We start from the raw sequence: 72,089 nt of genomic DNA, 5'->3' as shown, positions 1-72,089 counted from the left end.
TGACAAGCGCTTATCCCAGCTCCATAAGGATGGTTTGCTGGACTCATTTGATTTTGAATCATATGAAATATGCGAGTCATGCCTACGAGGCAAGATGACCAAGACTCCCTTTAGTGGGCACAGCGAGAGAGCGACTGATTTGTTAGGACTCATACATAGTGATGTATGTGGCCCTTTCAATGTTGCTGCTAGAGGCGGTTATAGGTACTTCATCACATTTACTGATGACTTCAGTAGATACGGTTATGTATACTTGATGACACATAAGTCCGAATCCTTTGAAAAGTTCAAAGAATTCAAGAATGAAGTACAGAACCAGCTTGGCAAGAGTATTAAGGTACTTCGATCAGATCGAGGTGGTGAATACTTAAGCCATGAGTTTCGTGACTACTTAGCTGAGTGTGAGATTTTATCTCAACTCACTCCTCCTGGAACACCACAGTGGAATGGTGTATCTGAAAGGAGGAATCGTACCTTATTAGATATGGTACGATCAATGATGAGTCACACAGATCTTCCAACATATCTATGGGGATATGCTCTAGACACGACAGCTTTCATTCTCAACTGAGTTCCATCCAAGGTCGTGATAAAGACACCATATAGGATATGGACTGGGAGAGATGCCCAGGTGTCTTTCATGAGGATTTGGGGTTGTGAGGCTTACGTACGACGTCAAGTCTCAGACAAATTAGGACCCAAATCCGACAAGTACTATTTCATTGGATATCCCAAGGAAACTAAGGGATATTACTTCTACATTCCCAGTCAGCACAAGGTAGTTGTGGCAAAGACTGGGGTCTTTCTAGAAAGGGACTTTGTTTATAGAAAGACTAGTGGGAGCGCGTTCGATCTTGAAGAAGTTCAAGATGCGAACAATAGCACTGATGCCTCGATGGAAATTGAACTGGAGCCACAAAGTGTTGTGGATGATGTTCCACAAGGAGTTGAGGAACAACAACCAGTTCAAGTAGACATTCCTCTTCGTAGGTCTGATAGGGTACGTCATCAGCCTGAGAGATACTCATTTCTCTTGTCTGACCATGATGACGTTGTGCTCATAGAGGATGAGCCTACCACCTATCAGGAAGCTGTGATGAGACCAGATTCTGAGAAATGGCTAGAGGCCATGAGATCCGAGATGGAATCCATGTACACCAACCAAGTTTGGACTTTGGTTGATCCACCTGAAGGGGTAAAACCCATAGGGTGCAAGTGGGTCTTTAAGAGAAAGACTGACATGGATGAACTTATTTATAAGGGTCGCTTGGTAGCTAAAGGTTTCAAGCAGATTCATGGTATTGACTATGATGAGACCTTTTCTCCAGTAGCGATGTTTAAGTCCATTCGGATCATGCTTGCTATTGCAACCTACCATGACTATGAGATATGGCAGATGGATGTCAAAACCACGTTTCTGAATGGAAACCTGCTCGAGGATGTGTACATGACACAACCTGAGGGTTTTGTAGATCCACAGCATACTAGTAGAGTATGCAAGCTGCATAGGTCCATTTATGGACTAAAGCAAGCTTCTCGGAGCTGGAATCTTCTATTCAATGATGCAATCAAATAGTTTGGTTTCATCAAGAACGAAGATGAACCTTGTGTCTACAAGAAGGTTGTAGGGGATATAGTTGTCTTCCTCATATTGTATGTGGATGACATACTACTCATTGGGAAGGACATCCCTATGCTTCAGTCTGTCAAGACCTGGCTAGGGAGTTGCTTCTCAATGAAGGACTTAGGTGAGGCATCCCGCATTATAGGGATACAGATCTATAGAGATAGATCTAAGAGATTGCTTGGCCTAAGTCAGAGTACATACATTGACAAGGTACTCCTTCGGTTTGCCATGCAGAACTCCAAGAAGGGATTTCTGCCGATGTCACATGGCGTGAGTCTTTCGAAGACTCAAGGTCCCTCTTCTAGAGAGGAGAGAGACCGCATGGATCAGATCCCTTATGCCTCAGCTATAGGATCGATCATGTACGCCATGCTATGTACTCGACTTGATGTCTCGTATGCTTTGAGCATGACGAGCAGATACCAGTCAGATCCAGGTGAAAGTCACTGGATAGCGGTCAAGAATATTCTTAAGTACTTAAGAAGGACTAAAGAATATTTCTTGATATATGGAGGCAATGATGAGCTAGCTGTAAAGGGTTACAGTGATGCTAGCTTCCAGACCGACCAGGATGACTATAGATCACAGTCGGGGTTCGTGTTTTGCATTAATGGTGGTGCTATGAGCTGGAAGAGTTCGAAGCAGGACACAGTAGCTGATTCTACAATAGAAGCCGAGTACATTGCTGCATCAGAGGCAGCAAAGGAGGCAGTTTGGATTCGCAAGTTCATCACTGAACTTGGGGTGGTTCCTAGCATTGCTGATCCTATTGAGCTCTATTGTGACAACAATGGAGCTATAGCACAGGCGAAGGAACCTCGTTCACACCAGCGGACCGAACACATACTACGGCGCTTCCATCTCATTCGAGAGATCATCGAGAGAGGAGATGTGAAGATTTGCAGAGTACCTACAGAGGCTAACATCGCAGATCCCTTGACCAAGGCTTTGGCACAGAGGAAGCATGATGGTCACACTAGGTCATTTGGGCTTAGAGCCTACACTAATTGGCACTAGTGCTAGTGGGAGATTGTTAGCTAGAGCCCTAGAGCCAATCATTTGATGATTGCATTTTGGACTTATTGTATCATATTCTATATAAATAAAGGCATTTGGATTTTGGTTATTATACTTACTTGTATTGGTGCCAAATAAACTAAGTATAATAATGTCCTTGAGTAGATGGTTCTCACCTATATCAATCGGTTAGTTAAACCGATAGTGAGATGATATAGGGAACACTACTCTAAATCATTCCTAATCGAGTATTAACATTCAGGGACAATGTTAATGCAATAAGACTAGCATGTAGGTCAACTCGATGACTTGATCTCACAAGTCATGCATATGGAGATATCAAGTTGACACATGGGTATGCATTGGAGAATGTATATTGAATGACCCGCCATGAGAAAGTATCATGGATCGTTATATGAGTGTCATATACTTTCTCATGTGGCTATTAGTATGACTACTAGTCCTTAGACCTGAAGTCACCATGGTTCCCTATATAAGGAGTTATGTACTTTGGTTTCGTCAAACGTCACCCGTAATTGGGTGGACTATAAAGGTGATTACTGGGTATATAACGAATTATGCAGAGGGATGTGAGTGATGTAGATGGGATCTATCCCTCCCATATGACGGGAGCGACATCGGTATTCTTGATAGAGTTAGACCACGAAGTGCATGGCCATGCCCAAATGAGTCAACATGAGATGTTGAGCTCATTTGATCGAGTGAGTCTACTTGGAGTTCAAGATTTAGATTGGTCAGAGGATGACACGGTCTATGCCTCACATTGACCAATCTAGATGTCTAGGATAGAAGGACACTTGTCATATATTGTGAGGAGTCACAATTAGTAGTCACAAGGTGATGTTGGATCTCAACATTTCTTGTAACTTGGGTAGCAATGATGTATTGCTAGATGCCGCTCATTGCTTATGTTTCTAAAGGAGTTTAGAAACATTGCCAACGTTATAATAACCTATTGGGTCACACACAAAGAACAAGTGGATGGAGATTAGGTTCATAGGATGAACCAATTGGATTAGGTTCATATGATGAACCAATTGGATTCAAATTAGACTTATCGAGTTAGACTCAATTAGATTCAATTGTTGAATGAGTCTAATTTAGATTTGATTCATTGAGTCAATTTATATTAATGAATTGAGATTCATTAAATTAAAATTGACTTGAATCAAATGTTGGATTTAACTCAACAAGGAAGACAATTGGTCAAGTTTGACTTGACCAAGTAGAAGTTGAAACATCAAGTTTGACTTGATGTATTGCCACATCATAAGGATGACTCATCCTTGCCACATCACCTCCACCTCATGAGACATGCCACCTCATGGGGGTTACACCCTCCCCTTGGCTTTAATGTGGCCGGCCACATTAATGGGGAGGTTACAAGATGTGGCCGACCACACATTAGTGGTGGAGGTTTTGGTTGTGTGGTATTATGGTGCATTCACTTCATTCTTCTTCATGCTTGCTGCTTCCTCCTCTCCCTCTTTGTTGTTGCCGTGACTTCCATGGTGAGGAGAGGGTGTATGAGTTGTGTTCCAAGAGAATAAAGGAAAGTGAAGAGCACAAAGGATGATACTACTAGTGAGTGTATAAGATTTCCTTTTGTATCTTCTTCTTTTCTTCCTTTCCAATCCCATCCGAGAGCTCTAGAAAGTGCTAGCACACTTGGGGCTCTCTTCTCCATCCTTTGAGTGTGAGAGACACTCCTTGTTTGTGTGGATATCACTAGAGAAGTATCTACCTTGATACTTTGGAGATCCGACACGTACCTTGGACGAGCGGGAATTTTGCGAGGGCACGCTTCAAAGGTAAAAGCTCTCAACACATAGATCTAGGAGTAGATCTAAAGTTTTTGAAACTCGTACTTGTATTTCATTCGGTTTTTTTTTCTTGCACGGATCTACGGCTTTGGGTGATTCGGGGTTTCCGCGACACGAAAAGCGGTTTTCGTGGTCCGAAAAACCCAACAGTAATATCATTTCCCAACTTATCGGGCCTATTGATTTATCAAGCTAAATCTCACCTTTTGATAAGTTAAAGAAATAAATACTAAATATATGTGCTTATTATTATATTAGGATTAAGAGCACACACTTCCATAATAACTAAGGTTTTGTTCTTTTATTAAGTCAATATAAAAAGAACTTACCTAAAATGGTCCTACTCAATACACTTAGAGTGTACTAGTGTAATTTATTAGTCAAGATAAACTAATACCTAATTACACTACGACTATTCAAATCATTTGTTCCTTTCCATCTTAGTCGTGAGAAACTGTTTATAATTTATAAAGAACTGATAACATGATCTTCTATGTGTGACACCACACACCATGTTATCAACAATATAAATTAATTGAACAACTACACTTAACAAATAAAATGTAGACATTTGACTAATGTGATTCTTTTATTTCAAAAATGAATGTTTACAAAAGCTAGGCTTTTAGTATACACTCTAATACTTTACATGCCCTTTTGGCACCTATGCTTATCGACAAATGCCTTTTGGGCTTTGCAACGCACCAGCTACATTTCAGCGATGTATGATGGCAATATTCTCGGATTTCATAGAAAAGATTATGGAAGTATTATGGATGATTTCTCAGTCTATGGGAACAACTTTGATTCATGCCTTCTGAATCTTTCCAAAGTTCTCCAGAGATGTGAAGACGTAAACTTGGTTCTAAACTGGGAGAAATGTCATTTCATGGTCAAGGAGGGAATTGTGTTAGGACATAAGATTTCAGAACGAGGAATCGAGGTTGACAAAGCTAAGATAGAGGTAATTGAGAAACTACCCCCACCTCTTAATGTGAAAGGGGTTAGGAGCTTTCTGGGGCATGCTGGGTTTTATAGACGTTTCATCAAAGATTTTTCAAAAATTTCCAAGCCCCTAACCAACCTGTTGATCAAAGATGTTGAATTCTGTTTTGATGATGACTGTAATGAAGCATTTAAGAAGATAAAAAATGCTCTCATCTCAACTCCTATAATTCAGGCCCCGAATTGGGAGCTCCCATTTGAAATTATGTGTGACGCCAGTGACTTTGCAGTGGGCGCAGTTCTAGGACAAAGGAAAGATAAGTTCTACACGCAATCCACTATGCAAGCAAGACATTGGACGCGACCCAGATGAATTATTCTACCACTGAAAAGGAATTGTTAGCCATAGTGTTTGCAATCGACAAGTTCAGGTCCTATCTAGTGGGTTCAAAGGTGATAGTGTATTCGGATCATGCTGCCATAAGATATCTGCTCAATAAGAAAGACGTCAAACCCCGTTTGATCAGGTGGATCTTGCTCCTCCAGGAATTCAATCTAGAAATCAGGGATAAGAAAGGAGCGGAAAATGCTGTGGTTGATCATCTATCCCGAGTGTGTCCAAATGAGCAAAGAAATGTAGATTTTATTCTGCCTATAAATGATGTTTTCCCTGAAGAGCATCTGCTGGTAGTAAATTCTGAAGGAATTCCTTGGTATGCAGATTTTGTAAACTTTCTTACAAGTGGAGTACTCCCCCCAAATCTCACTTGGCAATAGAAGAAGAAATTTTTCTCAGATGTCAAACATTACATATGGGACGAACCTCTGCTTTTTAAGAGATGCGGAGCCACAATCTACCGAAGGTGTGTACCGGAAGATGAGGTCAAGGACATTCTGTTTCACTGTCATACATCCCCTTATAGTGGGCACTTGGGAGTATCGAAAATAGCAGCAAAGATATTACAAGCAGGATTTTTTTGGCCAAATCTATTTAAAGACATGAAAAATTTTGTGCAGACCTGCGACCAATGTCAAAAGATTGGAAATATTTCTAGAAGAAATGAAATGCCACTGAACTGCATCCTCGAAGTGGAATTATTTGATGTATGGGGGATAGATTTCATGAGACCCTTTCCATCATCGTGTGGGAACAATTATATTCTAGTGGCAGTAGATTATGTATCTAAATGGGTGGAAGCTATAGATTCTCCTACCAGTGATGCTAGAACGGTAATTAAACTTTTTAAAAAGGTGATTTTCCCTCGATTCGGTGTGCCTAGGGCAGTCAATAGCGATGGGGGCTCGCATTTCATAGAAAACCAGTTTGAGAATTTGTTAAAAAAATATGGAGTCAGTCACAAAGTTGCAACACCCTACCATCCCCAGACCAATGGACAGGCTAAGATTTCCAACCGGGAGATCAAGGCAATATTAGAGAAGACAGTGTCTAGTTCTCGCAAAGATTGGTCGTTGAAACTGGATGACGCTTTATGGGCATACCGTACTGCATTCAAGACTCCAATTGGTATGACCCCCTTCGGATTGGTGTATGGGAAGCTGTGTCATCTTCTGGTAGAATTAGAACACAAGGCTTACTGGGCAATGAAATAGCTTAATATGAACATGAAGCTGGTAGGAGACAAAAGGAAACTCCAATTAAATGAACTTGATGAGTTGAGGATGGACGCCTATGAACATGCCAAATCATACAAAGAGAGAACCAAGAGATGATATGACCAGCATATCATGCGAAGAGAATTCCAAGAAGGGGACTTAGTGTTACTATTTAACTTGAGATTGAAGCTCTTCCCTGAAAAGTTAAAATCAAGGTGGACAGACCCATTCCAAATCAAAAAGGTCTACCCGTTCGGAGCTGTTGATATTTGGAACGAGGAGCTAGGAGAATTTAAAGTGAATGGGTAGCGTCTTAAAAAGTACCTTTATGATGTACCTCTAGAGGATGATATGCAAATATACTTATCGGATCCGCGCCCCCCCTGAATGAGTCAATATGGGGTCGAGCTAGAGACCTAAAACAAGCGCTTCTTGGGAGGCAACCCAAGGATTTTTCATTTTAATTTATCATTCCGTATGTGTTTTTCTTTCTTTGGCAAGTTTGATCGATTATTATTCATCTTTTAGGATGTGCATGCCCCCCCACGAGCTGGCCGTGAGCAGTCCATGGGCGTGGAGGCATCAGAGGAGCCGAAACAACAAAGGACGAGTCATTCCGAGCTAAAAGGGGGTGGTCGTGCAACCCTGCACGACCGTGTGGAGCTTGCAGAGAAACAGAAGCCACGGGCCGTGCAACCCTGCACGACCATGTGGCTTGTACAGAAAGGGAAGAGACAAGGGTCATGCAACTTTGCACGACCGTGCGTAGCCGACAGAGGAGCAGAAGTCACCGGCCGTGCCACTCGGCACGACCGTGTGGCCTGAACCGAGAGGAAAAGTGAGCTGGTCGTGCAATTAGGCACGACCGTGTAGAGAAATCAGTGGCGAAGGAGGTGGCCGTGCCAAACGGCACGACCATGTGAACCTGATAATAAGGGGGGTTATGTAACCCTACACGGCCCGACCCAGGTCCCCTTTATATTAGGGCACGGGGTGCGGAGGCTTGCACGCCCGTGCCGCCTCTCTCTCCCCCGCCCCCAACCCTCCTCTCTTGCTCTCAAGCTCCCCAAAACTCAACCACTCCTCTCCACATTCATCCAACTTAAGTTCTCATCATCCGGAATGTCAATTTCTCACCAAAGAAAAGGGAAAGAATCATTGGTGGTCTCAAACGAGGAGAATGCACGCTTCAAGGGTATGTCAAACAACTTTAGCATTATTTTCTCTAATGATGATCAATTAAATCGTTATCGTTCTTTATCTAAACATTCCATTTTAAGCACAAGATTTATGGATTGAGAAACATTAGAAATAATGGGGTTTGGAAGTGATATTGATTGGTTGCTTGATAGAATAGGTTGGACTAGTATAATGAAACTAAGGTACCCAACTTATCCTCGTATTGTGTTGGAAATTTTAAGCTCGATTTCTGTCGATAATGTTCAAGGAGGAGGGAAATTAAAATTTCATCTATTTAATAATGATTACAAATGGAATCTTGAAGATTTTAATATATGCTATGATTTGCCTAGAGACGGTACCTGTATTATGCTGCCGACTTTTGAAAAGTCAAATTTATGGGAAGAGATGGGTGGCGAGTACAGTTTTAATCCACACAACCCTTATGGTAGTAGTATCATTAACCGGATCTTTCGATATGTTTATATGATGATGAGAAACACGATATTTGAGAGGGGCGGTAAAGATGGAATTGTAAGACTTTTAGACTTATATTGTTTATGGGGAATGGTAGAAAATGTACCTATAAACTCAGGCTATTTCTTTTTAAAGCACTTAGTTAAGTTAGGAAAAATTTCCTCCCCTACCCCCATTGTTCTGGGTGGGTTGCTCACTCATATTGCAGTAGTATTAGACTATGACTTGAGTGGCCTTGAAATGATTGAAGACGATTCTCAAATGGATTTAAATTTTTTTGTAACCACACATTTGATTTGTCGGGAAGAATTTGGGTATAGTCTTGTGATTAAGGATAGTTTTCCCCTCAGATTGCCCAACCCAGCTCTAACTATGACCATATTAAGGAAAACTAGCGTTTGACCTTGGCAAAACAACATATTAGACCGCCTGCAATCTCTTTTCCTAGAAATAGACCTTCGATTACTCGGGATGTTTCACGATTTGATTTTCAAGAGTTCGGCCCTATCATTGACTCTCTTCATCATGATCTAGAACAAACTAATGGATTGCTTACTAGAAACTTGTGTATGGAGGATGAACAGTTTAAGCAACTACAGAATTATTTCAAGAGTGAAAGAGAGTTATGCACGAGAATGCTTAAATTGATGGACACTCATAGAAGGAAAATGGTTTAGAACGAAGACTTCAGATGGTATATGAGGAACTTTCAGAGAAATATCGATGAGTTTTTTGCATATCATAAACAGGTAAAGGATTTGAGATGGGTGATTGACACCTATCCCGAGCTTCCAGATATTCCCGACCTTCGGCCGCATCGTCCATTTTGATTTCATCGAGGTGATGAAAAGTCTAAGTCTGGGGGGGGGGTGTTATTGCACAACCTGAGTCTGGTTGAGAGTCTTTTTTTTGTTTTGCATATGTTATTTGCTTTCTTTTATCTGTTTAGTTTAGTTTAGTCTATTTGCATTTTATTTGTTTCTGTTTGCACATTATTTGCATTTTCTTATATGTGGCATATTTGAGAACATCAACCGTCCACTTTTTCGGCCACTTGTCCAATAGCAAAATGTCTAGCATTTTCTTAGTTCATGAGTGGTCAAGATTGTGTTAGTATGTTTAGTGTATTTCCTTTCTCTATCTTTAGTAGCATGAAATAAGCTAAGTATTGTACGGAGTTCGGTATAAGTTTTTGGCCTAACCTTAAGGACTTATTTTCACTACACTTAAGTGCTTAAGCTTGAATGGTAGACATACTTTTGAAATAGTTATGATTCATCCAAATTGTTTAATACTTGTGTTCCCATGGTGATTCCTTATTTACATTTTGGTTACTGGATAACCTCGGATCATGGAAGCTCATTCGGAAAAATCTAAATCCCAACATATGCATTGCATGTGTAATAAGTGCTACACCTCTATAGCACTATATAAAAAAATAAGGGATAAAAAATAGTTGTCGTGAGTGAAAACTAACAATTCACCCCTTTGAGACCGAGTTAGGTTACTAGGAAAATGAATGTTACGTTTCTCTTGATTCCGAGAAGTACCCTTTGAGACCTTGTGTAATTTAAGGAAAACGAACCAAGTATGTGGCAGGTAAGTGTTTATCACCGGGAACATTAGGAACTCAATTGTATGACGACTTAACTAGGACAGAGAATGGAAACTTGAAGAGCTTGAGCTACTTACTGCACCGAGCACAAAGGACTTATGTTTAGGTCATACTTAGGTTACTCCACAGTCATGCTTATCAGTGAAACTAGATGATAGAGTTAGACGAATGCACTAAGTATTATGAAACACTGCAGGACTTCATGAACATAGTTTGTAGCATTTTGCTCGAGGACAAGCAAAGGTTCAAGTTTGGGGGTGTGATGTGCGCAAATATTATGATCTTTTACGCATGTTTTAGCGCACATTCACGTGACTTATGCACATATATATATTCTTCACATGATCACATCTTTTATCTTGTATTCATCATATCTATTGTCATGTTCGGATATCTGCTCTTTGTTTGGTTTTATGTTGACAGGAAAGATTTTCGGAGCCTGAACGGAGAGTATTGATGCACCGGAACCAACCAGACAACATGGTCGTGCAACCCTGCACAACCGTGTGGCCAAACAGGAGAGAAAGAGCACACGGTCGTGCAACCCTGCACGGCCGTGCGACTAAAACAGTGACCAGTCAGCACACGGTCGTACGAACCTGCATAGCCGTACCACCCTAGGCAGAGAAGGAGATTTGCACGGTCGTGCACCCCTGCACGGCCGTGCCACCCCAAGCAGAGAAGGAAATTTGCACGGTCGTGCCCCAGGAGACAGAGCCCAAGGGCTACACGGTCGTGCGACCCTGCAAGGCCGTGCAACCACGCACAGAACCGGAGAAGAGCACGACCGTGCCACCCTTACATGGTCGTGCCACGGCGGCCAAACCCTAAGGCTATATAAGGGTTTTAACCCTTTTTGCCAAGGGGGGAGGCGAGCCGTCAGGGAAAAAAAGATCTTGGAGTAATTCTACGCCGCTTTGGACCTCCGTTCAACGAACTTCTACCACCACATCTACTCCAGAAGCTGAGAGTTGGATCCGAAGGCCACTCTTCGACACCCGATAAGCAAGTTCCTTCTTACTTGTTGAGAATTGTATGTTTGTCTATACTGTGTTTTCAGATATCTCTCTAGCATTCATGGAGTAGATCCCTTGTTCTGGGATTAGGGAATAGTCGTGGTACGGATTGATGTAAAACTCGAATTGTGTTTATACTTGTTGGATGAACTTTCATGCTTTGTTTCAATTGTTAATTGCTTACTTTTGATTGAGAAGAACTTGTCAGCCTCGTAGAGGATTACCTCTAGATCGTATACCCGAGGGGCCCTAGTGACAAGGGTAACCTGTTCACGGACATCTAGGATAGCTCCTTGAGAGGAAGACAGATTCTCCCCAAGCGAGCGAGAGACCAAGCTTAGCTCTACTCACTATTCTTAATTCACCAGTTAGAGTTATGTCCTCAAGATTTGCCGAGGTGCCCTAGTGACAGGGGTAAACCGTGACAGGACTTCTTAGGGCATTAGCCTATTCTGACGCTTGAGAATACCTACTTAGCTTCCGGCAATAGTAGGAATAAGGACAGCGAGAGTAAGACAAGCCGAGACACATCAATACTACCACGATGAAACCGACCCCCTAGAACTCCTCATCACCAAGTGAATATTTTGACCTTGCAACTCTCGACTCTCTCCCTCGACCTTTTTTTTCCCTTAGCCTGATCAAGATCGTTAGTAGTCTAGCTAACCATAAGTGAGCGATTGCTAGTGCTTATAGCCAGTCCCTGTGGGATCGATATTTTTATTACTGACGATGAATTTGTGGACTTGCGGAAGCGTAACAGTAGCCATGGATGTTCCTTCTGCTACTCTAGAAATTTTGGTGAGTGTTTTCTCCGTAGGGGGCTTCTTGATTAGGGACCAACAAAACACTCATAATATAAGATTAATATATTATGTAGGTAACGTGTAACAAATATAGTGTAAATAATGATTAAGAAGTTTTAATCATATAATATATGAATTATATATCTATATTATATATATGGATATCCATAAAAAATTATATTAAATTGACGACTTAGTTTTATATAAAAATCTATATAACCATGGATATATATAGGAAATATTAAATATATAGTATAAATAATGGAAATAGGAAAATTATAAAATATATATAGGAGATTTTAATTGAATATATGAATATATCTTCAATGTGAAATTATATATATATATATATATATATATATATATATATATATATAATTTCACATTGAAGATATATCCATATATTGATGGATATGGAAATTTATTTAATATCAAATTACTAATATAAATAATATAGATATATATATATATATATATATATATATATATATATATATATATATATATATATATATATATATATATATATATATATATATATATATATAATTTCACATTGAAGATATATCCATATATATATGGATATGTATAGGAGATTTGATTTAATATCAAATTAATGACTAATATAAATAATATTATATATATATATATATATATATAATTTGATGCAATATCAAATTAATGATTATTAAGAAACTATATATGAATTAAATATATTACCATGTATATCTGATATATACATGGATATTTATATATATGAAATTAGTATATGGAAATATATAATTTGATTCAAAAATCAAATTAATGACTTAGTATTAAGAAACTATAATATGAATTAAATATATTACCATATATACGTGATACATATATATGGATATATGTAAATATGAAATTAGTATATGGACATAAATATGTATAAAATTAATGCAATTAATGACTTAGCATATAAGAAGAAAGACAAGGTCCTAAGCTCTCACTTCTATTTAAACTTTACCCTAAAATGCCTCACCTTGGATGTTGCCACCGGCCCTAAGAAGGTTTCCTACCCCCTTTTTTGTTTCTCCACCGGTGCTAGAGCTTCAAAGGAAGACAAGGATTTAGGAGCTAAATACTTAAAGGCATGTTCCCTACTTTGTTAATGCTTTAGTTAGTTTCTATAGTTTATGTATTTCGGGGAGCATGGTTGGTGTTCTTGGTTGTTTTGGGGAGCATGATACTCACGCTTTAGGTTCTCTTCTTGTGCTCCAAATTGTTGTATGGGCGATAAGTTTTGGATTTATTTAGGGATGGTGTCCTTGCTCTACAATTCCGTATAAGATGTGAAATTGATGTTTAGGAATAGGGATCAATCCAGGTAATTGCATCTCACAACCCACCTGGTTTTAATATGATATAGGGATGAGTTGATTCCTGCATGTTTAATTAGGGGTTAGGAGAAAATTGGGTGCTTTGATTTACTATGCTTTATCATGTTATTGGAAAAACCTAGGCATGCATAGCTTCAAGTTCGTAGCTTTATTGTGATAATGATAAAATATATGTATGAGTAGTTTCGGATTCATTGCTTGATTATGCTGGTGGAAAAAAATATGTACGGATGGCTTAGGTTATAGACTTTGATGGGCTAGTTATGCTCCTTGGGAATGCATGTAAGTGTGTTTGGATTTCAATATGATTATAATGCTCTACCGTAATACATGCATGGTCATAATTTAATGTGTAATATGCTCCATGGATTTTGTGTAAATATGGATGTTATGAACTCAAAAACAATCATGGTTCGGATCTTTATGGATTAGGATGCTATGAAATTAATCCCTAGTTTTATTAAATGTGTAGTATAGGTTAGTTTCAGTTTTTATGGTTTAATATGTTACAAAACCTGCCACTACTTTGATAACTTAGCATGCTAATTTAATTCCATTTTGTGGTTTAAAATGCTATGAAGTCCGTCGTGTTGTTGGTAATTTAGTATGTTAGATTAGTTCGTTATTTAGGGACATACATGTTATGGATTTTATGATAATTAATGATTATGCCTGTTATGAATTTTACGATAAATAATTGTGCATGTTATGAATTTTATTATGGGTTGAGTTATGAACTAAGGATCTAAGCTCGGGGAGCTCACCAAATCTACGTGGTAGAGTGTGACTGGTGTCCTTAGCCCGGGAGCTCACCAAATCTATGTGGCCGAGTGTGACCGGTGTCCTTAGCCCGGGAGCTCGCCAATCTTATGTGGTAGAGTGTGATCGGTGTCCTTAGCCTGGGAGCTCACCAATTTACGTGGTTGAGTGTGACCGGTGTCCTTAGCCCGGGAGCTCACCAAATCTATGTGGTCGAGTGTGACCAGTGTCCTTAGCCCTGGAGCTCGCCAATTTTATGTGGTAGAGTGTGACCAGTGTCCTTAGCCTGGGAGCTCACCAAATCTATGTGGCCGAGTGTGACCGGTGTCCTTAGCCCGGGAGCTTGCCAATCTTATGTGGTAGAGTGTGACCGGTGTCCTTAGCCCGGGAGCTTACCAAAATTCCATGAGGTGGAGTGTGACCGGTGTCCTTAGCCCGGGAGCTCACCAAACTATGTAGTTGAGTGTGACCGGTGCCCTTAGCTCGGGAGCTCACTAACTCTATGTGATTATGTTTATCTTCATACTTAGCTTATGTACATGATGATGCTTATGATTATGCCCATCCTTAGTATATATGTTTATGCCATGCACGTATGCTTATGCCTATGTTTATATACATGCTCATGAGTATGTCTATCTCATGCTTAGTTATTTAAATGCTTATGCTTATGTTTCTGTTCATCTATAGTATGTACGTTTATGCTAGCTAGTATGCTTATGCCTATGTTTATATACATGCTCATGATTATATCTATTTCATGCTTAGTTTAATTACATGCTTATGCTTATGCTTCTGTTCATCCATAGTATGTACGTTTATGCTAGCTAGTATGCTTATGCCTATGTTTGTATACATGCTCCCGGTTGTGTCTATTTTATACTTAGCTTAAGTACATGCTTAGGCTTATGTTTATGCTTGTATGCCTAAGTAGACGTCTATGCTCATGTCCATGATGTGTCAGTAAGTAAGATCTAAGTTACCTTTGATGTGGTTTCCCTTGGTACACTAGATTATAGACGCTAACTAATGCATAACATTGTTTTGAACATGCTGAGTCTCTCGACTCACAGTTTATATCTCTTTTTTTTTCAGACAATGAGATGAATGGGATAGGAGGCATTGACTAGTGAGCCAGCTCAGAACAAGGGCAGTACAACCCGAAGGCCTTCTAGATTAATTCCGCATGTAGTTATGTTTTCTTTCGAATCGTCTATGTAATTTTATTTGAACTAAGGAACCATTGTGGAAGTATGAGAAGTGATGCCGCAGGTTATGCATTATATATATGTTTAAAAAAAAAACTTGGGTCGTTACACTAACACAAGTAGTTTTTCTTGGTTCGGAACCTTCGACGACTCCTACTCCAAGGCCCGCACTCGTCGAGTGCTTTTGTTGGGCAATCCACTAATAGTTTGAATGATTACACAAGTTAAGAACAAGAACTAAAAGCAATGTTACCGATAACAACGAAAATAAGAAAGTCTTGATCACCGAATGCCGGAGGAGCTTCACAGCGTTGCAAGAGCTTTTTCGGAGCACCGAGCAAGAGTGAAAGTCATAGCAATTGTCGGAACTTTTCGGAGCAGCACTTGAATATAAAAGTCGAAATCGTTGATGTTTTTAAGTTCCTGGTTGAAGACCTTTATATATACCCATTCCGGGCGCCTGAAACTCCTCCAGGCGCCTGGACCATGTGGCTCAGCCAATTGACGCGCTCCACAGTAGCTTCTGGATGAGTTTCTAGGTCCAGGTGCCTAGACCGACTCTGGGCACCCGGACCGCCCAGGTGCCCACAGCACCTGCCCAAGCGAGACTGATTCGGGCACTTGGACTAGCTCCGAGAGTCCAAACTCCTAGCGCTCGGACTCCAGGCTCTCAGACTCCGAGCGCCTAGACTAGCTTCGAGCACTAGGACTCCAGGCGCTCGGATCCCTTTCGAGCACCCGAACTCCCCTTTTCTTCAGCAGTTTCTTCCCTACAAAAAAAAGGTTAGTCCAGACAACAGAAAATATATTTACCCTGAAAAATAAAGTTAGCAAAACATAATAAAGTAGTAGTAATTAGATCATGTCTCCCCGAGACCAGGATCTAGTCAGGGTCTCAACTTAGGTCTCCCAAATGGACCTAAGCTGGAAAAGATCGACACCTACAGTTCCCTCAACAGGGAATGTGTCCTCACTGGATCTCTCCTCCAATTGATTACCTAAACTTACCAACTGCAATCACTTGACTTTCCTTTGACCCACCAGGTCTTCCCACTAGTTGTCAGATCCATAGACCCAACTAGACTTTAACCGATTGTCAGGTCTCACGGACCCAACAGGACTTCCTGCCAAATATTGGGCCTCGTAAATTTATCTGGATTTCCCACCAGCTATCGGGTCCTGTGGGCCTAGCTGGATTTTAGCTTGGTGTCAGGTTCTTCATGTAGGACCGTTGGGCCGGCTAGAAGGGGGGGGGGGGTTGAATAGCCCTATAAAAATAAAAGCAAACCAACCCTTCTCAAACTCTTAAACTAACACTTGCATAAAATAAAAGCAATAAATAATATCAGAAAAGTAAAAGGCACATAGAGATTTACTTGGTTACAACCGGGGAGGTTGTTAATTCAAGAAAGCGTAGCACTAGTGTCTCTTTCAGGCGGAGAAGCCTTATACAACAATTAAGCGCACAACAGAAGCTAAACTACAGAAACGCGTACAAGTGTAGAAAGAATGCTTGAGTTCTGAATTGATTGAAAGCTTCTGGACCAAGGCTATATTTATAGCCTTGGTCGGGGCGCCTAGAAGGGTCCCGGGCGCCCAGGGGAGGATAAATTTTATCCCCCAACGTTCAGATCGAGATTTGACTCGATCTGGACAAAATTCAATCTCTGGGCGTCCGGAAGGGTTCCGGGTGGCCCGGGCTGGTCCGGGCGCCCCGGACCCTAAGTCAACTCCGGTTGACTTTTTTTCGCCTCGGTTCGGGTCTTCAACTCCGGTTCCGCTCGCTTGGGTGATCTCTGTCATCCGGAAAAGGGCTCACCCGAACACAGGTTCCGGTCTTCTCGAGCAGGCTTCCCTCCGGCTTCTCGTCCCTCAGAATTACCGTGTGTTTCCTTCTCGTCCACCAGCGTACTCATCCGCAGACTTCATCCCTCGGTCGCACCCCGTGCTGATCTTCTCGCTAGCTGCGTCTCTTGCTCCTCGAGCAGTCTTCCGCTCCGCCTTCTCGTCCCTCAGAACAACCGTGCGCTTCCTTCTCGTCCACCGGTGTACTCTTCCGCAGCGCCTCGTCCCTTGGACGCACCGTGTGCCGTCCTTCTCACTGGTTGCGTCTTCCGCTCGACTACCTGTGCTCCTAAGCTCCTGCACACTTAGACACAAAGTTAGAAACAAACATGACCTAACTTAACTTGTTGATCACACCAAAATAACCTTGGGGTTTCAACAATCTCCCCTTTTTTGGTGTGAGCAACCCAAGTTAAGCTAGGGTAAAAATAGACATAAAATAAACTTAACTAAATTTACATTTAAGTACAAAAAATAAAACAAGTTAAATTTTGGTTTACCTCCCCCTAGGCTTATACTAATCCTTCTCCCCCTTTGATCACAAAAAAAAGGGGTTTCAAGAAAAAATCTAAGGGTTAAAGACTTAGAAAATTTTGAGATCCTTAAATATTTGCAATAATTTTCACATAAACAGTCTCTAAAAAAATTTAAGTAAAATTTTCTAAGTGAAATTATAAGAAAAAAATTCTAACTTAGACAGTTTTGCAAAAACAATTTTTCTAAAAACTTTAAGCAGAAATTTTTTTAAATTTCATAATAACCTTTAACTTAAAACATATATTCTGAGAATTTTTCTAAGTACTTAAATTTCTAAGTCAATTTCATGTAAAAGTATTTTTCTAAAAAAAATATTTTGAAAAAATGTTTGAAAAACTTTGAAAGCATTAATTAATTCTAATTTTAATGCTTTGACAGAAAGTTAATTAAATATTTATTTCAATATTTTGGCTTCCAGGTCGTGGCGAGGTACTAGGCCTTCTTGGTTATTGGAGCAACAACCACTTCCTTAGACAAAGCCTCATAGAGAAATTCATTGTTTAATTTTCTCACTGAAAAACGCTAATTTTAATTTTAAAACTTAGACTAAGCAAGATTTAGGAACCCAACAAAGGTTCCAGTCTACTGGATTAACTAAAAAGTTTTTAGGGACATACTTTCTTGATGTTCCTAATTTGTCCTGGGTGATATCTAAAGTACAAATTTTAATTATTAGATCTTCTAAAATTGATTTTAGATGAACATGCATAATTTTTCAAGTTATCTATTTGAAGTTTCAAATTTTGATTTTCTAATTTCAATTTTTCACTTTCCAATTTTGATTTGTCTAATTCTTTTAAGGAACAAGATTTAGCCAAAATTATTTTTTAATTTTTGATTTCCTTTTCTAATTTACAGTAGTCTTTAGTTAATAACTTAACGAACTTAAAAAGTTTATCAGGAGGAAGAGAACGTACCTGACTTACCTTGTCGAGTTCGTTGTTCATGTCTCCCCCTGAACTGCTGCTTTCTTCTAACGAAGCTCCCCCTTCATCGATGCTCTCGATGCTCATCTCGGAAGAGCTTGAATCGCAGTCGTCGTCTTGATGACTCGCCATCAGTGCGAGTCCGGAGAATGCCTCGACTTCTGATTCGGACGACGTATCGTCCCATGTCGCCTTTAGGGCCTTTTGCTTTTGGATAGGCTTCTTACCCTTCTCCTTGTTCTTCAGCTTGGGGCAGTTGTCCTTGACGTGCCCTTCTTCGTCGCAGTGGTAGCAGCAGATCATTCTTTTCTTCTTTCCCTGCAGATGGTTAGTAGATCTAGATTTACAAAGTTTCTTGAATCTTCTTACCATTATTACCATTTCCTCATCGTCCTGAGAAGATTCTGACTCGGGTTCGTCTCTCAAAGATTTGAGGGCGACGTTGTTCTTGGGCTCCTTCATTCCTGCACATCTTGACTCATGCACTTCAAATGTTGAAAAGAATTCTTCTAACGAAATTTTTTCTAAATCTTTAGAAATGTAAAAGGCATTTACTAATGATGCTCATTTGGTATTTCTAGGAAAGGAATTCAGTGCGTACCTGAGCGAATCTCAATTACTTACCTTTTCTCCGAGATTCGAAAGTCCGGTAATAATTTCTTTTATTCTCGAGTGCAGATGCGCGACTGACTCGTCTTCCCCAAGTCACAGGCTGGTGAGCTGATTGCGAAGCAGATCTCTTCTGACGAGCTTGGCTTCGGACGTCCCTTCGTGCAACTCGAGGAACTTCTCCCAAAGTTCCTTTGCCGAGTCGTAGTGCCCGATCCTGTTGACTTCTTGATGTGAATGAACGCTTAGCAGATGGTATTCTGCTTTGCCGTTCGCCACGAATTCAGCCTGCTCCTTTTTTGTCCATTGACATTTTTCCTTACCTTCTGGAGCTACAAAGTCGGATTCTATTGTTAAAGTTAATTCAAAGTCTGTTGTAAAAAATACCTGCATCAGATTCTTCCAGGTAGCGAAGTCCCCTTCGTATTTCGGCGGGTGGATGCTTGGTCCGGCCATCTCGTTGCTTCGTTCGGCGGTTAGTCCTCCTGAAGCGCCTTGGCTCTGATACCACTTGTAGGACCGTTGGGCCGGCTAGAAGGGGGGGTTGAATAGCCCTGTAAAAATAAAAACAAACCAACCCTTCTCGAACTCTTAAACTAACACTTGCATAAAATAAAAGCAATAAATAATATCAGAAAAGTAAGAGGCACACCGAGATTTACTTGGTTACAACCGGGGAGGTTGTTAATCTAAGAAAACGTAGCACTAGTGTCTCCTTCAGGTGGAGAAGCCTTTTACAGCAATGAAGCGCACAACAGAAGCTAAACTACAGAAGCGCGTACAAGTGTAGAAAGAATGCTTGAGTTCTGAATTGATTGAAAGCTTCTGGGCCAAGGCTATATTATAGCCTTGGTCGAGGCACCTGGAAGGGTTCTGGGTGCCTTGGGGAGGATAAATTTTATCCCCCAACGTTTAGATCGAGATTTAACTCGATCTGGACAAAATTCAATCTCCGGGCGCTCGGAAGGGTTCCGGGCACCCCGGGCGCCCCGGGCTGGTCCGGGCGCCCCGGACAGTTCCGGGCGCCTCGGACCCTAAGTCAACTTCGGTTGACTTTTTTTCGCCTCGATCCGGGTCTTCAACTCCGGTTCCGCTCGCTTGGGTGATCTCTGCCATCCGGAAAAGGGCTCACCCGAACCCAGGTTCCGGTCTTCTCGAGCAGGCTTCCCTCCGGCTTCTCGTCCCTCTGAATTGCCACGTGTTTCCTTCTCGTCCACCAGCGTACTCATCCGCAGACTTCGTCCCTCGGTCGCACCCCGTGTCGACCTTCTCGCTAGCTGCGTCTCTTGCTCCTCGAGCAGTCTTCCGCTCCAGCTTCTCGTCTCTCGGAACCACCGCGCGCTTCCTTCTCGTCCGCCGGTGTACTCTTCCGCAGCGCCTCGTCCCTCAGACGCACCGCGTGCCATCTTTCTCGCTAGCTGTGTCTTCCGCTCGACTACCTATGCTCCTAAGCTCCTGCACACTTAGACACATTGTTAGAAAACATGATACGTTTTCAAATACCCTACCCCTTAAGTTAACATTCTCCTTTAATTTAACCCCCCCCCCCCCCCCCCCCCCCCCCCCTCTTCTTAATTTGTAGTAGTGTTTGAGTATGTTAAATTTCAAGGCATTAGCCTGTCACCTTTTGATTATCTTTGTTAGATATAAGAAGTTTTACCTAAGTGTTTAGGGGAATTAGAGTCAGTAATACTTATGTTCAACAAATATATTATTTATATAAGTATTTCTCCATACTTATTATAGTTATTTATTTAAGTTTGATTAATTATTTAAATTAATCATCAATCAATTATTCTAAAAAAAAATTAACCTTGGATTAAATTAATTATGTCAAAATTAAGTTTCAAGTTAAATGCAATGATTTGTTACTAATTCAGTAATAGTTAATCATTATAAGTTTATTTATCAACTTAACTTAATTTAGTAATTTTATATTTATTTTGTTAAAATAACTTAAATTTTGTATTAATTGATTGAGCTAATTGATTAATGAAAGTATTAGTTATAATTTAATTTTTTTATTTACTTCATATTTTAAGTTTGATTAGATTTAACTTAAGTTAGGATTAACTAAGTTTAAAGTCAGTATTAATTTTGAGTTAAATTTATTAAAGTTATTAAACAAAGTTAAGTAAAGTTTAGATTCAATTTGAGTCAATCTTTAATTAAGATAAATTATGATTTAATTAAAGTAAAATTAAGATTTTGATTAATGTTGAAGTTAAGGTTGATTAAGTTAAATAAAGGTTAAGTTTAATTAACTTTTTAATGTAAAATCAAGTTTCTTGACTTGCCTTTAACCTACCAGGTCTTCCCACAAGTTGTCAAGTCCGCAGACTCAATTGGAGTTCGACTGGTTGTCAGGTCTCGTGGACCCAATGTAACTTCCCGCCAGATATCGACCCTTGAGAACCTATCTGGATTTCCCACTAGTTATCGAGTCCCACGGACCTAACTGGATTTCAGCCTGGTGTCAGGTCCTTCAGGTTAATCAACTCCTACAAACTTGGTAGAAAAGTTAGACAAACACCATATCTAACTTTAATCTATTTGTCATACATCAAAATTAAATTATTAGTACAACCTGCACCCACATTATAAGTGGGGTTCCTTGTGATCTTCGACCATCCGGTTGAAGGTAAATTTCTAGACTCTTGTACCCTTAATGACCAAGTTATAAGAGAGATTCCCCGTGTCCTTCGACCATATGGTCGGAGGTAAATTTTTAAACTCTTGTGCCCTCATTAGCCAAGATATAAGTGGGGTTCCCTATGCCCTTTGACCATCTGATCAGAGGAAAATTTTTAGACTCTTGTGCTCTAGTGTCCAAGATATATGTGGGGGGCCCCGTGCCCTTCGACCGTCTAATCGGAGGTAAATTTTCATACTCTTGTGCCCTCAGTTGCCAAGATATAAGTGAGGTTCTCCATGCTCTTTGTTTGTTCGGTCGGAGGTAAATTTCTAGACTCTTGTGCCCTCAATGGACAAGTTATAAGCGGGATTCTCCTTGCCCAATGATCAATTGGTCGGAGGTAATATCATAAACACTTGTGCCCTAAGTGGTTAAGGTTACAAGTGTGGTGCTCACACGCCCTAAAACAATCTTAAAACTAGCGAGTGAGTGGTCAAATAAGGTCAGATATGGCTTAAAGGCCTCTAAGTGGCAATCTAGATCATGCATATCCTTGCAATTGCTTGCTACCTCTAGTAAAGCCTCGAAACATAAAAGTGTAGGCTTGAACCTTAGATACAAAAATGATATATAATTTTTTTAAAAAAAAAGGAACCCCTTTTGCTTGATTAGTGGTTGCACCAATTTAGAGTGGTACTCGCTCTGATACCACATGTAGGATCGGAAAGATGCTAGAAGGGGTGAATAGTGATTGTCAAAAATCAAAATTGAATTAAATCGAAGTACGCAACATAAGAATAAAAGCCTGTAGGGTCAAAAAAGCGCAAGAGGGGGGTGAATAACACTTCTGGCTTTCACGTTTGTTTTAAAACAATCGAGTAATATGTAGTGGAAAAATAAAATAATACACGAACACCAAGACTTTTACTTATTTGGAGCCTGTGGCGACTCCTACTCCAAAGCTCACACTCGTTGAGTATTTACTTTGGGCAATCACTATCAATTTGAAATATTACAACTTTAAGTACAGTTAATTAAAGTGCAATAAAATATACCAACGACTAAAATCAGTAAACTTGAGGCTTCTAGTCGTCGAAGTCGAGTTACAGCTTTGTCGGATCGTTCTTTGAGCAGCACACGGAAGAAGGGTAGCGTTTTTCTTGATTGTGTAAGCTGCTACTCAAACTAGGCTTAAATAGCCTATTGAGGGCGCCTCCAACCACATGGAAGGCGCCTCCAACCTGCCGAGTCAACCACGTTGATAAACTCCCCAACACCCGTTGCTTATCCACCTAAGGGTGCCTCTAAGCTCCATGGAGGGTGCCCTTCAAGCAGCGTCCAGGCCGCCTCCAAGCTACATGGAGGGCGCCTTTGCGCCTTGCTGCGGGGTTGTTGATCAAGTCACCCGAGGCGCCTCCAAGCTCCATGGAGGGCGCCTTGGGGCTGTTCATCCGAGGCTTTTTTTGTGCAATTTTCGTCCTGCAAGGCATGTTAGTCTACAAAAAAAGTATATCATGCAAAACAAAGTTAGTACAACAAAATAAGATATATAAAAACTTATTTTGACAGTCTCTGGGATGTCCGGTTCTGACTTCAAATTTCACCTCCGAAAACCCTAGGTCGAACTGACGCCTACTGTTCCCTCATCGGGGAATGTGTCCTCACCTACTCCATTCAGGAGAATTTACCTGTTTGTCAGATTGATCCTCCATATCAACTGGACTTTCTGTCTAAGATTACCACCCCCTAGGACCTAGGGTTACTACCCCCTAGGACCTAGGGTTACTACCCCTAGGGTGTTCCTCAGCTTAGGGTTGTCGCCCCCTAGGACCTAGGGTTACCACCCCCTAGGGTTTTCCATAGGCTAGGGTTACCACCCCCTAAGACCTAAGGTTACCGCCCCTTAAGTTTTCACCACCTAGGGTTACCACCCCTAGGACCTAAGGTTATCGCCCCTTAGGGTTTCCACCACCTAGGGCTACCACCCCCTAGGACCTAACGTTACCGTCCCTTAGGGTTTCCATCACCTAGGGTTACCACCCCCTAGGACCTAGGGTTACCACCCCTAGGGTTTTCTACCTATCTAACCGCAGTTAGGACTTTTGCCTAAGATAACTTAGGACTTTCTTGCAAACTCAATAAACCTTGTTAGATAACAAGACAACTTAACTTTAAATCCTTTGACATAATCAAAACACATGTTTGATCGTCGGATGCTTCCCGCACCAACAAAGACAACGCTAACGCAAATATTTTTACTTGGTTTGGAGCATTCGATGACTCCTACTCCAAGGCTTGCACTTGTCGAGTGCTTTCGTTGGAGAATCCACTAATAGTTCAAATGATTATACAAGTTAAGTACAAGAACTAAAAGCAATGTTGTCGATAGCAAAGAAAATAAGAAAGTCTTGATCACTGGTTGTTAGAGGAGCTTCACAGCGTCGTAGGAGCTTTTTCGGAGCACTGAGCAAGAGTGAAAGTTATAGCAGTTGTCGGAGCTTTTTTAGAATAGTACTTGAATATAAAAGTTATAATCGTTGATGTTTTTAAGTTCCTGGTTGAAGGCCTTTATATATACCCATTTCGGACACTTGGAACTCCTCTAGGCGCCTGGACCACGTGGCTAAGCTAATCAACATGCTCCACATAAGCTTCTGGATGAGTTTTTCGGGTCAGGACGTCTGGACCGACTCCTGGCAACTGGACCGCCCAAGTGCCCACAGCACCTGCCCGGGTGAGACAAGTCTAAGCCACCGGACCAGCTACGGGCGCACGGATTCTGGGCACCCGGACTCCCTTTTCTTCAGTAGTTTCTTCCCTGCAGAAAAAGGTTAGTCCAGGCAACAGAAAATATATTTACCCTGCAAAATAGAGTTAGGACAGTATAATAAAGTAGTAGTAATTAGATTCTATCTCCTTGAGACTAGGATCTAGTTAGAGTCTCAGCTTAAGTTTCCCAAATGGATCTAATCTAGATTGATGCCTACAATTCCCTCAACGGGGAACACGCCCTCACTAGATCTCTCCTCCAGTTGCTTACCTCTACTTATCAACTGTAGTCACTTGACTTGCCTTTAACCCACTAGGTCTTCTTGCCAGTTGTCAGGTCCGTAGACCCAACTGGACTTCGGCTGGTTGTCAAGTCCCGTGGACCCAACCGGACTTCTCGCCAGATATTGAGTCTCTCGAACCTATCTGGACTTTCCACCAGCTATCGGGTCCCGTGAACCTAGTTGAATTTCAGCCTGGTGTCAGGTCCTTCAGACCAGTCAACTCCTGCACACTTGGTAGAAAGTTAGACAAATATTATATCTAACTTTAATCTATTTATCATACATCAAAACTAGATTATTAGTGCAACCTGCATCAACATTATAAGCGGGGTTCCCTGTGCCCTTCGACCATCCGGTCGAAGGTAAATTTCTAGACTCTTATGCCCTCAATGACCAAGTTATAAGCGGGATTCCCCATGCCCTTTAACCATCTGGTCAGAGGTAAATTTCTAAACTCTTGTGCCCTCAGGGGCCAAGATATAAGTGGGGTTCCCCATAGGGTTGTAAATGAATCAAGCGTTTGTGAACAAGCTTGGTGTTCAGCTTAATAAGAGCTTGTTTATGTTCGTTCAATATATATAAGATTAATTAAACAAACAAGATTGAACAACTCATTAAGTTAAATAAACAAGCTTGAACACATATGTGTTCAGCTCGTTAACGTTCGTGAACAACATTCGTGAACAATGTTCGTGAATAATGTTTATGAACCATATTCATTAATAAAACTTTTTTCAATATGCTAAATAAATAATAAAATAAAATAAAATAAATAAATATAAATTATTAAGCTCAATAACCAATCAAACAACTAAAAGTTTCAAATAATCAAACAAGCTTGAATTAAGAGCTTGATAACATCTAAATGAACCAAGCTCGAACCAAGCTCAAGTCAAGCTCGAACTAAGATCAAGCCAAGCTTGAATTGAGAGCTTGATAACATCTAAATGAACCAAGCTCAAGCCAAGCTTCAAACAAGCTCAAGCTCATAAAAAATAAGCCAAGCCAAGCCAAGCTTGAACACTCATTTCAAAAGCTTGATTCATTTTAAACTCGGCTCGGCTCGGCTTGGTTACTTTATCAAACAAGCTTGAACAGCCCAAAGCTCGGCTCGGCTCGGCTCCGCTTGTTTACAGCCCTAGTTCCCCATGCCCTTCGACCATCTAATCGAAGGTAAATTTTTAGACTATTGTGCCCCAGTGGCCAAGATATATGTGGGGTTACCCGTGCCATTCGACATTCTAATCAAAGGTAAATTTTCATACTCTTATTCCCTCAGTTGCCAAAATATATGTGGGGTTCTCCATGCTCTTCAACCGTCCGATCGGAGGTAAATTTCCAGACTCTTGTGCCCTCAACGACTAAGTTATAAGCAGGGTTCTCCTTGCCAAATGACCAACTGGTCGAAGGTAATATCGTAAACACTTGTGCCCTAAGTGGTAATATCGCAAACACTTGTGCCCTAAGTGGTTAAGGTTACAAGTTTGGTGCTCACACACCCTAAAGAAATCTTAAAACTAGCGAGTGAGTGGGCAAATAAGGTCAGATATGGCTTAAAGGCCTCTAAGTGGCAATCTAGATCTTGTGTGTCCTTACAATCACTTGTTACCTCTAGTAAAGCCTCGAAACATAAAAACGTAGGCTTGAATCCAGTGTTGTCAAAATCGAGAGTTTAGATAAAATCGTCAGAGCAGTCATAAAATCGAATCGTAAAATCGTAAGATTTTACATCATACTTTAAATCAATTTTAAAATAAACATGATATATTCTTTTTAATTGATCATTAAATATTTTAATCCAAATTATAATATAAATATGCATATAGAATATTTTAATTCATATAATCATAAACTACTCATACTTAAACTTTTAAACAACCAAATACTTACCATGAAAATATAACATAAACATAAATTCAAGTCTAAACTTAAATCTAAAGAAAAATAAAACAGAAGATAACAAATTAATATAAATCATTCATAGACAAATGCAAATCTAAAATCATCCCAAAATGATATCATCTTGTCCAAAATAGTTCTCTTTTATTTACGACATAAAATCGATAAAATTATCTCAAAAATCATGTTTTTACAAGTTTAAATGTGATTTTACGATTTTGCTCCGATTTTACTTTAATACACGATTTTATCACGATTTCACTCAATTTTCATAAGTAAAATCGTAATTTTGTACGATTTTACGAGTTCACTCGCGATTTTGATAACATTGCTTGAACCTCAAATACTCACAACCTTTACTGGCTGGTAACAAGGGTCACCCTACCTATTTGGCCTATTCCCTCGGGTGTTAGGGTGGAGACTAGTGTGGTATCGCCTAGCGGGCACTCAAGGACCTACATGGGCAATTACTACAACCCATCAACTCTACAGAAGGGAGGAAAGTTAAGATGAAGGCATTCAAAAAAGTTAAGGGGGTGTTTGGTTCTTTCATAGGAATAGGAATCGGAATGAGAATCATTGTATTGTGGAATGGGAATGGGTATGAGTATGGATATCACTCTTAAAAGCAATGTTTGGTTAATTGTATATCTTCTATCAGAATAAATCAAAGTTTCCTTTTTTACCCTTAAAGGAAAATAAGAGAAAAAATTAGATGTGAGAGAAAGATGAATGTGAGAGAAAAATATGATGAAAGAGAATGATGAGAGAGAATGTATTATGAGAGAGAAAGTGTGATAAGAAAGAATGAAGAGAGAGAAAGTGTGATGAGAGAAAATGAAAAAAAAAGTGTGATTGGAGAGAGCATGATGAGAGAAAATATGATGTAAGAGAAAGTATGATAGGAGAGGATGAAGAGAGAGAAAATATAGTGAGAAAAAAATGAGGAGAGAGTGTGTCATGAGAGAGATTGAGGAGAGATAAAGTATGGTGAGAGAAAAAGAGAACAGTGAATATGATGGGAGAGATTGAGGAGAGAGAAAGTATGATGAGAGAGAAAGTGTGTTGAGGAAAAAAGAAGTGTGATAAGAGAGATTGAGGAGAGAGAAAGTGTGTTGAGGAAAAAAGAAGTGTGATAAGAGAGATTAAGGAGAGAGAAAGTATGATGAGAGAGAAAGTGTGTTGAGGAAAAAAGGAGTAAGTGTGATAAGAGAGATTGAGGAGAGAGAAAGTATGATGAGAGAGACAGTGTGTTGAGGAAAAAAGGAAGAAGTGTGATAAGAGAGATTGAGGAGAGAGAAAGTATGATGAGAGAGAAAGTGTGATGAGAAACAAGAGAGTGTGATGGGAGAGATTGAGGAGAGAGAAAGCATGATGAGAGAGAAAGTGTGATGAGGAAAAAAAGAAGGAAGAGAATGCGATGGAAGAGATTGAGGAGAGAGAAAGTATGATGAGAGAGAAAGTGTGATGAGGAAAAAAAGAAGGAAGAGAATGCGATGGAAGAGATTGAGGAGAGAGAAAGTATGATGAGAGAGAAAGTGTAATGAGAAAAAAAGAGGAAAGAGAGTGTTATAGGAGAGAGAAAGTGTGTGATAAAATGATGAGAGAGAAACTATGATGTGAGAGAGAATAAGGAGAGATAAGTGATATGAAAGAAAAAATAAATAAATATATTTTGATATTTGATATTAATGGAGAAAATTTTAGTTTTAAGTCAAGGGTATTTTTAGAATAAGGGAATATTTTGATTGATGAAAATAGGGTAATGACTCATTGAAAGGGGGGTACATGGGAATGAGTTATTACCCAATTTCAAGGATTCATTCCCTTATTTGTATTCCTATTCCTATAATCCAAACATTAACAATGGGAATCAATGATTCCCATTCCCATTCCCCACTCATATTACCCTAAACCAAACGCCCCCTAAAATTTACAGCAGAGACAAACACATGTCATGTCAAGTTCATTACAATCCTTCCAAAAGTTAAAGTTGAAAGGAAAAAAACAGAGGAAATATCACTATTATGCAAAGTTGGGGAAGCATTGTCGGGGATGTCGTCGAATATCTTTTGGAGGATGATAAACTTAGGGGAGAGTTCAATAATAAGGTGGTTGGCCCCTCTCAGTTTCTTGAGGGCACCATCGGCCCCAAGCCTAAATATTTTGATGGTTCTTTGGTTCAAGAGGTTGTAGAAGGCCTAGGACCGTAGATACTCCACCCTTTTTGCTTCACAATGGTCTGCCTCCCTAGCTTTATAGTTCTCGATCTCAGTTCTAAGAGCCTCTAGCTCAACTTCTTTGGATATCATCTTAAATGCTTTGCCTGTTAGCTCATACTTGTGGACCAATGTGAGCTCTTTAAGATGGGCAGCTAGGGTCTTGGCTTCCATAGTTTTCTTATCTAAATCGGAGAGTGTTCATTGCCTCTGAGTGCTCTGCAACTTCAGCTTCGAATATGAGACGCCAAAATCTTGGGGGCGGCAAAGGTCCTTTGTTATAGCGCCAGACGAAGATGGTCAGGGTGTTGGGGAGCAGGAGAGTGATGGGCTGGTGAAAGACTGGTCGGAGGCTCACTAGTGGCCTCATCTACTGTTGGCGGTGAGGGATCAAGTATCTGAAGGGATGGGCCCTCTCGAACGGAAGGGGGGTGTTGGCCTAAAGGAGACAAAGGGGCTTGATCCATAAGCCTCACTAAACTATGCCTTTTTCTTGTGGCAAGAGGCTCGGTGTCCTCTGGTGATCAGGAGGGTATGGGTACCAGTATCATAAAGGATCGGGAAGGGGGTAGTTCCTCGGTGTTTACGACAGCATTACTACCCTCGACTGCAACGAAAGAGTTGGTTGGCTATGAGCCACACAATTCTAGCTCAACATACGCTTGGTCATTCAGCTCCTCTTCGGTCAACTTGATGGACACGCCGAGTGAAGTTTTTTACATGATTTTGGCTGCAAAGAAAGTAAAGAGGCCTCAGTTATAAAAAATATGGATTTAAATCTAAAATTCCTTTCTAAAGGGGTAGGCTAGCTTAGCCTCGATCGAACTTAGACCGAATATGTACAAAACGCCCACTTGAAGTAAAATATTATGTTGAATTTCAACCCAGTCATGACGCGAGCAACCATTACAAATGTGGGGTCTTCTCAAAAATCTCCAAGTTATGGTGGTAGTGGCAAGTCCATCAACCACTTGGTCGGCCAAGAGATGGAAGGAACTGGCTGGATGAAGGTATAATGTGATTTCTAGCCCTTGTTCGAAAAAGACATTTTATCAAAGAAGGCAGCCATCATTCGCGCTTGGTAGATGAAAACCCCCCCGTTCTATTTTCTTAGGGTAGTAGAAATAGTGGAAAATGTAGGGATTGAGGGGGAGGCGAAACAATTGAAAAAGAATCACAACCCTACATAGTAGTTAGATAGAGTTAAATGCTAATTGTTGAAGGGGGTCCGAAAGTAATGACAAATCTCAAAAAAAAACGGATGGAGAGGAAAACGAAGGTCGCCCAGGAAGTGGTCTTTGAACAAGGAAAAGAATCTTGAAGGAGGCAAAATGGGGGTGATTATGGGCATTAGGGATGATTATTCTTTGGTCCTTAGGGACCTTAAACGTTAACCTAATCTGATCTAGGTCACCTTCATTGATGTCGAAGCTAACAAAGGTGTACTAGAGGCTAGGACGTGAGGAGGGGGCTCTTGAGCCATAGGAGATGAAAAAAAAAAGACGTAAAAGCACTATTGAGTTGAGCAAAAGAGGGTGAAAAGAATTTACTAAGGGAAGTTTTTACGTGTGTGTGGGGGAGGAAGAAATCACTAGTTTCGAAAGAGCGAAGGAAGTGGAGAAGAAAATGAGCGAATGAAGGGTTCTTTTCAAAAAGCCAAAACCTTAAGGGGTATGTTAGTATATATAGTTGACCTTATTTTGGTAACATACAGTGTTATTCATGTTAAGAGAAACAACATTATATATAAGGGGCTCCTTCTTCCCACGCAAGTAAGCTCTCCCAATTGCTCTTTACTATTCTTCATTACTGTCATTTGATTACCACTACTCAGTGTAGCAGCCGCAGGAGTGTACTCGAAAGCCTCACCAGTAGGAGCCGCAGGAGCAACTAAAGCAGGAAGACTAGTAGCACCAGTAACTGCAAAGGCAGGAAGAGTAGCCTCAGTAGCAGCAGTAGTAGTAGTATATACTGGGTAGCAGCAACAGTAGACTATAGAGCTGCATTATTAGAAATCCCATCCCAACTCGTCTACTGACATCATCTTTCTCCTTTACTTTTCTATGACATGGCAAGCTTGCTCGTAGCTTGGAATTTTCTCTCGAGGTTTTCTTATAGTCAACAGATAAATCATCTCATCAGTGGCCCGTCTTCATCGACCACACGCAGGAACATATCCTTAATTACATTATTATTATATTGATAATATGTTAACTATAAGACATGATAATAGTATTAGTCTATTGAAGAGATATATAGTTAAAGCATTTGATATTAAAGATTTGGGAGCTAGCTAGGAATTATATATAAGATTACTCGAGTTGAAAGATTATGAATCTGGAAGAGGACGAGGCGAAGATGAAAGATTCTAAAGCATCTAAAAGATGAGAAATTAAGCATGCATGGAATAAATATGATATTCCTCCATAATTGGATCACTATAGCGTTTGGGAGGGAAAGAAAGAAAGATGATTATCATAAGGTACTTGCCGCTTAATGGTATCAATACTTGTTTACTAATCATCAAAGCATCACCAATTCTATCGAATAAAAGTGGAAAATTTATATTATAGCGAATGCAAAATATATCTTCAAATAAACTTCTGGAAATATGAATTACTTGTGACGATTCGAAGAAACTTGAGGTCATATTGTATTGGAATATAAACGATCACTTTATCCACTTCATAATTGTTTTTGAAAACTAATCCACATTATAGTTTAGACAAGGAGTTGAAAACTGCATGGTTGCGCAATGCGGCTCTCAAGATCTTTCCTGATGGAGTTTTCGGTATGTAGTTAGTGAACACTACTTTGCGAATATTCTTGTAAGGCGCCACCTACAACACGACAAAGATATATACGAATCAGTCCAAATCTTATTTTCCACAAGTCATGAGGTTTCTGAATACATAAACCTGCTTCGCAATGAGTTCCATTATTTCTATTCCACTGAGGTTGGATCCTGGCTGTGGAACTATTAAAGCCATAGGTATTTGGCCTGCTTCCTCGTCCGGATAACTATAAAGAAAGCAGAAATTACAATGGGACAGATCCAAAATACAGAGAAGTCGAAGTTCGACTAATCAGTTGAACTTACGGAACCACTGCAGCATCGGCAATCCCCGGTAGACATTGAAGCAAATGCTCTAACTCAGCAGGTGCAACCTACAATGATCCATAGTGACTTGCTCGGTAAATTGTGGGAAGATTATATTCAACGTAGAGCAGAGCGACTAATTGCATTTACCTGATAGGCTTTATATTTAATCAATTCCTTCAACCGATCCACAACGTGAAGAAATCCATCCTCATCAAAGTAACAGAGGTCGCCAGTCTTCAACCAACCATTGGCATCGAAGGTGATTGCATTTGCTTGCTCATTTCCGACGTAACCTGATAACAGTGAGATAATCCATCGACTTAGTTTTAAACCAGGTATTAATGATGAATTGGCTCTGTTTCATTACCTAGCATGACGGAAGGGCTTCTAACCCATAGTTCTCCAGTTTGGCCAATTGATAATCTTTCTCCTGTGGCATTATCCACAAGCATAGCTTCAACGTTGTGGGAGAGGCGACCAGCAGACCTAACCCGACGACACTCTTCTTTACAGATCATCCAAGATATGGGTCCACCTTCAGTGCATCCATATCCCTGCCATCATGCATATATTAGTAAATTAACTAACAACATCGATATGCCATTCCACCACAGGAGAAAGACCAGTTGTCTAACCAAAATGTAGATCCGCTACAAGGAAACATTAATCCTGTAAAGTCTAATTGGAGTAAAAGTCTAAAACTTATTCTCTGTTGCATACATATTAAAAAAAAAAAAAAAAAAAAAAAATGTCTCCCAAGTTAAAATCACTTGTTCGTTGAGGATCTTCTTTCCCATTCTCACATTCCCTGGAATTATAGTGTCGCGATAGGATATTTAAATTATCATTAAGATATCCATGGATTGAACCTCAATTATGAAGTATTTGTAGAAATTTTTTCTACAAATAGGAGACGTAATCAAAGGATGATGGACTTATGGAGTGGTCGTCATGTACTTTTTTCGATTTATCCTAATTGATCCAGTGGTACGGTGGGGCCCGCCCGGCAGAAGGTCAAAGTGGTCAACGTCCTAGGCAGGCGTCCGATCAAGCAAGCTACCTTCCTGAGCAGCAGGAAGAGTAGCCGGTTCGACACTTCAACAGCTCGGTCAGACACCGAGCTTCCGACGCTCATAAAGCTCAACAGGGAGGGATGAAGGCCGAGAGTCCATCCCGCTCGGCTAAACGGTGGGTGCGGCCTCGACTCGGCAGACAGGGTTCCCTCACTGGAGCCGGACAGCAGATCATTGGCCGAGCGGACGCTCGGCCCAACCATTGTCTCACCTGGACGGCAGACTGGCCGAGCGATTCTCCGGCCCGGCCCAATAAAAGACAAAAGGGGCAGTTGGCGATATCTTCCTAGAGACCAGTGTCATCGACAGGCGGCATGATCGGTGGCATGGTCAGACAGAGAATCGTACGGTGGAAACTTCCATTGTCACGTCAGGGATATGCTCCGGTTGTTAAGGTATGGCGTCATGCACACTTTTCTGACACGTCCTTTCCAGGTATGCTTTGAGAAGCGTGCGTACCTCGGGAAGCGTGCACGCGCCTACTGAGAGCCCTATATAAGGACGCCCAGGCTTCAACGGAGGTATGTTCACTACTGTAACTACAGTTACGATGTTGCTCCTTTCTTCTATACTTCGTTTGTTTGCCGTCGGTGACTGACTTGAGCGTCGGAGGGTCATCGCTGGGGAACCCCTCCCTGGCTCGGCACTAACGACTTGTGGTTGTAGGCTTAGCTCGTTGGAGTACCACGTCATCTTCAGTCGATATCCAGTCAACGTGAGCGCCACCTCCCCAGCGTCCGTCGACTCACTCTCGGACATGATCAAATTTGGCACCGTCTATAGGAACACACCTGAATCCGAGCCGAGGAGATGGAGGAAGTTGGACATCTCCACACCGTGACGCTCACTCCAGAGGAGCTCGATGCGCTCATTCAAGTACGAGCCACAAAGATAGCCGAGCAGCAGCAGCAAAAGGCACTAGCCGATCGGCTAGCGCAACAAGCGACGTCGGCCTCAAGGGGTCGGGCAACGCATGAAGACCGGCCAAAACAACTCTCCATATGGGGACAGAACAAGATGTCGACTGACACTCCAGAAGAGGTTCCACCAGCGCCCATTCCGTTTCACCGGGCGTTATTTCAGACGCCCTCGGAGATTGTGATGTGCGCAAATATTATGATCTTTTACGCATGTTTTAGCGCACATTCACTTGACTTATGCACACATATTCTTCACATGATCGCATCTTTTATCTTGTATTCATCATATCTATTGTTTTGTTCGAATATCTACTCTTTGTTTGGTTTTATGTTGACAGGGAAGATTTTTGGAGCTTCAACGGAGAGTATTGATGCACCGGAACCAACCAGACAACACGGCCGTGCAACCCTGCACGGCCGTGTGGCCAAACAAGAGAGGAAGAGTACACAGCCGTGCAACCCTACACGGCCGTGCGACCAAAACAGTAGCCAGTCAGCACACTGTCGTGCGACCCTACACGGCCGTGCCACCCCAGGCAGAGAAGAAGACTTGCACGGCCATGCACCCCTACACGGTCATGCCCCAGGAGACAGAGCCCAGGGGCTACACGGTCGTGCGACCCTGCACGGCCGTGCAGCCACACCAGAACTGGAGAAGGGCACGGCCGTGCCACCCTTACACGGTCGTGTCGCCGCGGCCAAACCCTAGGCTATAAAAGGGTATTAACCCTTTTTGCCAAGGGGGGAGGCGAGCCGTCAGGGAGAAAAGGATCTTGGAGCAATTCTACACCGTTTTGGACCGCCATTCAGTGAACTTCCACCATCACATCGACTCCAGAAGCAGAGAGTTGGATCCGAAGGTCACTCTTCAACATCCGATAAGCATATTCCCTCTTACTTGCTGAGAATTTTATATTTATCCATACTATGTTTTCGGATATTTCTCTAGCATTCATGGAGTAGATCCCTTGTTCTGGGATTAGGGAGTAGTCATGGTACGGATTGATGTAAAACTCGTGTTCTGTTTATACTTGTTGGATGAACTTTCATGCTTTGTTTCAATTGCTTTTGATTGTGAAGAACTTGTTAGCCTCGTAGAGAATTGCTTTTAGATTGTATACCCGAGGGGATAGTTGCTTGAGAGGAAAGGCAAATTCTCCCCAAGGGAGCGAGAGATTAGGCTTAGCTTTACTCACTATTCTTAATTTGCCAATTAGAGTCATGTCCTCAAGATTTGCCGAGGTGTCCTAGTGATAGGGGTAAACCGTGACAGAACTTCTTAGGGCATTACCCTATTCTGGCACTTAAGAATATCCACTTTAGCTTCTGGTAATAGCATGAATAAGGACAGCGAGAGTAGGATAAAACAAGACACATCAATACTACCACGACGAAACCGACCCCCTAGAACTCCTCATCACCAAGTGAATATTTCGACCTTGCGACTCTCGGCTCTCTCTCTCAACCTTTCTTTTTCCTTAGCTTATTCAAAGACCATTGGTAGTCTAGCTAACCCTAAGTGAACGATTGCTAGTGTTTATAATCAATCCCTGTGGGATCGATATTTTTATTACTGACGACGAATCCGTGCACTTGCGGAAGCGTAACAAGTTTTTCGCGCCGTTGTCGGGGACTGCGTCCATAACACTAGCTAAATCATATTGGATTAGACTAGGCTTTGTTATCTTTATTCTCTGCATATAAAAAAAAACTACTAATCATAAAATATTTTCACTTTTCTTCCTTACTGCATTCATTTTTTTTTTTTATTTCTTGCTGTCATATTTTCTATCTTGTTCTCTTTTCTTTTGCATGAGTAGAGCTAACATTTCAGGACAGCTGTTACCATTTGATCTAGAGATTGACAGGACCTTTCTGAGGAGAAGGAATTTACAGAAAACTTTCCAAGCAGCAAAAGAATCCTCAGGAATGACCGATAAACCGCTGAAAGATTATGCGGCACCATATGCACAAGGGGTCCGATCCAGTATCACCCGACCACCCATCGATGCTAACAACTTTGAGATCAAGCCCACAGTAATCCACATGGTCTAGCAAAATCAATTCGGAGGAGGACCACATGAAGACCCGAATCATCATCTAGAGCTGTTTTATAAAATCTGTGGCACAATGAAGGTGAATGAGGTTCCTCCAGAATCGGTGAGACTGCTTCTTTTCGGATTTTCTCTGAAAGACAGGGCCAAACAATGACTGAATTCTCTACCAGCAAATAGCATATCGTTTTGGGAGCAATGTGAGCAGAAATTCTTAGACAAGTTCTACCCTCCAAGCAAGACTGCCCACATGAGGAACCTGATTGTCAGCTTCAAGCAAATAGACTCAGAATCCCTATTTGAAGCCTGGGACCGATTCAAGAGCTTGCTGAGACAGTGGCCCCATCATGGCCTTGAGAAGTGGTTACTTCTACACACCTTCTACAATGGAATAAATTATCACACGAAGGTATCATTGGATTCTGTGGCAGGAGAAGCACTGATGAACAAAAGCCTTGATGAAGCTGAAAAGATAATAGAGAATATGGCACTAAACCACCATCAGTGGGCATCTAAAAGATCTAGCGGTGCTTTCTTAGGAAATCAGATGAAGGCGTCAAGGAAATTCGAGGTGGATGCATTCACACTCATGTCTACGAAGTTGGACGCCCTAACTAAGCAATTTGAAGCCATGGGTAGCAACACAGTTAATGCAATAGTTTGTGCTTGCGACATCTGCGGAAGTGTGGACCTCGCTCAAGACACTTGCCCCCTTGGGCCAATGCAGGCACAGATAAACCAGCTTAAGCAATGCGATGCAATAACAGGCTACAATCAGAGGCAAAACAATCCGTACTCCAACACATACAACCCTGGATGAAGGAACCACCCCAACTTTTCATACCGAAATAATCAGGACCAGGGGCAGCACATCAGACCTACCAACCTGGACAGCAGACTCATCAACAGCAACAACCTACACAGCTGTCTAGGATTGAAAAGATGCTTGAGGAAGCTCTCTCGAAGCAAAAGGAGATGAGGAGCGAGATCAAACAATTGACTCAGAGACTGGAGAACTCAGAAAAACACCAGAAGATGCAAGACAGCCAGATAGCCCAGATAGCTCAGTCCGTCTCGAGAGCACAAGGTACATTCCCAGGGAAACCAGATTTAAATCCGGTGGAACATTGCAATCGCATTGAGCTACGGAGCGGACGTACTGTGGGAAACTCCCAAATCATGACTCAGATGGACCTTGACTCAGAAAAGGAACTCACTCCCCTAATGGCCAATCAGACGCAAAACAAGGATGGAGAAGTGGTTACTAAAAAAATTGAAGAAGTTCTTCAAACTACCCCACAAAATCGCACGATTCCTTTTCCTCAGAAGCTTATAGCATCCCAAAGGGATGAAGAGTTCCACCGGTTTCTGAAAAAAGTCAAAGAGATTTGCGTTGAAGTACCATTGTTAGATGCGCTGCACCAGATGCCGAAGTTCGCAAAATTTTTAAAAGGAATTTTATCCAATAGAAGGCAGGAAGGCGACTTCGAGATTGTAGCACTGACAGAGAATTGCAGCGCCCTCCTTATGGCGAATCCTCCACCCAAGCTTCAGGACCCAGGAAGTTTCTCCATACCGTGCAAAATTGGTTCTGAACTTATACCAAGAACTTTCTGTGACTTGGGAGCCAGTGTCAGCCTGTTCCCGTACTCTTTATGCAAGAAGTTGGGTTTCCAGAACATTAAATTGACCACGATGGCACTGCAACTAGCTGACCATTCATGCAGGTACCCGATGGGAATAGTGGAGGATGTGCCAGTTGAAGTAGGTGAATGCATAGTTCCTACAGATTTCATTATCTTGGGCATGGAGGAAGATCCTAAGATACCGATCATCCTTGGAAGACCATTCCTTGCCACGGCTGGAGCCATCATCGATGTAAAAAGCCATAAGTTATCCTTGGAGATCGACAAGGGAAAGATTGAATTTGATTTGTCTAATTCTTCCATATGCAACCCCCCTTCTCAGGAAAACTCTCACAAAATCAGCACATACAAAGAAGGGGAGTACAATTTCCATGAGAGTTCCCCTCCAGCAAGCAGTAAGAAATACATCTGTCCTGCACAAGCGAAACTGAAGGCACAGGCTGGAGCATCAACCCTAGAAGGAGAGCCGTCCTCCAACGAATTCAGCCAACACTGACTGAAACGGGGTCGAGCTAAAGACCTAAAACAAGCGCTTCTTGGGAGGTAACCCAAGGGTTTTCTTTTCATTTCGATTTAATGTCTCGCCATCCATTTTATTTCCTTTTATTTCTTTAAGAAGATTCAGTCGAGTAGCATTACTTAATTCGTGTTCATTTTTAGGATGTGCATAATCTCCACAAGCTGGCCGTGAGCGTTTCATGGGCGTGGAGGCATCAGAGGAGCCAAAACAACTGAGGACGAGTCATCCCGCACTTAAAGGAGGTGGTCGTGCGACCCTGCACGGTCATGCGGAGCTTGCAGAGAAGCAGAAGCCACTGGCCGTGCACCCTTGCACGGCCGTGTGGCTAGTGCAGAGAAGAGAAGGAAAGTAGCTGTGCCATTTGGCACGGCCGTGCAGGAGAGTCTAGAGAGGAGGAAGCCCTGGGTCGTGCCATTCGGCACGGCCGTGCGAGCCCGGCCGAGGGGAGCAAAGAAGAGGTCGTGCCATTCGGCACGACCGTGCAATCTGATCTAACCCGGCCGTGTCTATGAGACACGGTCGTGCCCCATCCCGTGCAGCGCCGCCTACTCCCTCTAAGAAACCCTAGCCTCTACCTTCTTCTCTCCCAAAACCCTTCCCCTCCCCAATACACCTCATCTAACCCTAATTTCTCCCTCTAGAGTCCACTTTTCCTTAGATCTACATCTAGATCTAACACATTCCCAAACCAAAACTTTGGAAAAAGAAGCTAATCCCCTATTCCTCCTCTCCCCTGCTCCTATCGTCAAGGACTTATCTCCACGGAATTCTAAGCTCACCATGTCGCAGATCTTGAAGAGACTTCGTCGAGGAAGTGGTGGATCTGGAGAAGGAGATGCACCAGGAGGTGACAAAGGCAAAGGGAAAGCTTCATCATCAAAAGGCAAAGGGAAGAGGGTAGCACGCGCCGAAAGTAACGAAAATATATTTAATATTGTTTTTAGAAATCAAGATCAAAAAGCTAGATATGATAACCTTGTCGCTAGGAAAATTGTATGTACGAAATATATGGATCCCGCCACTATGGATATGATAGAAATTAGGGATGATATTGATAGGATGATTAGCTATTTAGATTGGAATGATATAATGTACTATCATGCACCGACTTACCCTCGTCTAGTCCTTGAATTTTTGAGTTCGCTTGATGTTAAATATTCATCTGAAGAGGACTACATAGGGATCATAACTTTTAGAATGATGAACAAAGAAGTTCGGTGGACCTTTAATGATTTTAATGATTATTTTGGTTTACCTAATGGAGGTGCCCGAGGATTTGATAGTGGGATTAGATGGAATGAATTTTGGAGGTCGATAACCGGATAGAATAACCTTTATGAACCCTCTAGAGCCAAGGCATCCCGCATGCAAAACTCGACCTTTAGATACATGCACCGAGTGATGAGCAAAACAATCTTTGGTCGATGAGACAGTGACGGGGTGATTAAAAAGATTGAACTCTATTCTCTTTGGGCAATGTTGAAAAAAGTTGATTTTGATTCCGGATTCCATTTCCTGCAAACCTGAGTAAGGGCAGCTAGGGCATCTTCGGGGGCAATTGTGTTTGGTGGATTGATTACTCCAATAGCACATAATTTAGGTTGTGAGCTTGATGGACTAGCGGTTATTCATGGCAATGACAAGATCGACATCGATTCTTGTCTTGCAATGAAGATGATTTGTCGGGATGAGAATGGGGTTACCTTTCCTAGGGCCTTTGGTTTTCCTCTACCCCTTCCTTATCCCGAGCGCACTTCAGTTCGCAATCCCGCGAATTGGGTGATCACGGATCCAGTTTCCGAGGATGTTCCCTCCACTGCAGACGACATTGATTACCACCATGAGCCTTCGTCATCAAGTTTCCCACAACCTTCCAGACATCCGGAACCTCCTAGGCACTCTTTTGCCTATGGCACGAGACCCTCTAGTTTTGATTTTTCTGACTTCCGTACCTCCTTAGAATCCCTTCACGAGAAGCACAATGCCCAACAACAGTTGTTGGAGGGTCGCTTCAAGCTTTCTGACGACCAATTTAGGGAGGTGCAAGATCATTTTCAGTTCACTAGAGACTTCCATAGTCAGGTGACGGGGTTCGTACAGGTTTATGAGGTGGACCAGGAGAGAATGAGGAATTTTATGGATGATATGGATATCACTCGACAACAAGTAGACACTTTGTATCAATATCATCAGCACATAGGCCATCTCCCTGGTTTTCCAAGATTTCCCCCGGGGCCACATCAAGGACCTCCTTATCCCCCACCCCCGCCACCATATTGATTCATCGGGGCGATGAAAAGTCTAAGTCTAGGGGGTGTTGTTGCACAACCTGAGTCTGGTTGAGAGTCTTTCTTTTGTTTTTGCATATTTTATTTGCTTTCTTTTATCTGTCTCGTTAGTTTTAACTATTTGCATTTTATTTGTTTCTGTTTGCACATTATTTGCATTTTCTTATATGTGGCATATTTGAGAACATCAACCGTCTACTTTTTTGGCCACTTGTCCAATAGCAAAATGTCTAGCATTTTTTTAGTTCATGAGTGGTCTAGATTGTGTTAGCATGTTTAGTGTATCTCCTTTCTCTATCTTTAGTAGTATGAAATAAGCTAAGTATTGTACGGAGTTCGGTATAAGTTTTTGACCTAACCTTAATGACTTATTTTCACTACACTTAAGTACTTAAGCTGGAATGGTAGACATACTTTTGAAATAGTTATGATTCACCCAAATTGTTTAGTACTTGTGTTCCCATGGTGATTCCTTATTTATATTTTGGTTACTGGATAACCTCGGATCATGGAAGCTCATTCGAAAAAATCTAAATCCCAACATATGCATCACATATGTAATAAGTGCTATACCTCTATAGCACTATATATAAAAAAAAATAACTTTAAAAAAAATAAAAATAAATAAGGGATAAAAAACAGTTGTCGTGAGTGGAAACTAACAATTCACCCCTTTGAGACCGAATTAGGTTATTAGGGAAATGAATGTTACGTTTCTCTTGATTTCGAGAAGTACCCTTTGAGACCTTGTGTAATTTAAGGAAAACGAACCAAGTGTGTGGCAGGTAAGTGCCTATCACCGGGAACATTAGGAACTCAATTGTATGACGACTTAACTAGGACAGAGAATGGAAACTTGAAGAACTTGAGCTACTTACTGCACCGAGCACAGAGGACTTATGCTTAGGCCATACTTAGGTTACTCCACAGTCATGCTTATAAGTGAAACTAGTTGATAGAGTTAGGCGAATGCACTAAGGATTATAAAACACTGCAGGATTTCATGAACATAGTTTGTAGCATTTTGCTTGAGGACAAGCAAAGGTTCAAGTCTGGGGTGTGATGTGTGCAAATATTATGATCTTTTACGCATATTTTAGCGCACATTCACTTGACTTATGCACATATATTCTTCACATGATCGCATCTTTTATCTTGTATTCATCATATCTATTATTTTGTTCGGATATCTGCTCTTTGTTTGATTTTATGTTGACAGGGAAGATTTTCGGAGCTTGAACGGAGAGTATTGATGCACCGGAACCAACCAGACAACACGGTCGTGCAACCCTGTACGATCGTGTGGCCAAACAGGAGAGGAAGAGTACACGGTCGTGCAACCCTGCACGGTTGTGCGAGCAAAGCAGTAGCCAGTCAGCACACGATCGTGCAACCCTGCATGGCCGTGCCACCCCAGGCAGAGAAGAAGACTTGCACGGTCGTGCACCCCTGCATGACCGAGCCCCAGGAGACAGAGCCTAGGAGCTACACGACCGTGCGACCCTGCACGGCCGTACAGCCACACCAGAACCGGAGAAGGGCACGGCTGTGCCACCCTTACACGGTCGTGCCGCCGTGGCCAAACCCTAGGCTATAAAAGGGTATTAACCCTTTTTGCCAAGGGGGGGAGGCGAGTCGTTAGGGAGAAAAGGATCTTGGAGCAATTCTAGCCCGTTTTGGACCGCCGTTCAGTGAACTTCCACCACCACATCGACTCCAGAAGCAGAGAGTTGGATCCGAAGGCCACTCTTCGACATCCGATAAGCATATTCCCTCTTACTTGCTGAGAATTATATATTTGTCCATACTATGTTTTCGGATATTTCTCTAGCATTCATGGAGTAGATCCCTTGTTCTGGGATTAGGGAGTAGTCGTGGTACGGATTGATATAAAACTCGTATTGTGTTTATACTTGTTGGATGAACTTTCATGCTTTGTTTCAATTGCTTTTGATTGTGAAGAACTTGTTAGCCTCGTAGAGGATTGCCTTTAGATCGTATACCCGAGGGGCCCTAGTGACAGGGGTAACCCGTTCACGGACATCTAGGATAGTTCCTTGAGAGGAAAGACAAATTCTCCCCAAGGGAGCGAGAGACCAGGCTTAGCTTTACTCACTATTCTTAATTTGCCAGTTAGAGTCGTGTCCTCAAGATTTGCCGAGGTGCCCTAATGACAGGGGTAAACCGTGACAGGACTTCTTAGGGCATTACCCTATTCTGGCGCTTAAGAATATCCACTTTAGCTTCCGACAATAGCATGAATAAGGACAGCGAGAGTAGGGCAAAACGAGACACGTCAATACTACCACGACGAAACCGACCCCCTAGAACTCCTCATCACCAAGTGAATATTTCGACCTTGCGACTCTCGACTCTCTCTCTCAACCTTTCTTTTTCCTTAGCTTATTCAAAGATCATTGGTAGTCTAGCTAACCCTAAGTGAACGATTGCTAGTGTTTATAGCCAATCCATGTGGGATCGATATTTTTATTACTGACAACGAATCCGTGCACTTGCGGAAGCTTAACAAATTGCTCAGGCCAACCAGGACAGGGGTTCTTCAGACGAGGCTCCCGTGCAGGACGCAAGGAAGGACAAGGCGTCCCGAGCTGACTCGTCGCCCGAGCGGATCAACCGACAATTCTCCGAGGCCATTCTTCAAGATCCGCTGCCGAGGCACTACGCTCCCTTGGCGATCGGAGAATATAACGATTCGACCGACCCGGACGACCATTTCGGTAAGTTTGATAATGTCGCTACTCTTCATCAGTACACAGATGGAGTCAAGTGCCAAGTTTTCCTCACCACTCTCTCTGGCTCGGTGCAATGGTGGTTTCGGAGGTTGCCGGACGGGTCGATTAGTAGCTTTAAAGACTTCCGAACGGCTTTCCTTCACCATTTCGCGAGCAGCAGACGCTATCAGAAAACAAGCGTCAGCCTGTTCTCCATGAAGCAGGGTCAGAGGGAAACTCTCCGAGCCTACATCCAGCACTTCAACCAGGTGGCAATGGATATCCCCTCGGTCTTGTCCGAGACCATGATGAACGCATTCACGCAAGGGCTCGTGGACGGGGACTTCTTCCGGTCGCTCGTCAGGAAGCCTCCCCGTGATTACGACCACATGCTGAAGAAGGTCAACGAATACATCAATGTCGAGGAAGCTCAAACAGCAAGAAGGAAGGAGGCACCGTCCGAACAGCCCTCGGCGGTCAAACGAAGGCCACCGATCAACCATCAACCTCCGAGAGGGCCCCAAGCCGAAGGAGTACGCCCACACCAGGAAGTAAGGCCACACGCCATCCAGCATGTGGCTGGCAAGCGGCCGAGACCCAAGGGGAAGGTATGAACCTCTTTGTTCTGCTCATTCCATCAATCTGCAACTCACAACACTCGCGACTATCGAGGATTCTGTTGGTGCGGTTAGCACTAACGATCTAACTCAAGTTTTGATGAATGACAAAATAGGTTGAGTTAGTTTCATTGTTATCTAACACTCTGACCGAGTGTGCAGGAGAAGCCCAGACAAGTCGACGGGCTGACCTGATGTCTGGCACGAAGCCCAGCTAGATCGACGGGCGGCCCGGATAGCTGGCACGAAGTCCAAACGGGTCTATGGGTTGACCGGACGTTTGGCACGAAGTCCAGCTAGGTCGATGAGCTGACTGGATAAGCTGGCACGAAGCCCAGACGGGTCGAAAGGCTGACCGGGCGTCTGGCATGTAAGTGGAGGTAAGTCACTGGAGGGGAGTGACTGTGAGGACACGTTTCGGATATCTAAGTCGAATTACATTAGGCGTCGATCCGACTTAGATCCATTTCGGATATCTAAGTCGAGATCGTGACTAGATTCCGGTCTCGAGGAGACAGAATCTAATTACTATTCTTCTTTTATCATAAACTGTGCTAACACTTTGTTTTGCAGGATAGTTTGCATTTATGCTTCGGGCTAACATTTCCTTGCAGGGAAATGAAGTTGTTGGAAAATGGAGTCCGGGCGCTCGGAAGGGATCCGAGCGCCCGGAGGTCCGAGCGCCCGGGAGGGATCCGGGCGCCCGGAATGCAAGTTTTATCCGCAACGTCACTTCGCCACATGGAGCACCCTGGTTGGCTCGGCTACGTCATATTCAGGGCACTCGAAAGGATCCAAACGCCCCAAACCTCCTATATAAGGAGGGTAAAGGCTGGAACTAAAGAACAACGAACAATGTGCTCTCATGTGCTCTTGCGACGTTGCGAAGGCTCTCCGATAAAGCTCTGTTTTTCTGTTTTATTGTCTATTGTCGGTATTTTCTTTCTAGCATTGCTGTACCTAACTTTTTGTAATCAAATATTCAAATTGCTAGTGGATTGCCCAACGAAAACACTCAACGAGTGCGGGCCTTGGAGTAGGAGTCGACACAGGCTCCGAACCAAGTAAAAACTACTTGTGTCGTTCTTTCTGCTTTCGATTTTTCCGCGTACTTTCGTTATAATTTTTAATCGATATTCACCCCCCCCTCTATCGAATTCATGGTCCAACAAATTCAACCCGATCGCCCAACCGGGGCCTAGGAGTTATCGTCGTCGATCCCCCTCTCCTGACCGACGACACGAGCATCATCGTTCCGATCGTCGAGGAGACACAAGAAGATCTCCGCAACAACCTCATCGGAGAAGCCCCGATCCGACCAGAGCCGCACGCAACCAAAGCAGGTCGTCTGCTCGGGAGAAAGAAAATAGAAGTAACACCACACGAGGCGAAATCAGCATCATCGCTGGCGGGCCGACCAGCGGAGACTCCAACCGGGCGCGAAATTCCTATGCTCGGCGGTTAGAGATCCATACTGTAGGTTGCAGCCGGGAAAAGGCGAGCGGACTAGAGATCAGCTTCGGCCCCAGGGATCTGGAAGGAGTTGAAGTGTCGCACGACGACGCCCTCATTATCTGAGCGGTAATCGCCAACTATACCATTCACCATGCATTTATTGACACTAGTAGCTCAGTCAACATCATTTTCAAAAAGGCGTTCGATCAACTCCAAATCGATCGCGGAGAGTTGCTGCCGATGACCACCCCCACTATATGGGTTCACCGGCAATGAGGTCCAACCGAGCGGCCAAATCAAGTTGGTCATATCACTTAGGGAGGAGCCCTTCAGAAGGACGAAGACCACGAACTTCATCGTGGTAAACGCCCTCTCCGCCTACAATGTCATTCTGGGTTGACCGGCCCTCAATGAATTCCGAGCGGCCGTCTCGACTTTCTGCCAGAAAATCAAGTTCCCGGTGGAGGATCAGGTTGGAGAAGTAAGGGGAGATCAATCGGCTGCTTGGCGCTACTACGTCGAAATGGTCAAAACGGAAGCAAAGTCCGCTCGGAAGACACCTCGGCTGGAGGTAAGTGTCATAACTGAGAAACCTCCTACGTTAATTTATGAAGAAAAGGAGGAAGTACAGATATATCCGGGTCGAGCAAAGGCGATGACCTTCATAGCGTCCGACCTGGAGGTCGAGCAGAAGGACGAGCTGATCAGATGCCTTCGGCAAAATCATGATGTTTTTGCATGGTCAACGCATGAGCTGCCCGGCATTTCCCCAAGCGTCGTGCAGCATGAGCTCCACGTCCGACCAGACGCTCAACCGGTGAAGTAGAGGAAGAGGGACTTTAGCGCTGAGCAGAATCTAATTATTCGGGCGGAGATTGAGAAGCTACTAGAGGCTGGCCACATACGCGAGGTTCAGTTTCCGAGCTGGCTCGCCAACGTGGTGCTGGTCTCCAAGCCGGGCAATAAATGGAGGGTTTGCATCGACTTTCGGGATCTTAACAAGGCGTGCCCAAAGGACTTCTATCCCTTGCCTAGGATAGATCAAATAGTAGATTCCACAGCCGGGTGTGAGCTGATATGCATGCTGAACGCATATCAGGAGTATCATTAAGTGTCGCTCGCCCGTGAAGACCAAGAGAAAGTCAGCTTCATCACTGCCGACAACACGTATTGCTACAACGTAATGTTGTTTGGCATGAAGAATGCAGGAGCCACCTACCAGAGGCTGATAAACAAAGTGTTCCGGAGGTAGATCGGCCGCAACATGGAGGTGTATGTCGACGACATATTAATTAAATCCCTCCAAGCCGCCGATCTCTGTGCAGATATCAAGGAAACCTGCCAGGCGTACAGAATCATGTTAAATCCTCAGAAGTGTTTGTTCGGCGCAAAAAGTGGGTGCTTCCTGGGATATATCGTCACCGAGCGGGGCATTGAGGCAAACCCCAACAAGGTAAAAGCACTCCAAGATATGCCACCACCGAGAAACTTGAAGGAAGTTCAACGCCTCATCGGTCGGATAACAGTCTTATCACAGTTCATCTCCAAGTCGTCCGACCGAAGCCTTTCTTCAAGATTCTACGTCGAGCCACCAAGTTTCAGTGGGACGAGGAGTGTGACCAGGCCTTCAAGGAACTCAAGGCGTATCTGAACTCGCTACCCGTACTAGCTAAGCCTACTGCCGGTGAACCATTCCGGATCTATCTGTCTTCGACCGAGCACGCTGTCGGCTCGGCGCTGATTCGATCGAACGGTGAAGAATAGCCAGTGTACTTCTTGAGTCATATATTAAAGAATACTGAATCTCGCTACACCGGTCTTGAGAAACTCGCATTTGCATTGATACTCGCCGCTCGGAGGCTTCGCCCTTATTTCCTCGCTCACACCATCATTGTGATGACCAACAGCCCTCTGGGAAGAGTCCTGCTTAACCCAGAGGTCTCCTGTCGGTTGATCAAATGGACAACGAAGCTCAGCGAGTTCGTTATCTAATATCAACCCCGAACGGTCATCAAGGCGCAGTCCTTGGTGGATTTTGTCACAGAGGTACAAAACCCTAAACCCGACTTGATCTGGATAGTATACGTAGATGAGTCGTCCACCCGGCAAGGCAGTGAGATCGACATACTGCTTATCTCCCCGCAAAAAGAGCGGGTGCAGTTGTCCGTTCGGCTAGAATACCGGGCAACTAACAACGAAGCTGAGTACGAGGCGCTTACAACCGGCCTACAAGCCGCTCGGCATGTCGGCGCTAGCAAGGTTCTTATCCACTCTGATTCTCAATTAGTCGCTCAACAGCTGAGTGGAGCATTCGAGATCAATAATACGCGGCTCAAGTTGTACGTCGAAGCCTTCGAAAAGCTGAAGGCAAACTTTCAGGAGGTAGTCATCCAGAAGATCCCCCGAGCAGAGAACCAAGCGGCAGACGAGCTGACTAAATTGGCAAGCTCACTCTCGCCGATCATCATTACGCAGCCGATTGAGCAAGTATCTTTGGTGGCGCACGTCGATCGGATGGAGGGGTTCACTTTCCCTAGCGATTGGAGAACGACCATAGCAAAGTTTCTACAGTCAGGAGCTACGCCGCCCGATCGGGAGGAACCTCGCTTATTGAGAAGAAGAGCTGGTCGTTTCACCCTAGTCGGGGACTAGCTCTACAAGAAGGCCTTCTCCAGGCCTTTGCTTAAATGCATTGGATCGGACGACGCCGACTATATATTGCAAGAAGTACACCAAGGCTCCTGTGGAGAGCATCCGGGCGGTCGGTCGCTAGCGAGGAAGATTCTGTTGGCCAGATACTTCTGGCCGACTCTGCAGGAGGATACCGCTCGGACAGTAGCTAACTGCTTGTCCCGCCAAAAGTACCACCACCTCTCCCACCGGTCGACCGAAGAGATGAAGGCTTCCACTGTGTCGTGCCCGTTCGACCAATAGGGCATGGATATTATGGGACCCTTCCCCATGACGACCGGGCAACGAAAGTTTTTGCTCATTGCAGTAGACTACTTCTCCAAGTGGGTTGAAGCCAAGCCGCTGGCGAAAATAACCGAGCAGATGGTCCAGAAATTCATCTAGCAGCATATCATCTATCGATTCGGCATTCCGCGCCGACTCGTCTCAAATAATGGTAGACAGTTCGCCGGACGGAAACTCAAAGAGTGGTGCGAGGAGTATGACATCCAACAGGCATTCACCTCTGTAGCATATCCTCAGAGCAACGGACAGACTGAAGTCGTCAATAGAGAAATCTTGCGGATTTTGCGAGTTCGGCTCGACCACATCGGAGGAAGCTGGGTGGACGAGCTCCCCGACGTGTTATGGGCAATCCGCACAACCCCTAAGGAGGGCACGAGGGTAACCTCATTCCACCTGGTGTACGGCGGCGAAACGGTCGTCCCAGTCGAGGTCGGAGTCAAATCCAATCGAATATAGCACTACAGCGAAGATAACGCCGAGCGGGGCTTCTGGAGCTGGACTTTGTGGATGAGACGCACGACAAAGCAGCCGTTCGGCTGATGACTTATAGGCATAGGATGAGACAGAACTATAATCGACACGTGATCCCGAGGTCGTTCTAGGTCGGCGACCTCGTATGGAAGAAGGTGAAGCCCGTCGGCAACGTCACTAAACTAGAAGCTCCGTGAGCCGAACCATTCAAAGTCGTGAAGAAGCTCCGCTCAGGCGCCTACTACCTAGAGAATGAAGATGGGCAGCAACTAGAACGCCCTTGGAGCACGAACCATCTCCAGCCATACCGAGCTGGATGAAAGGTGCGTCGATGTAATTGAAGTGTACTCTCCATTTTTCCTGTTTCCTTTGAGCGCAGGATTGAATGAAAAACGAAAGGTTACCAAAATTCTCGTCGAGTGGCAACGTTAAACCCAAGTCTCCACCAACGGTCAAGCGGCGACCTTAAATCCCAGTCTTCACCAAATCGTCGAGCGGCAACGTTAAACCCAAGTCTCCACCGACGGTCGAGCGGCGACCTTAAACCCCGGTCTTCACCAAATCATCGAGCGGCGACGTTAAACCCAAGTCTCCATCGACGGTCAAGCGGAGACCTTAAACTCCTGCCTTAGAAGATCGTCGGGCGGCGATGTTAAACCCCAGTCTCCATCGACGGTCGAGCAGCGACCTTAAACCTCGGTCTTCACCAAATCGTCAAGCAGCGACGTTAAACCTAAGTCTCCACCGACGGTCGAGTGGCGACCTTAAACCCCGGTCTTCACCAAATCATCGAGCGGCGACATTAAATCCAAGTCTACACCGACGGTCGAGCGGCGACCTTAAACTCCTACCTTAGAAGATCATCTAGCGGAGACGTTAAAATCCAGAGTCGAGCGGCGATTATAAACCCCAGGGTCGAGTAGCGACCTTCAACTCCTGCCTTGGAAGACCGTCAAACAGCGACGTTAAAACTCAGAGTCGAGCGGCGACTATAAACCCCGAAGCCAAATACTAGCAAAAGGACAACATATGAAGAAAAATCACAAAGATTTCATTGATAATAAGTCAAACATTGCCGAGTGGCAGGAATACATTCAAGGCTTCCAAAAAATATTCTCCCTACAAATCCCTCGCTCACTCGATATAATCAAAGGCCTCATCCGGAATGGAGTCGAGGAGCTGGACGCGATTGACATCACTGTCGGATAGGGCGTCGGAGATGTGGTCGTTCGCCTTTAACTGGCTGAGTGTCGCGTCGATGGCCAACTCAAATGATCGGACAATCCGATTGGTCACCTTTTCCAGAAATTGGTCCGAGCGGAGGTATTGTTGCCTCAGGACCGCGAAGCGGCCCGGTTCAGCCTCCTGGTAGGCTATTAGTGCAGCGCGGGAGGCCTCCAGATCCTCTTCAAGGCGCTTCACTTGATCTTGAAGCTCCGCCTCCTTAGTCGAATGGCTCTCCCGCTCGGCAACCACGGAGTTTTCCGCATTCTTGAGCTCCTCGGCCAACTGTCGAGCCTCCTTGTTCTTCTGTTCCAGGTCGGCGATAACCCGTTATTTCCTTGCGGAAGCCAGATCGAGTTTCCGATCGTAAGTCTTCAATTGCGCCTCGATCTGGCCCAACCTACTAGCCTGGTCGGCAGACTTCTGCTGCTTTGTCGACAGAAGTTGTTGGGCCTTTTCCAGGTCGGCCTGTAGACGAACGATCGGTGGCCCCTGGGAGGAGGAGGCTTCTCCGAAAATATTGAGCTTCTTCAGCTCGTCCTCCACTTGAGCCAGCCGTTGGCACATAGCAATATTCTCTACACAGAACTGCAAGCAAGCATTAGTGTCGATCGGAGATAATTCATGAATTGATAGTTGAGAATACTAACCCCGGTAGACATTTCCAGATGACTATTGTCAAGCGCGCCAGGGGGTTTCACCGCCGCTCGTGCCCTTGCTTCCTCCTAGATACGAGCAAGTCGACCGCGAATATAGACCTGATGTTGGGGGAGAGCTGGGCTGGTCGCCCGACTTAAGAAGGTCCTCTGTCGGCAGGCAAAGCGTAGCGGTGATGGATCGTTGCCCGCTCGGCACCGATTGAGAAGAGGCTGTCGGGCCGAAAGCTTGGGCAGGGGGGACTGGAAGAATAGCGGACCGTGTTACCTTCCGCCTAGCAGGTGGCAAGGAAGTGATCGGTCGAACGACGAGCGGCTCTGGTAGCTCAGCCAAAGATGGAGTCTGGTCAGAAGAAGTAGCCTCCACTGTTGCGGGAGCGGCTGGAGACGGGGTGCCTCCCCCGTGGAAGCTTGTACGGCCGAAGTGGATGAGCGAGAGGGCGCGTCCATTCGGCGTCTCTTGCAAGTAAGCTGTACCTCATCGTCCAAGGACCCCGAACCCTCAGTATGGACGGCGGGTGGCACTTCTTGGACCGGGCGTGGGTTAGTCGCCTCTCCTACGTTGGGCGTCCGCTCGGCGGTCCCCTCGCCCACAGTTGGGGTCTCCCCGCCTGTGCCCTCCTGTGAGCCGACGGGGGTTAAGCCGAGTCATTCCATCTCCTTGGTTGCAGCTGCGTCAATCTCAGCTTGCTTGGCTTTCATTATGTCGGCTGCCCGAGCGCGCATCATGATGTCAGCTGCAAGAGAAGAAAAGAATCAGTTAGACTCAAAGGAAGAAAGTTGAGAAATCTCATACCTAGGCTACTCGAGAGCTTCGTTCGGATCAGACTCAGCCCGAACACGTACATCACACCCTCCGACAACAACTTATGGATGTTGAACTTCAGGCCGGCTAGCATGTTGGCAGCATGGAGGTAGTCCGGTCGGATCTTATACTTCTTCAAGTCCGTTTGAGGGGGAAGCCCGACTTGCCATTTGGTCCGGAAGCTTGGCCGCTCGGGGAGTCTTAGAAAGAAAAAGTACTCCTTCTAGTGTTTGTTGGAAGTGAGCATTTTGTCAAAAAAGACCAGACCGATACGAGATTGGAAAAGGTAAGTGTCCAGCTCGGACTGTTTGAGATAATAAAAGTAATGGAAGACCCGAGGGGTCAGTGGAATGTTGTGCACTCGAAACAACACTACCATGTCGCACAGCAGGCGGAAGGAGTTAGGGACGAGCTGGGCGAGCGGGACACGGAAGTAGTTGTAGACCTCGGTTATGAAAGGGTGGACGGGAAACCGAAGGCCGACCACGAATTGGTCTTGGAAGAAACAAACTGTGCCGATCGGCGGATCATTAGGCTGGTCGGACGGGGAGGCCAAGATTATTTCATGGTCAGAAGGGATGTCAAAGGCGTTTATCAGGCTCGCGGTGTCGCCCGCGTCGAACCGAGTCTCCATGGCATTATACCTGAGATCGAGAGCTGGGTCAGAAGGCTGAGAAGAACTCGTCATCGCCACGAAACTGAGAAGTAGAGAGTTTGACGGACAAAGGGGAAGAAAACGCAAAACAGACGCTGGACAAATGCCGGAACAGTGGCGAAAAAGGAGCAGCGGAAAAGCAGCAATGGAGAGGGAAAGCTTACGAGAGGAAGAGGACCACCGCAGGGAATAGTGGATCGCCGCAGCAAAGAGTCGAGGTTCGCCTGAGCAAACAAACGCACAATCGCCGGAGCACACAGCAGACGCAAGACGATAGAACAGAAGCCGACACTGCGACTTTATAAAGAATGGCTCGGCCGACCGGGGTCGTCCGATCTCGGGCATGAGAATCGAAGCACACATCCAGCCATTGAATTCGAACCGCCAAACATCATATCAGTAGTTGTCACCTCGGACGTGCGGCGACTGCGATGGCGACACGTGGTGCCCTCCCACATGGCAGCATTTAATGGGTGTGGCCGCGTGCTCGGCCTTAATGGGGGTGACTTACGCGCATTCCAAGGAGATTCGGACGGCGTCAACTTTGACCGCCAGGTTCACGCCCCTCCGGGAACGATGAGGAAAAAATATCCAAGTATAAAGGCTCAATGCGCCGACCGACAGAGAAAGATCAGTCCTATATGGGTCCATCGGGACGCAACTCACCCATTGGTTGATTGGTCAATCGATCACCAGACTACTTGTCCAGTCAGTAGGACTTGCAGCCTCCTTCGACTAGACTTGAAGGGGAGGCACGTGATCCGATGGTAAGGTGGGGCCAGCCTGGCAGGATGTAAAAGTGGTCAACGTCCTAGGCAGGCGTCCGATCAGGCGAGCTACCTTCTTGAGCAGCAGGAAGAGTAGCCGATTCGATACTTCGACAGCTCGGTCAAACACCGAGCTTCCGACGCTCATAAAGCTCAACAGGGAGGGACAAAGGCCGAGCGTCCATCCCGCTCGGCTAAGCGGTAGACGCGACCTCGACTCGGCAGACAGGGCTCCCTCGCTAGAGCCGGACAGCAGATCATTGGCCGAGCGGACGCTCGGCCTGGCCATTGTCTCACCCGGACGGCAGACTGGCCGAGCGATTCTCCCGCCCGACCCAATAAAAGACAAAAGGGGCAGTTGGCGATATCTTCCTAAAGACCAGTGTCATCGACAGACGACATAGTCAGACAGAGAATCGTACAGTGGAAGCTTCCACTGTCACGTCAGGAATATGCTCGGGCTGTTAAGGTATGACGTCATGCACGCTTTTCTGACACATCCTTTCCAGATATGCTTTGAGAAGCGTGCGCACCTCGGGAAGCGTGCACGCGCCTCCTCGGAGCCTTATATAAGGACTCCCCTAGCTTCAACGAAGGTATGTTCATTATTGTAGCTACAGTTACGCTGCTGCTCCTTTCTTTTATACTTCGTTCGTTTGTCGCCGGTGACTGATTTGAGCATCGGAGGGTCATCAATGGGGAATCCCTCCCTGGCTCGGCACTAACGACTTATGGTCATAGACTTAGTTCGTTGGAGGTCCACGTTATCTTCAGTCGATATCCAGTCAACGTGAGCGTCACTTTCCCAGCGTCCGTCGACTCACTCTCGGACAAGATCACTAATAATCGATGAAAAATTTTTCTAAAATCAAATTAATTATCCTAAAAAATAATCAATTAGACTAATTAAATTATCAATTTTTTTTTCTTTCCCATTCTCACGAGATCAGATGGTACTGATTTCGGAAAAAAAAAACAAGGACTCGACACCCAGTAAAAAAAAACAATAATGACCAGTTGGCCTTCTGACGCGGATTCCACAACCTTGGCAGTGGAATTGATTGTGCAAATAATGTATAAACAAATTTCCTTGATTAAGGTAAAGTAAATACCTGACGGATCTCGACGCGTGGAAATCGCATCATGAATCGCACGGCTGCTGCCTCAGGGAGCGGCGCGCCGCCACAGGTGATTGTCTGCAGAGCTTCTAGGTCTAGCGGCTCCGGCCACTTTGCCATCGCGACCACCACGGGAGGCGACGCCGTCATGGCGGTCACCCGATACCTCTCTGCCGCCTGTAGCATTTGCTTCACGCCTGCCCTGCCCCCCATCACCACCGTCGTCTCGCCCGACGCCAGGGCTTTCAGCAGAAAGGATAGACCCATCGCATGGAACAAGGGGGCTCCCAGGAGAAACACCTCTGCCTCCGCCTTCGGTTTCCTGGTCGCGTGAAATCCCGCGACCTTCGAGATGAAGTTGCGATGCGACAGCGCGGCTGCCTTCACCATTCCCGTCGTACCGGAGGAGTAATGTATGACGGCCACGTCCGACTGCTCGACCTCCACCTCCACGACTCCTCCATCGCCGTCGAATAACGAGCGGAAGCGGGGCGAATCGATGAGGACGGCGGTCAGGTTGCGGGGGAGCTTGCCCGCGCTGTCGGATGTGGCGAAGGCGATGCGAGGAACGGAGAGGGCGACGAGGCGGGCGAGCTCGGCCGGGGTGGAGGCGGGATTGACGGGCGAAATAACCGCGCCGATGGAGAGGAGCGCGAGGCAGAGGGCGGGGACGTCGAGGCTTGCGGGGGCGAGGATGAAGACGACGTGGCCCTTGGCGAGGCCGATGCGGGAGCGGAGTGCGGCGGCTAGGGAGCGGACCTGGGAGAGGAGATCGGCGAAGGAAATGGCGTGGCCAGTGGCGGCATTGACGAGGGCGGGATGGGAGGGGAGGGGGCAGGGGAGGAGGGACAAGGCGTAGGCGGGGAAGGAGAGGGGACGATCGGGCGGCGGAAGCGGGACGTGAGGACGCAGGCTGTGGAAGATTCTGGATGCGGCGTCGAAGCCGCTGCGTGGATCGAGGGACGGCGCCGATCGAGGCTCCATTTTTAGTGGAACAGGTGACATACTTCACCTGTTCGCTCACTGTCTATTCATCCCCAGAAAGGCGAAGGCGAAGCCGAAGCCGGAGCAGGAGCAGGAGCAGCATAGAAGTAATGGGACGGGCATGCCCCTTTAAATCTGATGCGGTAATAAAAGCTGATGCTGTAATAAAAGGGGCTCATCAAATATGGATCAAAGGAAAAACACAATTAACATAGAGGTGAAAGTCAAGATCATGCCAACCGGACATAAAGGATCCGATCGTTGATCCAGCCAAGACAATCATATAAAAGACATTAGATGCTCATAACTGTAACTAAATAAAAGTTAATCCGACCGAGCGAGGAACGATCTACTGGGCTCAAGTGACCATGAAAAATAACATCCTTGAGCAACAAGAAGGGGAATACTAGCCGAGCGTCTCCCTCGCTCGATCCAATAGTAGGACAGTTCATCATGTTCTTTTGGGAGTTAGTGACGTTGATAACAGGACATGATTAACAAATAAAATCGTACGACGAAAATTTTTACTATCATATCAGGGATTTACGCACCTTATAAGAAATGATGTTAGAAATACTTTCATGATATGTCTTTTCATAAGATAATTGAGAAAGCATGTACATACCTTGAGAAGTGTGTATGTCTACTATCAAAGTACTATATAAAAAGAGGTATGCGTTATCTGTGCTAGAGTTTTTGCTTTATTATAATTTTTTACCGTCTTTTCTACTATTTTGATGATTGATTTAATCGTCGGAAGGTCAATGCTAGAAACTTTTTCTTAATTCGGCACTGATATTCTTTGTATTATCGTCTTTAAATAGTCAATCGAAAAATTACATCCTAGTCAGTCAATTTTATCATTTTTGAAGAGGATCATTTTTCAATGCTTGCTTAGTCTGTATCGAGCCCACCAAGCCTGCCCTCACTGGGGCGGCAGCCATCCTACCATGTCCATCCATTCCCCTGTCCAACTGCCTCTGTAATATGAATATTTTATATCTGATGAATATTATATTATAATTACTATGAATTATATTTGGTACCATATAAATATTCTACATCTCATCAAAATCAATCAATATTATATTATAGTAATTATAGAATAATAATTATTACATAGTTATAATAATTATAGGATTGTACAATTATATTAGTTATGGGATTAAAGCATTTGATATTAAAGATTTGAGCTTGCTAGGAATACAGTGAGTATAAAGATTACTCGAGTTGAAAGATTAGGAAGTTGTGGCTTTTACATGATGAATGGATCTTGAAGTGGCCGAAGATGAAAGATTCCAAGGCATCTAAAAGATAGATAGCCAAAGCATAGATGGAATAAATATGTTATTCCTCCATAATCAGATCACTCTAGCGTTTATGTATGCATATTTTATTCTGATTTCTTTCTGTGATACTCTGTTTACTAATCGTCAAAGCTAAGCATCACCAAATAAAAGTCGAAAATTTTGCCTTCCCAACTAAATTAACTCAATCCACTTTGGTGACAAATTGAGCAAAACTGAATATTCATTCATTTAAATCGATTCAAATCCCTTAAGCAATCTTGAATCTCTCAAATGACAAATGGAGCAACGATTATCCTCTATCGACTGTTAGAACTATCTTTGTACTTTTCTAGAGGTCCAACAGAACATCAGTTGGGGAACCAAAGTTTGAAATCACAAGCTTTAGCCATGATATCTCATATAAGAATCACCCCAATCTGCTCTTCTACCAATAACTTGAACAAGGATGCATTTCCTACAAATAAAGCATGCGCCTTTTGCAATGATATCCTCTTGCAATGAAGCATGCGCCTTTTCAAAACCAACGATGGGATCTGCTTCTAGGTTTCCGTAGCTTTGGATCGGACGGCTGAGGTCGATTGGTCTCGAGGTTTATAAACCTCGCGTGTGTCGTCATCTTCCTCACTCTACGTCTTCGTCTTCAAATTTTCCAACGACACTGCGTTTTTCTTCCTTTCCGACGATCGTAACGATTTCTCTAGTAGCTTTCTGTTCCCTTCAACCGGATATGTTCGTTGTTCTTAGCGTCCTTTCTTTCAATCAAACTTCTTCGTTGTTTCTTGTTGACATTTATTTCCAATGGCAAGCTCCTCTCAACCTCCTATCGTCGTCCCTGGACTCTGGTACACGTCCATCGAGTCCAGGTTCGACGGAGGCGATGTTGAGAGTTTGAGAACTGCCTTTGAAATTCCCTCCGATTATAAAATCGGTCTTCCTTTGGCTTTTGACCGCCCGAACGAGCCGCCTACGGGCTTTGTATGCTTCTTTAGGGATCAATTTACCGCTAGTCTACGGTTCCTGATCCACCCTTTCTTCTCTGTCGTGTGTAAATATTTTCGTATTTCTCTCCATCAATTAGTGTCGAACTCCTTTCGGCTGTTGTGCGGGGTTGTCATTTTGTTTCGCTTGCATGACATTCCTCTTACTCCTCGGCTCTTCTACTATTTATATTATCCCAAATTATATGAGTCGGGGACTTTTCTCTTCCAGGCCCGAGTAGGCCTAGTTTTCTTAGATAAGATGTCGTCCTCCAACAAGCATTGGAATGACTACTACTTTTTGGTTTGCTTTCCCGAGCCGCCAAACTTTTCGACCAAGTGGCAATTAGAGGTGTCGAAACCTCCCGAGCTCAAGAAATATAAGAGCCCTTCGGAGTACCTCTATGCAGCTTCCAGCTTGGCCGATCAGAAATACCATATCCACAAGTTGCTACTGGAGGGTGTCCTCTACGTGTTCGGCCTGAGCCTGATCCACACAAGGCTTCCATCCAGCCTAGGTATGCTCTTTCTTTTCCCCAACCTTTAAATCTAATTGATTTTTCTTCTTTTTATGCATCTCGAATCATGTTGCGAGCACGTATGGACAGCAAGTGTAAGCTTGCGGACGCAGACATTAACACCGCGATCGTGGACGAGCTGGAGAGCCGTGGTCTGCAGCTGGTTGGTTAAAACAATGATCCGCTCGTTCGAGGAGGAGGGAACTCAAGTGCTGGGGAGCGGTGCTGGAGGAAGTCGGTTAGCTGTAGCTGTGAGTGATGCGACGGTTGCAACACCAGATCTTTTGCCTGAACGACCATCCATGGTTCCAATAGCGGTCGGTTCGGAGTCAGCGACTTCCGACGAGCCCCTGTGACACCGCAAAGGCACCGAGCGGAAGGAGGTTCCTCTCGATCTGTGACTTTTGTCTTACAAACTCCAGCACTGATCGTCCCTCATCCCCCTTTCGAGATGGGCGAAACCTCCACTCCTGCTCCTGATCAGGGAGTCGCTGTGCTCCCCAGGCTCTATATCTTCAGACCGAACATGGTCACTGTCCGGTCTGCCTGAGGGATTAATAGCTGCACCGCTAGTCGACTTCATGCCACCCCTTTTGTCGGCGGCACACATGTCCCACGTTTGACCGGCGTCATCACCTCATTCGGTTGGCAAAGCAACGTCAGCCTCGTCCACTCCGAGTGACCGACGCCACATAACGACAGTCATTCATCTGCCTATGGATGAGTGGCGTTCCTCAGACAACACTGAATCCTGAACCCTTGAGCACCAGATAATTATCCAGGGTTGCTCGCCCAGAAATTGGTGCTAGGGCTCGCCCAGATATTGGTGCTAGGGCTCGCGCAGCGGTCATACCTCCAGGGGCACTCGCCGACAGTCATACCCAGATGTCCACTGGGGTGAGCATTTTACTTGTATGTTCTGATTTATTTCCACTTGGCTCTAATACTTTCCTGGGTTCCTTGCAGTATTGAGTAGAGAGTCTGGTCATGTGCCAAAGGCTCGTATTTTTGGAGTAGGAAGTCAAGCAGCTACGTTCACCGAGCAGCCAATCGTCTGCTTCCCAGGTGCAGTTGGAGCAGATGAGTGCTGAGATGGCTCAACTAAGAGCCGATCTGAGTAAGCGCTCCGAGCAGCTGGAGGCGGAGAAGAGGAAAGGCGTCGAGCAGGCTGCTTAATTGGCTCTACTTCATAAATAGACCAGCTCCTTTGAGTCCAAGCTTAACTTGACCAACACCAGGAATCTTCGGGCCATCGAGGACTTGGAGATTAAAAATAAGGAGTTTCGGGTGCTGGCTCAAAACTTGAAGAATGTGGAGGCCTCGCTAAACGCCGAGAGGGAGAGAGGTCAGTCGAACGCTCCACCTCGAAAATCCATCTCGACGCCAAAGATAAAGAGCTGGCCAATTTGAAGGAAGAGCTTAAGGCCTCCCGAACGGCCTTAGAGACTTATCAAGGAGCCGAATTGAACAAGTTTGATCTCATGAAGTAGGCTTACATCCACTCGGATGCTTTTAACGACAAGGTCGTCCATCAGGCACTCCGTCTATTCAACCTTACTATCAACGGGATGCTCGATTAATTGAAGGAAGGCGGCTACCTCCCCTCTGCTCTGACAAGCAAGGTCATCAGTCAGGACAAGTTAACTAAGACGTTGCCTGACAATGTTTTAGATTTTTTGGAGTGAGCTTACTTGAGTGAATGCTGAGTTATTCTATATTGTCCTTTTATGTGCTTGTTCGATAAACCTTTTTATTTAATGTTAATCCTTCATTTTGTGCCGTTCGATTTTTTTTCATATTTTTTTAGATGTTTTCATTACACTACTGCTCAAGGTTCGAGCTGCGAACGACTTACCATGAAGCGAAATATTTCATTAGTGTGGCTCTGTGGCCCACCGCTCGATGTTATATTAATTGCCTAGATGAGCCGTTTCTCATCGGTCTCAGGTTTATAACTACTGCCTGGCTTTTTGATGAAGACGCAGAGTTTAAGGTCATCGCTCAGCGTAGTTGGGGTTTAAGGTCGCCGCTCGATCGTGGCAAGGTTTTAAGGTCGTCGCTCGACCGTTGAAGGAGATAAAGTTTTATAGGCGTCGCTCAACTATTGATGTAGACAAGGGTTTAAGGTCGCCGCTCGACCGTTGATGGAGACAAGGATTTAAGGTTGTCGCTCGACTGTTGACAGAGACAAGGGTTTAAGGCCGTCGCTCGATTGTTGACGATGACAAGAGTTTAAGGTCGCCGATTGATCGTTGATGGCGACAAAAATTTAAGATTGTCGCTCGACCGTTGACGGAGACAAGGGTTTAAGGTTGCCGCTCGACTGTTGACGTAGATAAGGGTTTAAGGTCGCCGCTCGACCATTGACATCGGCAAGGGTTTAAGGTCGTCGCTCGACCGTTGACAAAGACAAGGGTTTAAGATCGTCGCTCAATAGTTGACAAAGACAAGGGTTTAAGGTCGTCGCTCGACCATCGACGGAGACAAGGGTTTAAGGTCGTCGCTCTACCGTTGACGGAGACAAGGGTTTAAGGTCGTCGCTCGATCGTTGATGGCGACAAGAGTTTAAGGTCGCCGCTAGACCGTTGACAAAGATAAAGATTTAATGTCGTCGCTCGACAGTTGACAAAGATAAAGGTTTAAGGTCATCGCTCGACCATTGACGGAGACAAGGGTTTAAGGTCGCCGCTCAACCGTTGATGTAGACAAGGGCTCAAGGTCGCCACTCGACTTTTGATGGCGACAAGAGTTTAAGGTCGCTGCTTGACCGTTAACGAAGACAAGGTTTTATAGTTTCCACTCGACTTTTAACTTGGCCGATCAGCTCAAGAGTCTGGAAAACTTATTTTTTATTCATGTCTGTCCTGCATCCATAAGGCATATGCACAAATACATCTATATTTACTTATGCACCTCTCATCCGGCCCTAGGGTTGGACATGATTCGCACTTCATGGCAACTCGAGCCACCTTCCGTCTTCGCCCTCTAAGTAGTAAGCTCCCGAGCGTAGTTTTTGTATGACCTTGTAAGGTCCTCTCCATGGTTCCTCGAGTTTGATGACGTCGCTGACCGACTTGATTTTCTTCCACACCAGATCTTCGACCTGGAAATACCTCAGGATCACCCTTCGGTTATAGTTCTGCATTATTCGCTGTTAGTATGCCATTACCCAGATGGCGGCTTTATCCCAAGATTCATCCACCAAGTTGAGCTCCATTAACCTCCGCTCGGTATTTTCCTCGTCGTAGAGTTGCATCCGGTCGAATTCTACTCGCGGGGGCCACTGCTTCTCCTCCATACACCAGTTGGAATGGTGTTATGCCGGTCGCTTCTTTTATAGTCGTGCGAAGTGCCCATAAGACACTCGGGAGCTCGTCGACTCAGCTGCCTCCTGCGTGGTCGAGCCGAGCTCGTAAGCCTCTAAGGATCTCTCTGTTTGTGACTTCCGCCTGGCTATTGCTCTAGGGTAGGCTACTGAGGTGAAGGTCTGCTGGATGTCATAGCCTTTGCACCACTCCCTGAGCCTCCGACCCGTGAATTGCCTCTCGTTATTTGAGACGAGCCGGTGGGGGATGCCGAACCAACACAAGATATTTTGCTAGATGAATTTGATGATCATTTGCTCACTTATCCTTGCTAGCGGCTCGACCTTCACCCACTTTGAGAAGTATTCTACTGCGACGAGCAGGAACCTTCACTGATTGGTCGCCATGGGAAACGGTCCCACGATGTCCATATCCCATTGGTCGAATGGACAAGACACCGTGGATGTCTTCATCTCCTCAATTGGTCGGTGTGGGATGTTGTGATACATTTGGCAGAGCATGCATGTGGTTATTGTTCGAGTGGCATCCTCTTGGAGAGTTGGCCAAAAATATCTGGCCAGGAGAATCTTTCAAGCTAGCGAACGACCACCTAAATGGCTCCCACAGGAGCTTTGGTGCACTTCTTGCAGGATGTACTCTGCGTCCTCTAGTCCAATGCACTTGAGTAGGGGTCTGGAGAAGGCTCTCTTATATAGTTGATCTCTGACCAAGTTGAACCGTTCGACCCTCTTCTTTAATAGTCGCGCTGCCTCTCGATCGGCCGGCGTGCTACCCGATCGGAGGAATTCAATCGGCAGCGTTCTCCAGTCACTCGAGAAGACCACTCCCTCCATCCGGTCAATGTGCGCCACCAATGAGACCTGTTTCATCGGTTGACTAATCATGACTGGTGATAATGAGCTAGCTAACTTAGCCAATTCATCTACTACTTGATTGTCCGATTGGGGGATCTTCTGTATAATGACCTCTTGAAAATTTGTCTTCAACTTCTCGAAAGCTTCTGCATATAACTTGAGTCGGGAGCTGCTAATCTCGAATGCCCCTAATAGCTGTTGGGTGGCCAGCTGAGAGTCCGAGTGAATAAGGACTTTTGTGGCTCTGACATGCCGCGCTGCCTGTAAACCGACTATCAAGGCTTCATACTCGGCTTCGTTGTTGGTGGTCCGATAATCCAACCGAGCGAAAAGTTGCATCTGGTCTTCCCATGGTAAAATGAGCAGAATGCCAATCTCGTTGCCTTGTCGAGTGGATGAACCATCGATATATATTCTCCAAGTTGTTGTCGGCTCAGCGTTTTGGACCTCTGTAACAAAATCAGCCAAGGCCTGAGCTTTAATCATCGTTCGGCGTTGATATTGAATATCAAACTCGCTTAGTTTGGTTGTTCATTTGATTAGCCGTCCGGACGCCTCTGGGTTAAGGAGAACTCTTCCCAGGGTGCTGTTGGTCATGGCGATGATCGGATGAGCGAGGAAGTAAGGGCGGAGTCTCTAAGCGGCAATCACCAAAGCAAAAGCTAATTTTTCCAGACCAGTGTAACAAGATTCAGCATCCTTCAATATATAGCTTAAAAAATACATGAGTTGCTGTTTATAGCCGTTCTGCTTGACTAATGCCGAGTCGACCACATACTCGGTGGACTACAAATAGATCCAAAGTGGCTCCCCGGCGCTCGGCTTAGCAAACATAGGCAAGGAGTTAAGATACTCCTTGAGCTCTTCCAATGCCCTGTCGCACTCTGTGTCCTACTAAAATTTTGTCGCTCGATGTAGCACCTTAAAGAATGGTAGACTCCGATCGGATGACTTGGAGATGAATTTGAACAATGTTGTAATCCGCCTGGTCAATCGTTGGCCTCCTTTAAGCTGTGTGGCGGAGGAATGTCTTGCAGCGCCTTTACCTTGCTCAGATTTGCCTCGATACCCCATTCGGAGATGATATATCTGAGGAAGCGTTCACTCTTAGCGTCGAACAGACACTTGCTCGGGTTTAGCTTCATCCCGTATGTCCTCAAGGTTCAGTATATCTCTTCGATATCTACACATAAATCAGCAAATCAGACTAACTTTATTAATATATCGTCGACGTATACCTCCAAGTTGTGGCCAATCTGCTTCCGAAACACCTTGTTCATAAGCCTTTGGTAGGTGGCGTCGGCGTTCTTTAGTCCGAACGACATGATGTTGTAGCAGAACGTTCTATCAGCCATGATAAAGCTCACTTTTTCTTGATCTTCTTTGGCGAGTGGCACTTGGTAGTAGCCTTGATATGCGTCGAGCATGCAGATCAGCTCGCAGCTTGCCGTAGAGTCCACCATCTGATCTATCCGGGGCAGTAGATAGAAATCCTTCGGGCATACCTTATTCAAGTCGCGGAAGTGGATGCACACCTATCATTTGTTGCCTGGCTTAGAAACCAGCACGACATTAGCGAGCCAACTCAGGAACTGGACTTCCCGGATGTGGCCGGCCTCCAGTAATTTCTCTATTTCTGCCCAGATGATCAGGTTCTGCTCCGCACTGAAGTTCCTTTTCCTCTACTTTATAGGCTGGGCATCCGGTCAGATATGAAGCTCATGTTGGGCGATGCTCGGCGAGATTATGGGGAGCTCGTGGGTCGATCAGGCGAACACGTCATGATTCCTCCTGAGGCAGGCACCTTTTTCTCGCTCTCCAAATCTGTGGCAATGAAGGTTGTCGCATCTGACAGGTTTGGGTGAATCTAGACTTCTTCTTTTTCTTCATAAACCATCGCAAGGGGCTTCTCAATGATGTCATTTATCTCCAGGCGCGAGTTTTTCTGAGCAGTCCTTGCTTCTGATCTGACCATCTCGATGTAACATCGCCGAGTAACCAATTGGTCACCTTTGACTTCTCCTACGTTGTCATCCACCGGGAACTTAATCTTCTGGCAGTAGGTGGACACCATCACTCAGAATTCGTTTAGGGTCGGTCGACCTAATATAAAGTTGTATGCTGATGGTGCGTCTACCACAATGAAGTTTGTGGTCCTTATCCTCTTCAAGGACTCCTTGCCAATTGAAATGGCTAGCTTGGTCTGGCCGATCGACAACACTTCGTTGCCTATGAAATCATAGAGCGGGGTTGTTATCGGCAGTAGTTCGCTTCGGTCGATTTGCAACTGATTGAATGCCCTTTTATATATGATGTTCATCGAGCTCCCTGTATCAACAAAAGTTCGATGGATTGTATAATTAGAAATTATCGCTCGGATGATCAATGCATCGTTGTAAGGAATCTCTATTCGCTCCAAGTCTTTAGGGCCGAAGTTGATTTCGGGTTCTTCAACTTTTTCCTTGCTGCAACCAACAGCGTGTATCTCGAGTCGCCGAGCATGCGACTTCCTTACTCAATTAGAATCTCCGTCGGTTGACCCTCCTACGATCATACTTATCTCCTCCTGAGCGGCATTACTCTGGTTCTCTTCCTCCCGTTCCAACGGTTCATTTCGCTCAACGAAGCCTCGAGCGGGACTTCGAATGTTCCGATGCTTAGGTTAATGGTGGCATGGTTCGGGCATTGTCCTTTCTCCCTCCCTTCGGATGGCTGATCGACGCCTTTGTCGTCAATCAGGTGATGGTGATCGACGGCGATATCCCCGCGGGGTTAGCCTGCTGGCTGCCATGCCATAGCAGTCCCGAGTGTTGTGTGTCGCCGACTAATGGAAGGAGCAGAACATCAACGTCCACACCTTGCCTTTTGTAGCCTTTGGACAAGCGGCTGCCACATGTTGTACGACATATGTCCTGGGCTCGTGTGACAGGGCTCCTCCTGATCGAGGCTCCTTGGGAGGTTGATGGTTGCTCTGATGACGTCATTCAAATACTCCTGCGGGCTCGGCATGCGTCTCCTTCTTCCTTGCCGCCTGGGCTTCTTCCACGTTAATGTATTCGTTAACCTTCTTTGTAGGTGGCCAAAGTCCCTTGGAGGCCTCCGAATGAGTGATCGGAAGAACTCTCCTTCGGTGAGCCCTTTGGTGAAGGCGTTCACCAACACGTCCGAGGAGACTGTTGGGATGTCCATCACCACCTGATTGAAGCACTGAATATAAGCCCTTAACGCTTCTCGGGGCCCCTGCTTCAGTGAGAATAGATTTACACTTGTCTTTTGATGATGGTGACTGCTAGCAAAATGATACAGGAAGGCCACTCGAAAGTCCTTGAAACTATGGATCGAGTTGCTCAGCAACCGCTTGAACCAGCGTTGCATCAATCCAGATAACGTGGTGAGGAAGACCCGACATTTCACCATATCCATGTACTGGTGAAGTGTGGCCGCGTTATCAAACTTGGCCAAGTGGTCATCGAGGTCGGTCGCGCCATTATATTCTCCGATCATTAGTGGGGTATAATGTTTCGGCAGAGGGCCATTTAGAATCCCCTCCGAAAACTGTTGATTGACCCGCTCTGGCAAATTATCCTCTCTAGGTGCCTTCCTTTTCCTTGTTTCTCGAGTGGGTGCCTCATCCGAGGAAGAACCCTGATCTCTGTCCGTTCAGACCCTCTCTTCTTTTGGAGTCCATAACAGCGCTCTGTGTAAGGGGGCCGGTGCATGAGGTGCTTCCCTATAGATGCCAATTGGCCTCTTGTTCGGATCCCGAATGGAAAGTGTTCCGTTCGGTCCCCTCGCTTAGCCTAGCAACCTGCTGCGGAGGTTACAAGTTCCTGCGCTTGCTGATCAGCCAACGCATATTGTTGCTATTGCTCTAATATCTTCGTCACTCGAGCCTGTATTAGTACGTCAAGATCCTCTTGTGTCAGTGTCAGTATTGTGAGTCGTCCAGCGTCTTCCATCTTCTCATCTGGATGCAAGGTACATTCCCACAGACGGTGCCAAAATGTTCCTATATGAAGGTGTGAAGTTAGAAAGTCGGAGATATGGCAGTCTCGTTGACTGGATGAAGACCTCGCTCCTATCTGCAAAACAAACCAAATCAGGGAAGGGATCCTTGGCATTGGCCCTCCGACGCTCAAGTTAGAAACAGAAGAAGAGGAATAAAAAATAATAGGGACAGAGATGAATCCTTATCTTTCTTCATAACTAGCATATTCTTTTATACCTGTTTTAGTGACCCTTCATATGCCTCTGTTTAATGATATTAATTACAGACAGAAGACATCTTTGTCTTGGCTTCTCCGCATTCAATAATAAATGGAGTGTTCTCTTCCCCTCATTAAGTATCTGTCATTTCCTCTTTGATTATATCGGTTCATTACACTATCAACGACATACCTCGAGCCGGATAGGTGGCCCGCTCGACCCGCTCTCCTGTCGATCGGACTGACTAGACGTTGTTTCATCTAAATGGCCGACCGGACAGCGGTTCCTCCGATCGACCTATATAGCCCCCTCTCGCTCGGGTGACACGGTTGAACCTCTAAGCCCTGATGTTGACCATTTTGACTTTGACCTCCACCGTGACCATTGACCCTTGCTAGGTGGGCTCCTCCTTACTACCGCATCAGGATATATACAACAAATATGCGATACCAAAACAATGGAAGCTTAAATTAGAAAATTATAAATCCACACCTGAATCCAACACACACATAGGAATTATATGTTGCACGTTGCCCCATGCGTGATGCGCAGCACGACTGAGGAGGGTCGCAGTGGGGGGCTACCCCTACTACCATATCAGCCATTGCTTCAGCGTGTGTGTATATATATAGCAACCCATCAATACTAACTAGCTAAAGAGTTCTACACGTATTATTTCACATCAAATAACACAACCCCACAATTAAAAAACAACAAAATTAGATCACTTTAACGAATTTGTCTTCAATGAAAAGTCTAATAGATAATTTTCATTGTCGGAGATATTATGGAAATTACAAAATTGAAATTGAAATTCAACTTTAACTTATTTGTTGAGTGACCTGAGTTGATAATCTCAGACTGCCAAGTAGAAAAGGAAGAGTTGCTTGGGATGACTGAGTTGGTTGGAAAGCTAGGTTGTCTTGTATGCCCGATTGCTAAGTGTCGAGTGTCAAGTTAGCTAAATACTGAGTCAGCCAACTATCGAGTCAACCAATTGCTGAGTCAACCAACTATCGAATCAGCCAACTATTGAGTGAGCTAACTGCCAAGTCTGAGTGGTCGAGTTGGAAGAAAGAGTTGCAGAGGCCTACGTGATGTGGTTTTCTTAAAATCTCCTCCTTATATTGTGCTTTAAGGTTATGATAGATGGTTGTTTCCTAGTACACAATAGCAGAACCATGTACACAACCAAGCACTGATTGTTCATGGCGAATTAAGAAAAACACCTGATTGCTATCACAGGTAAACCACCGAGCGAAAATGTATAGCAGAGAGAAAATTTGGGAGAATGACAGTGGAGAAAAATCTTTGATATTTCTGCTTCTCAGTAGAATATAATTTGCTTGTAGTCATATCCTCCTTATATAGGAGTTTAGACTCAAGGCAGCATTCAATGGTCAATTAATGATCATTTATCACCATTACTCGCAGAGCTTGAAATGTTAACCGTCGATCATCAATGGTTGTCTATTTCACTTGACAATTATAGATCCTTCATTAATGATGATTAATGCATCTGTTACAACACTTAAGCAGTAGCAAAAAGTGATTCATATGGTAAAATATTAGTTATTCCACTTGGACAAATTTTACCATTACTAATCTAGTATTAGATATGCGCAGGTCATGCATGCATACGAACCAACTTAGTTTTGTGCAATCAGAACCATAGATTTACTTCCCTAAGGAATATCCACACATTTTCAAATGTGATTTTACAAAACAAAGTTTATTTCAGCTACAATTGGCTCTGTTGGATTGTAAGAGATCGAAAGAGGGGGTGAATCTTGATGTTTTAAAATACTTTTCTTTTATTTTGTTAAATATCAAGTAAGCAGCGGAAATAAAATAAAGAAGAAGACAAAGAAGAAGTCTTTTTTACTTGCTTTGGAGCCTCTAACGACTCCTACTTCAAGGTCCGCGATCGTTGATCGCTTTCATTGGGGAATCCACTATAATTGAATCGTACAAAATGATATGACGATAGTAATAATTCTACTATCTTCAAAGAATTATAAGTGTAAGTAAATAAAAAGGTTACCAATTACAACACTAGATTGAAGAATAAGCATAGTTGTTAGATAGCTTCCTTGCATAGACAGTTGCGACAGTAGCAAAATGAATCAGAGATGAGAGTTATGCTCGGCTCAAACCTTAAGGCCTTCTTTTATAGGCTTCATTTGGTCTATTGAAAAACCTTTCGGTTGACTGAACCTCGTATCGATTGACTGAATTTTACGCCCTTCCTTGTTTGCTACGATCTGATCCATCAAATCCCGCGATTTCCTATGTTCGATCGACTGATCAAGCCCATCTGTCAACCGAACCCCTAAATTTCCATTCCAGTGAAGATTCGATCTGATTGCCTGTAACTTCCATTTTCGGTTCAATCGACTAATCCACATTATTGGTCGATCGATCTGCCTGTTTACCAAGTTCACGAGTTCTGTCATGTCTATTTAATCAGTTGATTGATCCTTTGGTTTGGTCAATCGAACCTTTGTCAACCTGGAACTCAGTTTTATTTGCAAAATAGAGTGAGCACAAATATAATAATAGTGATCCTACAATAGAGTTAGATAGATATATAAATGCATGAATTAGATAGTATGAACTATTATCCTATATGTAGATGATATTTTACTCATAAGAAATAAAGAGATCTACATGAAATCAAGTTATTTTTATCAGAAAAATTTGAAATGAAAGATCTTGATGAAACATCTTTGTATTAAGTATATTGATTTATTGTGATCATTCAAGGGATATTCTTGGACTTTCACAAAAGGTCTATGTTAAAAAGGTGCTATGTTAGTATGGTATGCAGAATTGTGCACATAGCGACCCTCTTGTGTTTTGAGATAATATAGCTTGCAACAATGTCTAAAATGTGAACATGAAATAAAAGAAATACAAAAACTTTTTTATACATCAATTGTAGAGAGTCTTATGCATGCACAAGTGTGTATGCATCTAGATATTACGTACATTATAAGGGTGTTAGGCAGATAGCTGAGCTAGTGTATTGCAAAGCCATAAAGAAGGTTATGAGGTATCTCCTTCCACTAAACATGACATATATGCACTGATCGATAGATTCTCTTAAAAACCAAATGAGATTACACTTGATCAAATTTCTTGTATCGCGAATAGAATGCTTGTTTTAAACCATAAATGAACTTCTTCAATTTATATACTAGGTGCTTTGAATCCTCAAATTCAAAATTCTCTGACTGCACCTGATCCTGTCCGAATGCTGAATCAACGGACGCTGGGCATGTGGCGCTCCCGGCTACTGACGTGGATCTTCCACTGGTTGCACGAACCTCCAGCGAACCTGCACAGAAGTCGGGCCGGAAAGAGGTTCCCGGCGGCGACCCTCTGACGCTCAAGTCAGGCAAGCAAACAGTGAAGAAAGTGGCTCCAGAGGTGTTTTTTTCGCGTACCTCCGGCGAAGTATGCGGCCCTTTATATAGTGCGGCGAAAGAGCTCTTGCACGTCCACCGAGGTGCATACGTGTCCGCAACCCATACCTCGGTATGTGTCTGTCAGAAAGCTTACCTGACGCCATACTGCTACAGTCCGAGTATGTCCTTGATGGGACAACAGAACCCCTCGTTGTCAGACTTGGAGTATGGCCTAGCCATAGGTCTTGACGGCTGTCAGAAGGTGTTCTTGTCTATCTTTATCCCCCACAGGTCGGGACATCCATCCGTCCGGCTGGACGGGGAGTTCACGCGCCGGCCGGACGGACCTTATCTCACGCCCTAGCCGGACGGAACTCCCCTCCCGTCCGAACTGCCATTTACTTCGATATGCTGGGGAGAATTTCGGTAGGGTGCTATGTAAGGACTGTTAACAGTATATCACCTTCTCTTAGGTCTTCCGCTCGGCTCCTTGCTACTGTTCCACTGAGCGTCGGAACCCCGACTCCCGCCGGGGCGCCTCTTACCGTCAGATATTCCTCGGTCGGCCGGCCGGGAGGTTCCGACCGGCTCACAAAACGTCTCCGGTCAGCCACCTGGCCCTTTGACTTCCGCGGGGCGTTGACCCCTCAAAATAGGGGTCCCCGGTTCTAACCGCCGGATCACTTGCCTTCCCATCAAGTCTAGTCGAAGGAGGCGAAGTCCGACTGACTGGACTGCCGATCTGATCGAGTGACGACCGATACCTTAGTCCGCTCGGACGGGCTAATGGATGCTCAGCCGTTCGGCGATATCTTGCCCGTGCCTTGGAGTTTATGCCGAAGCTTCTGTTAACCACGTGCGTTGACCCGTAACTTGCTGACACGTGGTTGCCTTTCTCTTGTCAGGGTATGGCGGTGGCGTCACACCCGATGGGACAACCGCTGTTTGAAATGAATGACTGGATGATGGCCTCGTTTTTCATGACCTGGATCAGACGGCGGAGGTTGCTCCCGGGAGGCGATATAAAGCCTGCGACTCCGTTTCCGCCGCATTGTTGCTTCATCCTCCTCCAGCACCCCTCTGCTCATTTTCTTCTCCGGCGACCTTGCCCCTCCACTCTTCGGCAACCCCCAGGCCCCCGTCGATCATCTCTTTTGCTTGTAAGACCCTTTTTCTCGCTCCCAACGTTTTCTTCTTTCTGTTAATCATTTCCTTCAGTCGGTTTCCCTCCATTCCTTGCTTGAACCTTCCCTTTTGGTCCCGCATTCTTGTCTTTCGACCATGACTAGCACCTCGCAGTCGACCGGCGGCGCTCCTGGTCTATGGTACACGACCATGGAGAGCCGTTTTGACGAGGAGGACGCGTTGCGTCTCGCTCGGACTTACGACATTCCTTCCGACCACCAAATAGTATTAGCCACACCGGCCGATCGGCCTCATGAACCACCGCCAGGCACAGTTCTTTTTTTCCGAGACCAATTTTTGGCCGGGCTACGCTTCCCACCCCATAAATTTTTCTTGCAAGTCTGCAACTACTTCCGCATCCCGCTCGGCCAGCTAGTTCCGAACTCCGTAAGGCTGCTGAGCGGGGTGATAATTTTATTCAAGCTGAACGGCATCCCCCTAGACCCCAAAGTTTTCCATTACTTCTACTACCCCAAACAGACCGAGTGGGGAACTTTTGTTTTTCAATCTAGGACAGGTTTCGTTCTTTTTGATAACATGCCAAGCTCCAACAAACATTGGAAGGAGCACTTTTTCTATGTGCGTTTCCCCGAGCCGCCGACCTTCCGTGTCAAATGGCAGACGGCAATGCCCGCGCAACCAGAGCTCGGCAAGTTTAGAGGCGATGCGGCCTACCTTCATGCAGCCGATCGGCTGGTCGGCCAGCGCTATCATATCGACAAGCTGCTCCTCCCGGGAGTAATGTATATATTCGACTTGTCTTCTACCCCGGCCGATCTGCCCTGCAGCATGAATAAGTTCCCTTATCTTCCTGTTTGTTTTGTTCTAACTGATTTATTTTTTGCTTCTGCAACTGAAATCATGTGGCGCCCAAGGCAACCGAAAAGCTCAAGCTGAAAGCCGCCAATATTGAGGCGGTAAAGGATAGGGAGGTCGCCGAGCGGGGCTCGGCTTCAGCTGGTCCGGCCAGCGAAGAAGGTGAGGGGACTCAAACTATCCCCGAAGCCTTGGACGCCCCTGCTTCTCACGACGAGGCCACGGG

The 72,089-nt window shown here is 44.5% G+C and overlaps 1 protein-coding gene and 1 pseudogene across 1 annotated transcript; both read right to left on the bottom strand.

The window, feature by feature from the left end:
* Nucleotides 1-31,783: 31,783 nt before the first annotated feature.
* On the bottom strand, nucleotides 31,784-55,392 carry LOC122046453 (4-coumarate--CoA ligase-like 7). The gene is made up of 6 exons (XM_042607162.1): nucleotides 54,272-55,392; nucleotides 32,668-32,854; nucleotides 32,448-32,593; nucleotides 32,298-32,365; nucleotides 32,116-32,218; nucleotides 31,784-32,037 (listed from the first exon to the last, which is right to left on the bottom strand). The coding sequence occupies exons 1-6, from the start codon at nucleotides 55,280-55,282 to the stop codon at nucleotides 31,912-31,914; spliced, it is 1,641 nt and encodes a 546-aa protein (XP_042463096.1). The 5' UTR covers nucleotides 55,283-55,392; the 3' UTR covers nucleotides 31,784-31,911.
* On the bottom strand, nucleotides 36,630-36,701 carry LOC122049904 (annotated as a pseudogene).
* Nucleotides 55,393-72,089: the final 16,697 nt, after the last annotated feature.

Source organism: Zingiber officinale, chromosome 2B (genome assembly GCF_018446385.1).
Source record: "Zingiber officinale cultivar Zhangliang chromosome 2B, Zo_v1.1, whole genome shotgun sequence".
Classification (NCBI taxonomy): Eukaryota; Viridiplantae; Streptophyta; class Magnoliopsida; order Zingiberales; family Zingiberaceae; genus Zingiber; species Zingiber officinale.
Note: the sequence above shows the minus strand (reverse complement) of the source record. Positions and strands in the feature narration are given on the sequence as shown.

Excerpts from the sequence above, each read along its gene's own strand:
- LOC122046453 (XM_042607162.1), bottom strand. The coding sequence starts at position 55,282 with ATGTCACCTGTTCCACTAAAAATGGAGCCTCGATCGGCGCCGTCCCTC. Across the intron at positions 32,594-32,667 it reads AAGCCCTTCCGTCATGCTAG|GTTACGTCGGAAATGAGCAA; the intron begins GTAATGAAACAG and ends CACTGTTATCAG. Across the intron at positions 32,219-32,297 it reads GCCGATGCTGCAGTGGTTCC|TTATCCGGACGAGGAAGCAG; the intron begins GTAAGTTCAACT and ends CTTTCTTTATAG.